Below are 72089 nucleotides of genomic sequence, written 5' to 3'. Positions count from 1 at the left end.
ATGCAGTTCTTATATTCTCACCTCAAGAAGCTGGAACAGCAACAGAGGAGCAGGCCTAATCCACACACAAGAAAGCAGTTGATCAAGAGTAGAGCATAGATCAATGAATTAGAAACCAGGAGCACAGTACAGCAGATCAACAGAACTAGAAGCTGTTTCTTTGAAAGAATGAATAAAATTGACAAACCACTGGCAATACTTATCCAAAAGAATGGAGAAAGGACCCAAATTAATAAAATTATGAATGAAAATGGAGAGGTCACAACCAATACCAATGAAATTGGAAGGATTATTAGAAACTTTTATCAACAGCTTTATGACAAAAAATTAAGCAATCTGGAAGAGATGGAGGACTTCCTGGAAACCTATAAACTATCAAGACTGAAACAGGAAGAAATTGATTTTTTATACAGACAGAGTAATTATGAAGAGATTGAAGCAGTGATCAAAAACCTTCCAATAAAAAAATGCCAGTACCAGATGGTTTTCCCAGGGAATTCTACCAAACATTCAAAGAAGAACTAATACCTATTCTCCTAAAGCTATTTCAAAAAATAGAAACAAGGGAAAGCTACCAAACTCATTCTATGAGGCCAATATTACCTTGATCCCCAAACCAGGCAAAGACCCCATCAAAAAGGAGATTTATAGACCGATTTCCCTAATGAATATGGATGCCAAAATTCTCAACAATATCCTTGCTAATAGAATCCAACAGTACATTAAAAGGATTATCCATCATGACCAAGTGGGATTCATCCCTGGGATGCAAGGGTGGTTCAACATTCACAAATCTATCAGTGTCATAGATTTTATCAACAAGAAAAATGTCAAAAGTCATATGATTCTCTCAATAGATGGAGAAAAAGCATTTGACAAAATACAGCATCCTCCCCTGATTAAAACCCTTCAGAGTGTAGGGATAGAGCATACATTCCTCAATCTCATAAAAACCATCTATGAAGCCTACAGCAAATATCATTCTCAATCGGGAAAAGCTGGAAGCCTTTCCTTTAAGATCAGGAACATGACAAGGATGCCCACTCTCGACACTATTATTCAACATAATACTAGAAGTCCGTGCAACAGCAATCAGACAACAAAAAGGGATAAGAGGTATCCAAATCGGCAAAGAAGAAGTCAAACTGTCTCTCTTCGCAGATGACATGATACTCTATATGGAAAACCCAAAAGAATCCACACCCAAACTACTAGAAGTTATAGAGCAATTCAGTAATGTGGCGGAATACAAAATCAATGCTCAGAAATCAGTTGCATTTCTATACACGAACAATGAGACTGAAGAAAGAGAAATTAGGGAATCCATTCCATTTAAAATAGCAGCAAAAATCATATGTTATCTCATTATTAACCAGAGATGTAAAGCATCTATATTCTAGAAACTACAAATCACTCTTGAAAGACATTGAAGAAGACACAAAAAGGTAGAAAAATATTCCATGCTCATTGATCGGAAGAATTAACATAGTTAAAATGTCTATGCTACCCAGAAAAATCTAAACTTTCAATGCTATCTTGATCAAAATACCAATGACATTTTTCAAAGAACTGGAACAAATAGCCCTTAAATTGGTGTGGAACCAGAAAAGGCCCCGTATCGCTAAGGAATTGTTGAAAAGGAAAACCAAAGCTGGGGGCATCACGTCGCCAGATTTCAAGTTGTACTACAAAGCTGTGATCACAAAGACAGCATGGTACTGGCACAAAACCAGACACATAGACCAATGGAACAGAATAGAGAACCCAGAAATGGACCCTCGGCTCTTTGGGCAACTAATCTTTGATAAAGCAGGAAAAAACATCCAGTGGAAAAAAGACAGTCTCTTCAATAAATGGTGCTGGGAAAATTGGACAGCTACATGCAAAAGAATGAAACTTGATCACTCTCTCACACCATACACAAAGATAAACTCCAAATGGATGAAAGACCTCAATGTGAGACAGGAATCCATCAAAATCCTAGAGGAGGGCATAGGCAGCAACCTCTACAACATGGCCACAGCAACCTTTTTCATGACACATCTCCAAAGGCAAGAGAAACAAAGGAAAAAATGAACTTGTGGGACTTCATCAAGATTAAAAGCTTCTGCACAGCCAAGGAAACAGTCAAAAAACTAAGAGGCAGCCCATGGAATGGGAGAAGATATTTGCAAATGACACTACATTAAAAGACTGGTATCTAAGATCTACAAAGAACTTCTCAAACTCAATACACACACAAAAAATAAACAAATCATAAAATGGACAGAAGATATGAACAGACACTTTTCCAATGAAGACATACAAATGGCTAACAGACACATGAAAACATGTTCAACATCATTAGCCATCAGGGAAATTCAAATCAAAAACACCTTGAGATACTACCTTACACCAGTTAGAATGGCAAAAATTAACAAGGCAGGAAACAACAATTGTTGGAGAGGATGTGGAGAAAGGGGAACCCTCCTACATTGTTGGTGGGAATGCAAGTTGTTACAGCCACTTTGGAAAACAGTGTTGGAGGTCCCTTAAAAAGTTAAAAATTGAGCTACCCTATTATCCAGCAATTGCACCCTGGGTATTTACCCCTACGATACAGACGTAGTGAAGAAAAGGGCCTTATGCACCCCAATGTTCATAGCAGCATTGTCCACAATAGGTTAATTGTGGAAGGAGTCGAGATGCCCTTCAACAGGTGACTGGATTAAGAACATGTGGTCCATATATACAAGGGAATGTTACTCAGCCATCAGAGAGAATGATTATCCAACATTTGCAGCAACATGGACAGGACTGGAAGAGATAATGCTAAGTGAAATAAGTCAAGCAGAGAAAGACAATTATCATATGGTTTCACTCATTTATGGAACATAAGAAATAGCAGGAAGATGGATAGGAGAAGGAAGGGAAGAATGAAGGGAGGGTAAAAAGAAGGTGGAATGAACCATGAGACTACGGACTCTGGGAAACAACCTGAGGGCTTCAGAGGGGAGGGGGTGGGGGAATGAGATAGGCTGGTGATACGTATTAAGGAGGGCACGTATTGCATGGTGCACTGGGTGTTATACGCAAACAATGAATCATGGAACACTACATCAAAAACTAAGGATGTACTGTATGGTGACTAACATAACATATTAAAAAATTATTATAAAAAAAAAAAGAAATGCTCGGTCACAGTCTAGGTGAGCACGGAGTGCAGCCAGAGACCAGGGATACAAGAGGGATTGACTGCGTTTCTCTGAGTGCTCACTGAAGAGTGAGTCCCTGAGCTTTTGGCTTTCAGGCCAAAGATTGGGAGGCCGCCATTTTCATTCTCATCTTCTAAACCTGCACAGAAAGCCTTCAACGAACAAAAGCCGTGTAGAGCAAACCAGCGCAAATTATTTAGCCTGGTCCCCTGGCAAGGGCAGTACACTCCTGCTTGGGGCAAAGTACTTGAAATCAGTGCAACAGGCCCCTTCCCTAGAAGACAAGCAACAACATCCAGCCAAGACAAGTTTACCAATCAATGAGAACTACAAAACTCCAGCACTGGGGGAATATATCACATAGAACTTTATTTTCCATGATTCCTTCGATTTTCAACTGTAATTTTATAAATTTTCTTTAATTTTTTCCTTTTTTAATTTTTATTATAATATATTTTTTTAATTTTCTATTATGTTATGTCAGTCACCATACAGTACATCCTTAGTTTTTGATGTAGTGTTCCATGATTCATTGTTTGCGTATAACACCCAGTGCTCCGTGCAATATGTGCCCTCCTTAATATCCATCGCCGGCCTATGCTGATCCCCCACTCTCCTCCACTCTGAAGCCCTCAGTTTGTTTCCCAGGCTCCATAGTGATTATGGACTCAGGCATCAGCATTTGTTAAAGTTTTTCTGTAATTCCAAGGTTGAGAACCACTGCCATAGGAGGTGGTTTATCTTAACCTTTGATTACTGCCCATACTAGTCAAATGGAGATAATGTGTATATGTAAGTGTCTCGATTTAACTTGGGTAAAGAACAGGTATTTTTATGTATTTATTCTGTGCTTGGCATAATGCAAGCATTACTGCATATGTAAGGCAATTAGTCTCCCCTTTTTTGCAAACTAGGAAATTGAGGTTCCAAAATAATTTATATAAACAGAAAATGTGTTACAAAAATGACAGTATATCATAATAGACATTAATGATAATAAAAGAAGCTAACATTTATATAATGTTTACTTATCATAAACAAGGCCCTGGGCTATATCTTATATGTATATTGCTTCATTTAATATAACAATGTTATATTGTTTTAAGGTGTTAGCACTATTGTAATTCCCATTATACAGTTGAGTAAAAAGAAGCTTAGGAAAGTTAATTATGTTCTGTAAACTTACAAGTGCTAGAGCTGGAATTTGAACTAGGTGGTATAACCCTAGAGCCCACATTCTCCCCCCCCCCACCCGCCGCCTAGAGCCAACATTCTTTTTTTTAATGTTTTTTTATTATATTGTGTTAGTCACCATACAGTACATCCATGGGCTTTGATGTAAAGTTTGATGATTCATTAGTTTCGTATAAAACCCAGTGCACCATGCAATACGTGCCCTCCTTACTACCCATCACCAGCCTATCCCATTCCCCCATCCCCCCCCCCTGAAGCCCTCAGTTTGTTTCTCAGATTCCTTAGTCTCTCATGCTTCATTCCCCCTTCTGATTACCCCCCTGTCTTTATCGCTTTCTTCTCCTACCGATCTTCCTAGTCTTATGCTCCATGGATGAGAGAAACCATATAATTGTCTTTCTCTGCTTGACTTATTTCATTCGGCATTATCTCCTCCAGTGCTGTCCATGTTGCAGCCAATGTTGAGAAATCGTTCTTTTTGATAGCTGAGTAATATTCCATTGTATATATGGACCACATCTTCTTGATCCAGTCCTTCTGCTGGATCATAGGGTAGCTCAATTTTTAACTTTTTAAGGGACCTCCACACTGTTTTCCAGAGTGGCTGTACCAACTTGCATTCCCACAAACAATGTAAGAGGGATCCCCTTTCTCCACATCTTCTCCAACATTTGTTGTTTCCTGCCTTGTTAATTTTTGCCATTCTAACTGGCGTAAGGTGGTATCTCAGTGTGGTTTTGATTTGAATTTCCCTGATGGCTAATGATGTTGAACATGTTTTCATGTGTCTGTTAGCCATTTGTATGTCTTCATTGGAAAAGTGTCTATTCATATCTTCTGCCCATTTTATGATTTGTTTATTTGTTTCTTGTGTATTGAGTTTCCTTTTTTAACCAATTTCTGATTTTATCAACTACTTTTTAAAGTCTTCTTTAAATTTCATTTTAAAGTTATGTCTCATCCCGTCATTGCATTTAATCATATTTTTGTACATAAGTTTTTCTTTCTTTAAAATTTTCAGATGCAGTTTCTTCTAACAGACCAAAATACACCAAAACCTTTTGTATGCCTCTGTTCTAATTACCCATCTGCTTATATTCTTTTTTTTCTATTTTCTTAAAGGCTTTTTTTAATTTTTTATGTTATGTTAGTCACCATACAGTACATTCTAAGTTTTTGATGTACTGTTCCATGCTTCATTGTTTGCATATAACACCCAGTGCACCAAGCAATACATGCCCTCCTTAATACCCATCGCCAGCCTATCCCAATCCCCCACCCCCCTCTCTTCTGAAGACCTCAGTTTGTTTCCCAGTGTCCACAGTCTCTCATGGTTCATTCCGCCTTCCGTTTACCCCCCCCTTTCTTCTTCCCTTTCTTCTCCTACTGATCTTCCTACTTCTTATTTTTCATAAATGAGTGAAACCATATGATAATTGTCTTTCTCTGCTTGACTTACTTCGCTTAGCATTATCTTCTCCAGTCCTGTCCATGTTGCAGCAAATGTTGAGAAATCGTTCTTTTTGATGGCTGAGTAATATTCCATTGTATATATGGACATCATCTTCTTAATCCAGTCATCTGTTGAAGGGCATCGCGGCTCCTTCAGGCTTACCGATCTTACTTATTCTTTCAAAGAATCAGCTTCTAGTTCTGTTGATCTGCTCTACTGTACTCCTGGTTTCTTTATTTTATTTTATTGCACTTTTTAAATTTTTTTTAATTTTATTTTTTTATAATAATTTTTTGTTATGTTCAGTTAGTCACCATATAGTATATCCTTAGTTTTTGATGTAATGTTCCATGATTCATTATTTGGTATAATACTCAGTGTACCATGCAATAACTCCCCACCTTAATACCCATCATTGGCCTATCCAATCCCCACCTCCCTCCCCTCTGAAACCCTCAGTTTGTTTCCCAGAGTCCATAGTCTCTCGTGGTTTATTCCCCCTTCTGATTACCCCCCCTTTCTTCTTCCCTTTCTTCTCCTACCAATCTTCCTAGTTCTTATGTTCCAAGAATGAGTGAAACCATATGATAATTGTCTTTCTCTGCTTGACTTATTTCACTTAGCATAATCTCCTCCAGTCCCATCCACGTTGCTGTAAATGTTGGGTATTCGTTCTTTCTGATGGCTGAGTAATATTCCATTGTATATATGGATTTCCAAGGTGGCTGTACCAACTTGCATTCCCACCAAGTGTATAAGAGGGATCCCCTTTCTCCTATTCCTCTCCAACATTTGTTGTTTCCTGACTTGTCAACTTTTGTCATTCTAACTGGCATAAGGTGGTATCTCAATGTGCTTTTGATTTGAATTTCCCCGATGGCTAATGATGTTAAACATTTATTCATGTGTCTGTTAGCCATTTGTAGGTCTTCGTTGGAAAAGTGTCTTTTTTATATTCTACCCATTTTTTTATTTTAATGTTTTTGTATTACAATATGTTAGTCACCATACAGTACATCCCTGGTTTCTGATGTAAAGTTCGATGATTCATTAGTTACGAATACCGCCCAGTGCACCATGCAATACGTGCCCTCCTTACTACCCATCACCAGTCTATCCCATTCCCACACCCCCTCCCCTCTGAATCCCTCAATTTGTTTCTCAGAGTCCATAGTCTCTCATGGTTCATTCCCCCTTCTGATTACCCCCCTTTCTTTATCCCTTTCTTCCCCTACCAATCTTCCTAGTTCTTATGTTCCATAGATGAGAGAAATCATATAATTGTCTTTCTCTGCTTGACTTATTTCACTTAGTATTATCTCCTCCAGTGCCGTCCATGTTGCAGCAAATGTTGAGAACTCGTTCTTTTTGATAGCTGAGTAATATTTCATTGTATATGTGGACCACAACTTCTTAATCCAGTCATCTGTTGAAGGGCATCTCAGTTCCTTCCACGATTTGGCTATTGTGGACAATGCTGCTATGAACATTGGGGTGCATATGGCCCTTCTCTTCACTATGTCTGTATCTTTGGGGTAAATACCCAGTAGTGCAATGGCTGGGTCATAGGGTGGCCCAATTTTTAACTTTTTAAGGGACATCCACACTGTTTTCCAGAGTGGCTATACCAACTTGCATTCCCACCAACGATGTAGGAGGGATCCCCTTTCTCCACATCCTCTCCAGCAATTGTTGTTTCTTGCCTTGTCAATTTTTGCCATTCTTTTTTTTTTTTTTTAAATGATTTTTTATTATATTATGTTAGTCACCATACAGTACATCCCCGGTTTCCGATGTAAGGCTCGATGATTCATTAGTTGTGTATAACACCCAGTGCACCATGCAATACGTGCCCTCCTTACTACCCATCACCGGTCTATCCCATTCCCCCACCCCCCTCCCCTCTGAAGTCCTCAGTTTGTTTCTCATAGTCCATAGAATTTTTGCCATTCTAACTGGCATAAGGTGGTATCTTAGTGTGGTTTTGATTTGAATTTCCCTGACGGCTAGTGATTTTGAACATTTTTTCATGTGTCTGTTAGCCATTTGTATGTCTTCATTGGAAAAGTGTCTGTTCATATCTTCTCATTTTATGATTTGTTTCTTTCTCGCATATTGAGTTTGAGAAGTTCTTTTTTTTTTTTTTTAAAGATTTTATTTATTTATTCGACAGAGATAGAGACAGCCAGCGAGAGAGGGAACACAAGCAGGGGGAGTGGGAGAGGAAGAAGCAGGCTCATAGTGGAGGAGCCTGATGTGGGGCTCGATCCCGGAACGCCGGGATCACGCCCTGAGCCGAAGGCAGACGCTTAACCGCTGTGCCACCCAGGCGCCCCTGAGTTTGAGAAGTTCTTTGTAGATCTTGGATACCAGTCTTTTATCTGTAGCATCATTTGCAATGATGCTATTTGCATATATTCTCCCATTCCGTGGGCTGCCTCTTAGTTTTTTTGACTGTTTCCTTGGCTGTTTAGAAGCTTTTTATCTTTTTTTAAAAAAGATTTAGTTATTATTTTGACAGAGAGAGGCAGCGAGAGAGGGAACACAAGCAGGGGGAGTGGGAGAGGAAGAAGCAGGCTCGCCGCGGAGAAGGCTGATGTGGGGCTCAATCCCAGAACACTGGGATCACGCACTGAGCCGAAGGCAGACGCTTAACGACTGAGCCACCCAGGTGCTCCAGAAGATTTTTATCTTGATGAAGTCCCACAAGTTCATTTAATCTTTCGTTTCTCTTGCCTTTGAAGATGTGTCATGAAAAACGTTGCTGTGGCCGATGTCAAAGCGGTTGCAGCCTATGTTCTCCTCTAGGATTTTGATGGATTCCTGTCTCACATCAAGGTCTTTCATCCATTTGGAATTTATCTTTCTGTATGGTGTGAGAGAGTGGTCAAGTTTCATTCTTTTGCATGTAGCTGTCCAATTTTCCCAGCACCATTTATTGAAGAGACTGTCTTTTTTCCACCAGATGTTTTTTCCTGCTTTATCAAAGATTAGTTGCCCAAAGAGCCTAGGGTCCATTTCTGGGTTCTCTATTCTGTTCCATTGGTCTATGTGTCTGTTTTGTGCCAGTACCATGCTGTCTTGGTGAGCACAGCTTTGTAGTACAACTTGAAATCTGGCAACATGATGCCCTCAGGTTTGTTTTTCCTTTTTAACACTCCTTGGTGGTTCAGGGCCTTTTCTGGTTCCACACCAATTTAAGGGCTGTTTGTTCCTGTTCTTTGAAAAATGTCATTGGTATTTTGATCGGGATGGCATTGAACATGTAGATTGCTCTGGGTAGCATAGGCATTTTAATTATGTTTATTCTTCTGATCCATGAGCATGAAATATTTTTCCATCTTTTTGTGTCTTCTTCAATGTCTTTCAAGAGTGATTTGTAGTTTCTAGAATATAGCTCCTTTATGTCTTTGGTTAAGTTAATTCTATGATAATGTATGATTTTTAGTGCTGTTGTACATGGAATGGATTCCCTAATTTCTCTTTCTTCAGTCTCATTGTTCGTGTATAGAAATGCACCTGATTTCTGAGCATTGATTTTGTATCCCGCCACATTACTGAATTGCTCCATAAGTTCTAGTAGTTTGGGTGTGGATTCTTGTGGGTTTTCCATATAGAGTATCATGTCATCTGTGAAGAGAGACAGTTTGACTTCTTCTTTGCTGATTTGGATAACGTTTATCCCTTTTTGTTGTCTGATTGCTGTTGCAAGGACTTCTAGTACTGTTGAATAATAGTGGTGAGAATGGGCATCCTTGTCGTCTTCCTGATCTTAAGGATAAGGCTTTCAGCGTTTGCCCATTGGGAATGATATTTGTCATAGGCTTTTCATAGATGGTTTTTATGAAATTGAGGAATGTACCCTCTAATCCTACACTCTGAAGGGTTTAAATCAGGAAAGGATGCTATATTGTGTCAAATGCTTTTTCTGCATGAATTGAGAGGATCATATGGTTCTTGACTCCTTGTTTGTTGATATGACCTCTCACATTGATCGATTTGCGAATGTTGAACCACCCTTGCATCCCAGGGATGAATTCCACTTGGTCATGATAGATAATCCTTTTAATGTACTGTTGGATCCTATTAGCTAGGATCTTGTTGAGAAGCTTAGCGTCCATATTCATCAGGGATATCGGTCTGTAATTCTCATTTTTGATGGGGTCTTTGCCTGGTTTGGGGATCAAGGTAATACCTCATAGAATGAGTTTGGTAGTTTTCCTTCTGTTTCTACTTTTTGAAACAGCTTCAGGAGAATAGGTATTATTTCTTCTTTGTATGTTTGATAGAATTCCCCGGGGTATCTGTCAGGCCCTGGACTCTTTATTTTTGGGGAGATTTTTGATCACTGCTTCAATCTGTTCATAATTAATCGATCTGTGTAAATAATCAATTTCTTCCTGTTTCACTCCTGGTAGCTTAGAGGTTTCCAGGAAGGCATCCATTTCTTCCAGTTTGTTTAATTTATTGGCATAAACTGTTGATAAAAGTTTCTAATGTTCCTTCCTATTTCATTGGTGTTGGTTGTGATCTGTCCCCTTTCATTCATAATTTTATTAATTTGGGTCCTTTCTATATTCTTTTGAATAAGTCTTGCCAGTGGCTTATCGGTCTTATTTATTCTTTCAAAGAAACAGCTTCTAGTTCGGTTGATCTGCTCTACTGTGTTCCTGGTTTCTAATTCATTGATCTCTGCTCTAATCTTGATCAACTACCTTCTTGTGCATGGGTTAGGCCTGTTCTTCTGTTCCAGCTCCAGCTTCTTGAAGTGAGAATATAAAAACTGCATTTTAGATTTTTCTATTCTTTTGAGTGAGTCTTGGATGGCTATGTATTTTCCCCTTAGGACTGCCTTTGCAGTGTCCCATAGGTTTTGGACCATTGTGTTTTCATTCTCGTTGGTCTCCATAGATTGTTTAAACTGATTCTTAATTTCCTGGTTTACCCAATCATTCTTGAGCAGGATGGTTCTTAGTTTCCAAGTGTTTGAGCTTCTTCCAAATTTTTCCTTGTGATTGAGTTCCAGTTTCAAAACATTGTGGTCCTAGAATATGCAGGGAATAATCTCAGTCTTTTGGTATCGGTTAAGACCTGTTTTGTGACCCAGTATATGGTCTATTCTGGAGAAAGTTCCATGCGCATTCGGAAAGAAAGATTATTCTGTTTTTCTGTGGTATATTGTTCTGATATATCTATGAGGTCCATCTGGGACTGTGTGTCGTTCAAAGCTCTACTTTCTTTGTTGATTTTCTGCTTAGGTGATCTGTCTATTGCTGATAGTGGAGTTTTTTCTTTAGTTTATAATCTACGCTGTCTGCTATGAGAATTGCTACCCTAGCTTTCTTTTGAGGTCAATTGGCATGAAAAATGGTTTCCTATCCCTTCACTTTCAGTCTGGATGTACCTTTAGGTTCAAGAGGAGTCTCTTGTAGACAGCAAATGGATGGGTCATGTCTTTTATCCAATCTGCAACGCTGTTACATTTATGGGAGCATTTAGGCCATATACATTGAGAGTGATTACTGAGAGATATGATTTTAATGATGTCATGTTGCCTGTGAAGTCTTTGTTTCTATAGATTGTAAATTTCTGTTCTGTATCACTCTTCGGGCCTTTTTACTTTTATAGAACCCCCCCTTAATATCTCATGTAGGGCTGTTTTGGTGGTTACTAATTCGGTCAGTTTCTGCTGATCCTGAAAGGTTCTTGTCTCTCCATCATTTCTGAATGACAGCCTTGCTGGATAAAGGATCCTTGACTGCATGTTCTTCTCATATAGAGCTTTGAAAATACCCTTCCAACCCTTCCTGCCCTGCCAGGTCTCTGTAGACAGGTCTGACATTGTTCTGATATTTTTACCTCTGTACGTAAGGATTTCCTTCCCCCTGGCCACTTTCAATACTTTATCCTTGGATCTAATATTTGCAAATTGCACTATGACGTGACGTGGTGTAGATCTGTGGTCATTGACCTTGGAAGGGGTCCTCTCTGCCTCTTGGACATGAAAACTTGTTTCTTTGCCAGATTAGGGAAGTTCTCAGCTAAATTTGTTCAAATACCTCTTCTAGAACTTGCTCTTTCTTCACCCCCTCAGGGATGCCAATGATTCTGACATTGGAACGTTTCATTGAGTCAGTAATCTCCCATAACCTACATTCTTGAAATTGGATTTTTTAAAAATATTTTTTATTATATTATGTTAGTCACCATACAGTACATCCCTGGTTTTTGACATAAAGTTCGATGATTCATTAGTTGCGTATAACACCCCGTGCACCAATGCAATACGTGCCCTCCCTACCACCCATCACCAGCCTATCCCATTCCCCCACCCCCTCCCCTCTGAAGCCCTCAGGTTGTTTCTCAGAGTCCATAGTCTCTCGTGCTTCATTCCCCCTTCTGATTACCCCCCCTTTCTTTATCCCTTTCGAGCCAAGTTTCTGTTTTAACTTTCTCTTCTACCATCCCATCCTCTAATTCACTAATTCATTCTTCTGCCTCATTTACCCTGGCCGTCAGAGCATCTAGTTTAGACTGCAATTGATTCATAGCATTTTTAATTTCTTCCAGATTCACTCTCATTTCCACCCTTAGAGATTCTATATTCTTGTTAATATTTTCGTTAATATTTTTTCCATCTTGACCATTGTTACTCTGAACTCCATTTCTGACAATTTGGTTATATCCATATCCATCACTTCTGTGGCAGAGGCCACAGTCTCTGTCTCCTTTCTTTGCTGAGGGTTTCTCCTCCTCATCATTCTGATGAGGAGAGGTTGCGGGGATCCCCAGAGCCCAAATTATTGACCAGGACCCAGGCAGTGTGCACTTGTTTTATAGGGACCTTTGGGTTGTTGGCTTCTTCATTTTTTGCCTGCCTTCTGGGGGAAAGGCCTGCTGCGCTGCTACTCAGGCAACACTGTTTGGGTAGAGTTGCCCAGTCCCCTGCGAGAGGGGATGGGGATGGGCACAATGCGAGTTGGTATTTCTGGGCTTTTGTTCCGTGGAGGCTTTCCCTGGCGGTTTTCTGTGAGTCTTCTGAGTGTCAGAGCAGCAGTGGCCGTATCCTAGCCTCTGTCTCAGAACAGAGAGATCACAGGCCACTCTCCACTGAGCTCTCTTGGCCACTTTAACTCTGTTTCTGTCAGTGCTACTAAAACCCCTGCAGTGTCCCGGGTTGTGTGCCCCACAGCCACTCTCCCAGCCCTCACTTCCAGGGCCAGCAGTTCTCTGTCCTTTGTGCTTCTAACACCGCCAGCCACCCCCGGTTCCTGTGCGCGCTCCCATGCTCCCTGTTTCAGTGTGGTTCATGTGTGCTCCGGAGTGCTGGTTTTCATTCTGGTCTAGTGCACGCTCCCAAGATCCCGGTATCAGTTCAGTTCCAGTGAGCATTTTGGAGCTCCGGTTTTCAGTCAGGTCCGCACGCCCCTGAGACCCCAGTTTCAGTCTAGTTTGAGTGTGCGCTCCGGAGCTCCGGTTTTCAGTTTGGTCCCACGGGCATTCCCAGGCTCATGGTCTAAGTCTGCTTTCTCGCAGGTGTTGGTCTGGGAGTACAGCTGCCTCTTCAGTGCAGGTGGCTACTGCTTCCCAGCTCCTGATCGCAGTGGCTCCCTCCTCCTTCCTTTTATCTTCCGATATCTGTGTGCGGATTCACGACTCCCCGCTTTGTACCTCAATACTCAGATGTATCTTACTGTGTCTCAGGCTGATTCCATGGGTGTTCAGGATGGTCTGATAGATATGTAGCTCAACTCAGGGGACCAGGTGAGAAAGGGGTCCCCTACTCCTCCACCATCTCTTCTCTCTCTCCAAGAAGGTAGACACAGCACTGTCAAAGATTCCTTTCCCACTGATGGGAAGAGCCGCACCTGAGGGGCCACATGGCCAAGGTGTCAGAAAGAAAGGGCCAGGAGAGAGCCTCTGCCAACGTGCTGTCCTCCACAAGGTGCGACCCACGTTCCTGCCACCACCACCGCTGAACTCTCCTGGCCTGCAGGCGGGTGCAGCCAAGGAGGGGGACGAGGGCTGCAGTCTCCAGTGCTTGGACGAGGAAGGATGGCAGCGCCTGAGGGGGCCGGCTCCCGCTCTCGAGCCTCGCCTCACGGGGGCCCTGCTTCTCCACACAGGCTTGTGTTCTGCTGACTAATGGCCCCAGCGCGAGGCTCTGGAACAGCCGCCACTGTTGGCTACTCTTGGGCCTCATGTCCTGCGTGGCAGTGGCCACAGCCGCCGCTGCCACCACCTCCCTTTCTGGCACTGCAGACACAACCTAGACCGAGCCAGGTCTTTCTTCTCTTTAATCCTCCTTTCTTTGCTCCTCCTCAGCCTGCCTCCGCAGGGCTAGCTCTGGTGGCGGGAGGAAGGCTGGAAAGGACCGGAGTGAGCAGAATCCTAGCTAAAGCAGGAGCTGATCACTCGGAAGAAATAGAAAACTTGAACAGACCCATAATCAGCAAGGAAACTAAAGCAGTCATCAAAAATCTCCCAACAAACAGGAGTCCAGGGCTGGATGTCTTCCCAGGTAAATTTTAATAGACATTTAAAGAAGAATTAATACCTATTCTTCTGAAACTGTTTCAAAAAAATAGAAATAGAAGGAAAACTTCTAAACTCATTGTATGAGGCCAGGATCACCTTAATCCCAAAACCGGACAAAGTCCCCTCTAAAAAGGAGAATTACACACGAATATCCCTGCTGAACATGGATGCAAAATTCTCACAAAGATACTAGCTAATGGGATCCAACATACATTAAAAGGATTATTCACCATGACCAAGTGGGATTTATTCCTGAGCTGCAAGGGTGGTTAAACAACAGCAATCAATATGATACACCACGTTAATAAAAGAAAGGACAAGAACCATATGATCCTCTCAATAGATGCAGTAAAAGCATTTGACAAAGTACAGCATCCATTCTTGATAAAAATTCTCTGCCATGTAGTGATAGATGCAACAGACCTTAATAGCATAAAAACCATATGCAAAAGACCCAAAGCAAATATCCTCAACAGGGAAAAACTGAGAGCTTTTCTCCTAAGGTCAGGAACATGACAGGGATATCCTGTATCACCACTGTTGTTCAACACAGTACTGGAAGTCTTAACCTCAGCAATCAGACAACAAGAAGAAATAAAAGATATCCATACCAGCAAAGAAGTCAAACTTTCACTCTTCGCAGATGACATGTTACTCTACGTAGAAAACCCAAAAGACTCCACCCAAAAATTTCTAGAACTCATACAGGAATTCAGAAAAGTGGCAAGATATAAAATCAATCCACAGAAGTCAGCTGCATTTCTATACACTAACAATGAGGCAGAAGGAAGAGAAATCAAGGAATCGATCCCATTTACAACTGCACCAAAAACCATAAGATACCTAGGAATAAGCCTAACCAAAGAGGTAAAAGATCTGTACTCTGAAAATTATAGAACACTTCTAAAAGAAATTGAAGAAGACACAAAGCAATGGAAAAACATTCCATGCTCATGCATTCAAATAACAAATATTGTTAAGATGTCTACACTACCCAAAGCAATCTATACATTCAATGCACTCAATCAGAATAACATCAGCATTTTTCACAGAGCTGGAACAAACAATCCTAAAATTTGTATGGAACCAGAAAAGCTCCTGAATAGTCAAAGGAATGTGAAAAGAAAACTAAAGCTGGAGGCCTCACAATTCCAGACTTCAAGCTCTATTACAAAGCTGTAGTCATCAAGACAGTAAGGTAGTGGTACAAAAACAGACACATAGATCAATGGAACACAATAGAGAACCCAGAAATGGACCCTCAACTCTATGGTCAACTTATCTTCATCAAAGCAGGAAAGAATTTCCAATGGAGAAAAGACAGTCTCTTCAACAAACAGTGTTGGGACAACTGGACAGTAGCATGCACGAGTATGAAATGATCAATTTCTTTTTTTTTTAAAGATTTTATTTATTTATTTATTTATTTATTTATTTATTTATTTATGTGACAGAGCAACAGCCAGCGAGAAAGGGAACACAGCAGGGGAGTGGGAGAGGAAGAAGCAGGCTCCCAGGAGAGGAGCCCGATGTGGGACTCGATCCCGGAATGCCGGGATCACACCCTGAGCCGAAGGCAGACGCTTAATGACTGCGCTACCCAGGCTCCCTGAAACGATCACTTTCTTACACCATACACAAAAATAGACTCAAAATGGATGGAAGACCTAAATGTGAGACAGGAACCCATCAATATCCTAGAGGAGAACACAGGCAGCAACCTCTGTGACCTCGGCCGCAACAACTTCTTGCTAGACATATCTCCAGAGGCAAGGGAAACAAAAGAAAAAATGAACTATTGGGACTTCATCAAGATAAAAAGCTTTTGCACAGCAAAGGAAACAGCAAAACTAAGAGGCAGCCCGTGGAATGGGAGTAGATATTTGCAAATGACATTACAGATAAAGGGCTGGTATCCAAGATCTATAAAGAACTTCTCAAACTCAACACCCAAAGAAAAAATAATCCAGTCAAGAAATGGGCAGAAGACATGAACAGGTATTACCCCCAAAAAAGACATACAAATAGCCAACTGACACATGAAAAAAATGCTCACCATCACTCGGCATCAGGAAAATACAAATCAAAACTACAATGAGATACCACCTCACGCCAGTCAGAATGGCTAAAATTAACAAGTCAGGAAACAACAAATGTTGGTGAGGATGCAGAGAAAAGAGAATCCTCTTACAATTTTGGTGGGAATGCAAGCTGGTGCAGCCACTCTGGCAAACAGTATGGCAGTTCCTCAAAAAGTTGAAAATAGAGCTACCCTATGATCCAGGAATTAAACTATAGGTATTTACCCCAAAGATACAAATGTAGTGATCTGAAGGGGCACCTGTACCCCAATGTTCATAGCAGCAGTGTCCACAATAGCCAAAATATGGAAGGAGCCCAGACATCCATCAACAGATGAATGGATGAAGATGTGGTATATATATACAATGGAATACTACTCAGCCATCAGAAAAATGAAATCTTGACATTTGCAATGACATGGATGGAACTAATGGGTAATATGCTAAGCGAAATAAGTCAGTCAGAGAAAGACAAATACCATATGGTTTTACTCATACGTGGAATTTAAGAAATCAAACAAATCAACAATAGAGGAAGGGAAGGAAAAATAAAATAAAAAAAAAAAAAACAGAGAGGGAGGCAAACCATAAGAGACTCTTAACTATAGGAAACAAACAGGGTTAATGGAGGGGAGGTTGGTGGGGGGATGGGGTAATTGGGTGATGGGCATTAAAGAGGGCCTTTGAAGTAATAACTGGGTGTTATATGCAACTGGTGAATCATTAAATTCTACCTCTGAAACTAACCATATGGTATATGTTTATTAAATTGAATTTAAATCTTTAAAAATATTTTAAATGAGGGTGTGGCTCCTGGGTGGCACTGTATTTTGATTGTCCAACTCTTGGTTTCAGGTCGGGTCAAGATCTCTCAATCTCATGACCTTGAGATCAAGACCCATGTTGGGCTCTGTGCTCAGCGTGAATTCTGCTTAAGATTCTCTCTCCCCCTCCCTCTGCCCTCCCTCCCCCAATTCATGTGCTCTCTCCCTCTGAAATAAATCTCTTTTAAACATGAGCAGAAAGACTCAAGAAACACCTTTTTTAAAAAGTTGTGGTGGGGCACCTGAGTGGCTCAGTCAGGTGCCTGACTCTTGGTTTCGGCTTGGGTTATGATCTTGGAATCATGAGATGGAGCACCACGTCAGGTGTCAACGCTTATTGGCGAGTTTGCTTAACATTCTCTCCCCCTCCCTCTCCCCCCTCCAGCTCTATATAAAATAAATAAATCTTTTTAAAAAAATAATTAAAATGTTGTGGTACATTGTAGAGAATTTGGAGTCTCACATTCTTATCCTGACATGACTACTTTAGTTCTTCTGTTTAAGCCAAATTGTGTTCCCATGTTTTCTTTTAAGTAATCTCCATGTCCGATATGGGGCTTGAATTCACCAGGAGAGCAAGTTGCATACTCTACTGACTGAGCCAGACAGACACCCTCCCATGCTCTTTCTTACTCAAGATACCTCTTACGCCTAGTAGTTAACCAGTATCTCTTAGGAGCACTGGAAAACATTTTAAATGTTCGACTATGAAATGCCATGTAAGTTGTAAAATGGACTTACCTTTCTTAGTATCCAATTTTTCATTATAACATCATTTACCTACCATGAGAGTTTGATAAGATAGTGTGAAATAAGTTGGACCCCATCCAAAGGGACTTGAAGTGGAATTTTAGCAAAACCGTATTTTTTTAAAAAACTGAAAAAATAATGTATTTAAAGGGCTTGATAATAGAGGCTGGCACACAGGAGGTGCTTAATCAATGTTAAGGAGACAATACAATACAGAGGAAAGAACGTGCACACAGCTTTTATCACACCTGGGTTCCAATCCTGGTACCAACACTTAATATGTTTTGGGTATGTCGTAACAGCTTCCTGAGCCTGTTTATCTTTCATATGGGGAGACTAATCCCTTACTGGCAGAGCTGTATTGAGGGTTAAAGTAGCTAACAGGTTTTCAGGGTTTGGTGCAATTTTCTCTTCTTTGGCTGCCCCAGAATGCAGGAGTGGGCTGCACATCCCACCAATCAGCCTGCAGCCCAGTACTCCAGTGCATCATGTGGTTCTGCTCTTAGAATTTGCATAGGTAAATTAGGGGGTGACAGCATGAGGCAAGACTAAGATGTAGCTACGAGTCCAAAGACGATGTGGAAGTTTGGGGTAAGGGGAAAAGACAAGTGATCGAACAGCCACTCCCTTCAAGTATGTTCCATTTCAGGCAGATTGCTGGGACAGAGGTCATGTGCACAACCCAAACAAACACTGGTAAAGTAAGAAGATTGTGTTCCTGCTGCCATCTACTCCAGTCCCTTCATAAGGGTCCCTTGACACTATCTTTGTCTGATGGCATAGGCCCCCCCGAGGTAGCTAACTATATTTAAGGGAGTATAATGACTTCAGCCAGTGCACCCCCAATACAGCAGCTCCCTTGAGGCAGGCTGTGAATAAATGGTACCAGAACCCTTTTGAATCATGGAATTCAAACACTGGTGCTGGATGAGTAGTAGTCATGGAAGGGTGGGACCCAGCCAGAATGCCTCAGTCCAAGGGATTCCTCCAACCCAGTGAGCCCAGAAATGCCCCCAAGGGGGCGCCTGGGTGGCTCAGTTGGTTAAGCAACTGCGTTTGGTTCAGGTCATGATCCTGGAGTCCCAGGATGGAGTCCTGCATTGAGCTCCCTGCTCAGCAGGGAGTCTGCTTCTCCCTCTGCCCCTCCTTCTCATGCTTTCTAATAATTTAAAAAAAAAAGGAAAAAAAAATGCCCCAAGGTATGGTTTGCCCCAAACACATCTAGCCACCCTACCAACAGGCACCTTGTTTTCCCTACATGCAAACAAGGTGGTGCTTACCACACTTCAGCAACCAGCCAGGCCTATGTTCTTTTCTTCCCTCTATCCCAGCCCCAGACCCTTCCAGAGACAAGGCTCATTACTGTTTCCCCTTATCATCACTGCCATCCAGGTGAGGATCTGTAGACTTGGTGGAAGATGCACAGCCCATCACAGGAATGTCTTGCCACTGAGATCTGTTGCAGACTGATAAAGAAATCATCGCCCTCCCAGGGACCCCCAGGTCTACCAGCAGTCTCGCCACTAGTTGTACATTTAGCTGTTCAAGACGGTTTTGTGAGAGTTACTCCTCCAACCAGACCAACCTACAGGATGAGGGATAAATTGTTAGCATCAAGGATATGACAGTAATTTTATTTCTCTTGTAAAACAGAGTAGGGGTTAAATAAAGGGTATGGGGTTCGCTAGTTCCAGTGACTTGGGACTCTTTTTTCTTGGAAGAATGGAAGGGAGAGTGAGAAGGGGCATGGTGGGTGAGGAGTTCTTTTAATATGCAGGTACTTCAGGGAGAAGCACACCATTTCATCTGTATTCCCCCATCCCACTAGAACTGGTGCTTGGAGGGACAAGGGGGTGGTGAGATTAGTCGATCAGTCACCACCACTGTCATCAGCGTTGCCAGAGAGGTCGAGGACAGACATCATGGAATCAGATAACTTGCTGGCGAGTTTATCTGCAGATGAAGAAATACAGGCAGTCACTTGGTGGCTGGCTTGCCAACAGGACACCTGCAGGAGCTGGCGTAGATCTTGGTCTACATCAAACTCCCAAACTGGCTCACTTGCCCCCAACACTAAACAAAACAATTGGGCGGAGGGTGTTGGCAGCCAGTATGCAATCTCACAGGCACACCCATTTGTCTATCTCTGAAATGATCACCCCAATATAGCTTCTATCTCAGAGTATCAGACTCAACTGGGCTCCAAGTATTTTTATCCCTTCCTAGTATCCCAACAGCAATTTTCTTTTACTGTGTTGAGCTTAGTACTCAGCCATTACCTTCAAAGTTCTCACAGCAAAGGGGCAGCATGGAAGTAGAGGCTTTAAGCCTGAATGCTCACCTCCCATCCTCCAGCCATACCCTGCTCTTCTTCAGGATTCCCCTCAGCCATCATCTCCTCCAGGAAGCCTTCTTTGATCACCCCTACCCCACCACCATCCGGGTTAGGTTCACCAGGCTGAGTTAAGGTTTCCTCACTCTGCCTTCTGTGTCTGTGAATACTGTGTTGCCAACATCTGTTTTCTTATTTCCTCCTCACTCCTTTATAAGACCAGGAGTTCAAGAGCAATACATCTCTGGATTCCCAGCACTCAGTGTGAAACCAGGCCAAGAGCAAAGAATTGGGCTTATGGGGTCAATCAATTCCAGGTTTACATTTTGGCTCCATTAAATACTAGTTGTTTCACCTTGAGTGTGTCATTTAATGTCTCTGGGCCTCAGTTTCCTCACTTACCAAATGGGGATAAGACTTGCAATGAGTTGGTAAAGATTAGTATAGCATGAAGACCTAAATCAGCCAACCACACAACAGACCACCATTAAAATGAAGGAGGAAGTTCTTTTGTGAACTGCCATTAAATGGAAACGTGATGTGGCAAAACTGTGTGTTCAGGTGACTAGTGTTTGCACAGAAACAGAGAACAAAAAATATATAGATATTTGCCTGTCTATCTATCTCAGGCATGAGATAGAAGAAATTAACTGGTCATTCTGTGAGGAGGCCTAGATGACTGGGAAACTGGAAGGAGAGAAACATGTCACTCTATATCCCTTTGTACGTTCTGAATTTTGAGTATATTGCCTATGGATAAAGTAAACATTACATATAACCTGTAAGCTTCCTAACACAGAGAAACCAGCTAAGAAATAAATGGTGGCTATTGGACACACAGACTAGGCCAATGGCTCTCCAAGTGTGGTGCCCAGAAGAGCAAATCAGCATCAACCAGGAACACAAATAATCAGGCCCTATGGCCAACATACTCAATCAGAAACTCTGGGGGTGGGTCCCAGAAATCTGTGTTTTAACAAGCCTTCCAGGCAATTCTCATAATAAGGTGAAGTCTAAGAACCACTGTGCTAGTAGATGAGCCTCCTAACCCATCTCTGCCCCTTAACCAGGGATAGCTGGACACTGGGCACATGGAAATGCTCACTCAGGAGTTCCTAAGTAGGGCCTAAGTGGGTTCTTTTTGGAGCATGGGGACGTGGGGTATGGTCAGGTGCCCCCACCGGTACGCTTCTGCATCTTCTTCTTATTCTTCAAGGCAGATGCAAGAGCCTGGCCCTGCTGCAGGGGGTCTGTCTCCATGATCCTCTGCAGCACTGGGCGGCGGTCCACAGGGCAGACATCCACCGTGCTACTGTTCATGGGGTAGTGGTCCACATTACGTTTAGCCCACCCCATCTGATGTCGGTTCAGATTGGTGCAATACCCAGTGAGATTTCCAATCTGGAGAGAGAGAGAGAGGACAACAGTGAGATCTGGGCCCCTAGAATACCGCCGAAGACTTCTGCAGAGGAGACAGGGACAGGTTTGGTTAAGAACAGGAAGCCTGAAGCCAAGCAGAACTAAGCTCCAAGTCCGGCTCCATCACAAACGAGAAGGTGCTTAGTTAATTTCTCAGCTGCAGTTGGCTCATCTGTCAAATGGGGTAGACAATGGGTAGCTTGCATAGCTTTTACAAGAATAAAAAAGCAGAGTTACTTGATCAATGACAATTGGTATTATGATTCTTTCCTCAAGAGCCTACAAAGTCATATTCAATTTAACAAGTATTTTCTGATGTCTATTCTGTGCCCAGCTCCATGTGGGGAAATGCTGAGAAATGAGTAGGGTGCAGTCCCATCTTTGAGAAGCAACTGGTCTAAAAGAGGATATAACCAACCCACACCACAAGCCAAGTCAGAGTGTGTTAAGTGCCCACCAGAAAGAAACAGCATAAGTGGCAGAGGTTGTGGAGAAGGCAGTGAACAATATGCTTCTATTGATGGGAAGGTCATTCTTGACCGTGAACAATGGAAAAGCAAAGATTCATCCCTGGGATGCAAGGGTGGTTCGACATTCACAAATCTATCAGTGTGATAGATTATATCAACAAGAAAAAAGCCAAAAATCATATGATTCTCTCAGTAGATGCAGAAAAAGCATTTGACAAAATACAGCATCCTTTACTGATTAAAACCCTTCAGAGTGCAGGGATACAGGGTACATTCCTCCATCTCATAAAAACCATCTATGAAAAGCCTACAGCAAATATCATTCTCAACGGGGAAAAGCTGGAAGCCTTTCCCTTAAGATCAGGAACATGACAAGGATGCCCCTCTCGCCATTATTATTCAACAGAGTACTAGAAGTGTTTGCAACAGCAATCAGACAACAAAAAGGGATAAAAGGTATCCAAATTGGCACAGAAGAAGTCAAACTGTCTCTTCACAGATGACATGATACTCTATATGGAAAACCCAAAAGAATCCACTCCCCAACTACTAGAAGTTATAGAGCAATTCAGCAATGAAGCGGGATACAAAATCAATGCTCAGAAATCAGTTGCATTTCTGTACATGAACAATGAGACTGAAGAAAGAGAAATTAGGGAATCCATCCCATTTACAATAGCACCAAAAATCATACATTATCTTGGAATTAACCAGAGACGTAAAGGATCTATATTCTAGAAATTACAAATCACTCTTGAAAGACATTGAAGAAGACACAAAAAGATGGAAAAATATTCCATGTTCATGGATCGGAAGAATTACCATAGTTAAAATGTCTACGCTACCCAGAGTAATCTACACTTTCAATGCTATCCCAATCAAAATACCAATGACATTTTTCAAAGAACTGGAACAAACAGCCCTTGAATTTGTGTGGAACCAGAAAAGGCCCTGAATCGCCAAGGAATTGTTGAAAAGGAAAAACAAAGCTGGGGGCATCACAATGCTGGATTTCAAGCTGTACTACAAAGCTGTGATCACAAAGACAGCATGGTACTGGCACAAAAACAGACACATAGACCAATGGAACAGAATAGAGAACCCAGAAATGGACCCTCAGCTCTTTGGGCAACTAATCTTTGACAAAGCAGGAAAAAACATCCAGTGCAAAAAAGACAGTCTCTTCAATAAATGGTGCTGGGAAAATTGGTCAGCTACATGCAAAAGAATGAAACTTGACCACTCTGTCACACCGTACACAAAGATAAACTCCAAATGGATGAAAGACCTCAACGTGAGACAGGAATCCATCAAAATCCTAGAGGAGAGCATAGGCAGCAACCTCTACGACATGGCCACAGCAACCTTTTTCATGACACATCTCCAAAGGCAAGAGAAACAAAGGAAAAAATGAACTTGTGGGACTTCATCAAGATCAAAAGCTTCTGCACAGCCAAGGAAACAGTCAAAAAAACTAAGAGGCAGCCCATGGAATGGGACAATATATTTGCAAATGATGCTACAGATAAAAGACTGGTATCCAAGATCTACAAAGAACTCCTCAAACTCAATACGTGAGAAACAAATAATCAAATCAAAAAATGGGCAGAAGATATGAACAGACACTTTTCCAATGAAGACATACAAATGGCTAACAGACACATGAAAACATGTTCAACATCATTAGCCATCAGGGAAATTCAAATCAAAACCACACTGAGATACCACCTTATACCAGTTAAAATGGCAAAAATTGACAAGGCAAGAAACAACAATTGTTGGAGAGGATGTGGAGAAAGGGGATCCCTCCTACATTGTTGGTGGGAATGCAAGTTGGTACAGCCACTCTGGAAAACAGTGTAGAGGTCCCTCAAAAAGTTAAAAATTGAGCTACCCTATGATCCAGCAATTACACTACTGGGTATTTACCCCAAAGATACAGACGTAGTGAAGAGAAGGGCCATATGCACCCCAATGTTCATAGCAGCATTGGCCACAATAGCTAAATCATGGAAGGAGCCGAGATGCCCTTCAACAGATGACTGGATTAAGAAGATGGGGTCCAGATATACAATGGAATATTACTCAGCTATCAAAAAGAACGATTTCTCAACATTTGCTGCAACATGGACAGCACTGAAGGAGATAATGCTGAGTGAAATAAGTCAAGCAGAGAAAGACAATTATCATATGGTTTCTCTCATCTATGGAACATAAGAACTAGGAAGATCAGTAGGAGAAGAAAGGGATAAAGAAAGGGGGTAATCAGAAGGGGGAATGAAGCATGAGAGACTATGGACTCTGAGAAACGAACTGAGGGCCTCAGAGGGGAGGGGGTGGGGGAATGGGATAGGCTGGTGATGGGTAGTAAGGAGGGCACGTATTGCATGGTGCACTGGGTGTTATATGCAACTAATAAATCATCGAACTTTACATCGAAAACCAGGGATGTACTGTATGGTGACTAACATAATATAATAAAAAAATATTATTATTAAAAAAAAAACCTTCCAGATACTACATAGCCATCAAAATAAAGGATGGCTCTTTAAGCAATCATGTGGAACAATCTACAAGATGAATTTATAAGTGAAACAAGCAAAATGCAAAATACAAATAGTGTGTTATTATTTGAATTAAAATAGATCTCTGTATCTGCATGTATGTATATATGCATGTACATAAAGATGGAATAGCTATGAAAAGGACATTCATGTCTGCTAATAGTGACTGCCTCCAAGGAGGGGACAGGTAACTGGGAGACACTTGCAAGAGAGAAACTTACTTTTCACTGTATACCCTTAAGTACCTTTTAAATATTATACCACATACACATACTACCTAGTCAAAAAGTAAATAAAAGGGAAAAATATTTTAAATAAACAAAATGGGGAAAAATAGAAAACCCTTTGACAGAAAAGAATAACTGATTTTCAGTGTTTTCCTAATACCCATGGTTTAGGTCTAACTCAAGGACTGCTATGCTCTGATTCCAGATTCATTTTTCCTTGCTTCCACTCTCATTTCAACCACCCCACACTAACATTTCCCCAAAACACCACCCTCTCTCCTCTTTGTGCCACGGCATAAGCACTGGCTGAGCTCCTAGCCACGGGCTGCTGCCCCCCTTGTCTAGAGAATTCCTCAGCCTCCAAGAAGTGGCGCAAGGATCAAGGCCTTCAGGAAGACTTCCCTGACCCACAAGTAGTATACAAGTTAGAGCCGTCGGATTCATGCTTTCCCAAGCTCTGCCCCCACCCCTAGTCTGTGTACCTCCCATAACAGTGCAGAGGTCTGTATGTGAAACCCACTAAACTCTGGCCTCCCGAAGGGCAGAGATAGGGAGACTGGCTGAAGAAGCTGAAAAAGCCTCCAGGAATCACAGGCATGGCATATTGACTCGATCATATAGGTACTGGGGAGCCCTAACAGGGGAGGTGACATGGTCAGACTGGGCCATTAGAAATCATGGGACATATGTCCAGGTGAGAAAGTGTTAGAAGCTTAGACTAGGGTTATAGAAATGGTAGGGACTGAAAGAAGCTGATAGCTTCTCAAGAGACTTTGAGGGAAAAGCCATAGGACTTGCTGACTGACTGTCTGGGATACTGGATGCTAGTTGGAGGGAAGAGTCAGGGGTACCCAGGTTTGCAACTTGAACAACTGAGTGGCTGAACGGGGATACCTGTTTTCTAGGCTGCAGCCAGGCTGGAAAAGCTGCTTGAGAAAGCATGCCTCCTCCTTGGACCTGCCATTGCCTGGTGAAGGATACACACCACCTGATGCCCAGGGGGCCCACAGGGAGTGAATGAATGACCTACATTTCCCCACCATTATAGACAGACCTTGTGGGAGCCAGGCAGAAGGGACCAACCACTCCCCAGAGCCCTGGGTAGAGAAGAAGGTTACCATGAAGAAAGGGGACAGGTACCTTATACACAGTGGTTTTATTTTCCATGGCATCTGCTATTTTCATCATCGGAGAATGTAGCCACTTGATCTCCATTTCGAGCGGGTCCATGTCACCCAACAGTTCATCTGCTTCTCCAGTGGCCAAGCCTTTAACACAACCAACACCACTGTCAGGGCCCTAGCTCCCCCCTGCTGCCAGGCCCCTCCACCCATTTAGGACTCAGTGGAAAGGATATGTGGACACTGCCCAAGGGAGTTGGGAAGGAAGGCTCTTTCATTCCTGATGGGAGGCCACATGACAAAGGATTAAAGGCATGGGTTTTGCAGTAGGGCATTTGCCTGCTGGGAGCTGGTCTTGGAGCCTTAGCTTCCTCATCTGGAAAATGAGAACACCACAGCCTATGACATGGGGCTGCTGTCACAGCAGAGGATACCTGAAATGCACTGGCCTGAGACACTGCTCAGTAAGTGGCAGCCACTGGGCTTCCTTCCTCAGGACCAGGCCTCTCTCCCCCTCCCTCTGGCCCCTTGCCTAGAGTTGCCCTCCACTGCAAACCATTAATGTTCCCATTACCCTGGGCCCACACTATCCTCCCACCTACTTCTAAAATCTACCCCCATCCCCTTCCTCTAATTCCTACTCACTCTTCAAGATACAATATTAGGGCTAACTCCCCTAGGAAACCCTCACCATTAACCTCTTCCTCTCCTCAATTTCCCAGACCTCAATCTTCTGCCAAAGCACATTCTCAGTGATGGAGCCCCGCTTGCCCTCACATGCAGCCAGGGTCAAGTATCATAGGAATGTGAGCTCCAATTCCTCCCAACTACCCACTTGGTAGAAGAGGGAAGTAAAGTTCAGAAAGAGAACTGACTCGCCAGAAGCCACATGGGGAATAAACTCTGAAGCAAGCAAGTCCTCTTGTTCTCATCTATAATCTAAGGACACTAAAAGGCCCAGAGAAGGAAAGCTAGTGGCCCTCAAGAGAAACAGAGAAACCAGAAGCCAGGCCAGCCAGGATTTTCCCACTGCCCAAGTGTCCACAGACAGGCCTAGAGAGCACTGGGCCCCTTTCCAAGGTGGGGGAGGAGCCATAAGCCAAGGCTACAGATGGAAGTACTTGAAGAGAACAAATCTCCTACAGGAGTTTCTCAAAGCACACCTCTGTACCCCAGCAAACAATTATCTTCATAACAACTAATATTCACCAAGCATGTCCTCTAAGGCAGCACTGCTGTGAGTGTTTTTACATATTAAATAAGTCTTCATGACCACCTTACTGGGTGAGTACTACTATTCCCATTTTACAGATTGACGTCTCCATTGAGACATGGAGAAATGAAGTAACTTATGCAGCATCACAGAGCTAACAAGAAACAAAACGTGAATTTGACTCTAGCCAGTCCATTCTTCTAACCACTTAGCTACTCCGAGCTGGGACAGTCCTTAGACCACAGGGCAGAAGAGTTGCTTTAAATGCCACCTCTGCCTGCCACTGACCATGCACATGCACCATTCAGGAAATACCAGCTTTCTGTGACTCAGATGCCTCCCCGCCGGAGCTCCAGTGGCACAATCAGTTAGCACACGGTACTTATACAGATGCCTCCCTGCCAATGGGGGTGAGAACAAAAATCTAGGACTAGACATGCAGTAGCTGAGGCAAAGCCTAGGGCAACATGATGGAAGGGGTTTTGGAGAGGACTGTCTTAGTCCACTCCAGGTCCCAGGAGATGGGGAAAGGACCCTCATATTTCCTGAGCGCCTCACTGTGTACACAGTACTTTGCTGGCTTTTTTTCCTATCTACCAATACCCCACAACCACCCCCATGGCCCAGATTAGAATTCTCCACCTTGTGGGAGAAAGCATTAAGCTTAGAGTTGGTTAAATAATTTTCCTGAACCCAGAATAGGGCCAGGGCAGGGGAAGATCAAACATGGGATTTGTTATTGGGTCTGTGTGGCTCCCACCCAGGGCAAGACAAAGTACTAGGCAGGCCAGTCCACTTGCCCCTACTTACATTCCATGGTGTCTTCATTGGCCTGCTCGGTATCCTCAATATCAAAGACTTCGGTCATCTCCTTAATGATCTCAGCACTGAGATGGGCAGGCAGAGTGTGGGTGGCAGGTGGGAGTGTATAGAAGCTAATCTTCCCACTGCATTGGGAGATGGGAGGAAATTGGTGATGTCATTAAGAGAACAAATGACCAATCAAAGAGAGGATGAGTTCCCAAGTCAGAAACAATGAAGGAACACCAAGAAAACCCACAGTAGCTCCCGAACAACAAGAGGTTGAGTTGCTAGATAGTCACTGGCCATAAATTCCTGATGGGGACATGACCTAGTGCCTTGGCCTTCCCCTGCCCTGAGAAACAGGCTGTCAGGCTGCCCCACCACTGCAATAAACACAGATGCACCCCTTTGTGGAACCTGACTCTCAGTAGGTCCACCCTTACCCCTAGCCCTCTCCTCACCTCACCCAGTCAGCCAGAACAGCTTTGGCTGCCTGCTCCTGACTGTATATGCCTCCCTTCTTCTTCTTCCCCAAGCGGTGAGCCACCGCAGTCAAAAAGTGCTCAGTGGTCTGGAACCCAGAGATGCCATAATAGTTGGAAATCTGGTGAAGAGAGAAAGAAAAGAAATCATAAGGAAAACTGAAGGGCCCTTGGAGTAGGTCAGGGCATAAGCAAGAGCTTTCTGTACCTCCTCCAGGTTACAGCGTTGCAGGATGGTCTCTACCGGGGTCACGGGGTCTGCCAACTTCTGCACATGGACGCAGTTGCGCAGGATGGTGCCCACCTCTGAGTTCGGTCCTGGGACAATGCCTGGGGCATCCAGCAGCCTGATGAACTTGTCCAGATAGACCTCCTGCATGAACCTAGGACAAGAAGAGGAGATAAGAGAGAATGCAAGACACTGATAAGCTGGGATGTATCTGGTATCCCCTAGGCCCCAGGCACACAGCTGGGACAGGGGTGAGGGACAGAAAGCATACAGATGAAGATGAAGAGATGTGGGGCTGGGGGCTCTGGGGCCTACACACCTGAGACTAATTCTAGTCTAGTCCCTGCCAAGGGGACTGAGCTGCAGGGCTGTGGGTAAGCTTCTGACTCTCTCAGCCTCTGCTGCTTCATCTAGGAAGTGGAGTTGCTTATCTGTAGCCCAATCTTGCATGGCTGCTAAGGGACTTCAAGGAGCTAAGTGGGGAAGCACCCAGCTCTGTGCCTGGCCCGCACCTAGGATGTACCAGGTGAATGAGGGTGTTAGTGAGACTCCTGTGCCTAGGGAAGAATCAGAGGCTGGGCCAAGATAAGGAAAAGGGCAAGAGCTGAAGTCATGAGAAATGGCAGAATGGTAGGGTCAAGGAGCTGTGGAGTGGGGGAGCAGGCAGGCGCTTACTTGGTGACGCCAGGAACGGCTCCCACACTGCATGCACGGCTGCGCTTCAGGCTGTTGATCAGGCTGCTCTTCCCAACATTAGGAAGACCTACAAAGGAGCGGCAGATGGCTGAGGGCAGGAAGGACCCTCAGGAACATTTGGGCCGGCATGTACGTGGGCGGCCCAGGCAGGAACAATGACCAAGCTACAGGGAGGCCAAAACCAGAGCCTGGCCTCCTGCCTTCCCAACCCAGGCCCTGACCAAGCCCTAACATGGCCTAACCTTTCCTCCATTTGTGAGCATGATGGGTAGACATGTCGCTCTCTCTAGATATGACACTCCCTCCCACTTACAACCAGCCTGGAAAAGGTGCTCAATGCAAAGCCTCTGTAACACGATCCAACAGAGGGCAGACATCAGGAAATTTCTGTGAAACAGAGAACCAGCTGTCCTGGTGTAAAATTCACCTGGTGGCGGGTGGAAGAGCCCTCTCCAGATGTCAGTCTCTCTGAGCAGCTGGTCTGCCTGTGGTGCATGTTTTCTGTTCAAGCATCTGTGAGCACCTCTAGGCCTGTGGATGTCTTTGTGTGCTACCCCCCTCACCAGGTCTCTTGTTCTCACCATTCTCCTTCTCTGTGTGCCAGAATTTATGCAAAGACTGTCCTCTTTGTTTTTAAAGATTTTATTTATTTATTTGAGAAAGAGAGCACTAGTGGGGGAGAGGGGGCAGAGGGGGAGAGAGAGAAGCAAACTCCCCACTGAGCAGGGAGCCTGATGTAGGCCTCGATCCCAGGACCCTGAGATCTTGACCTGAGCTGAATGCAGATGCTTAACCAACTAAGCCACCCAGGTGACCCCACAGACAACTCTCTTATGGATGTACCTGTGTGTGTGAGCCCCTCATGTGTGGAAGTCTCTGTACATCAGTCTCTGTGTGGAGGGAACCAGTGTATCTGGGCACACGTGTCTCTTGTGCCTCTACTCGCTTGCGGGGAGCAGAGCTGGGTTGAGTATGGGGGAAGGGTCTGCATGTGTGTTGCCTCTGGGTCTGGCCATGTCTGCGCAAGTACGGATCCATATATGTATTTGTGGATCCACATGTATTCGCAGGTCTGTGTGTTTTCCTCCATGTCTACCTCTTTGTTCCTGGCCCCTTCCATGTGCACCTCTCTCTCTGAATCTGTCTATCTCTGTGTCTGCCTGTCTCTCTCATTGTTTTTTCTTTTCTGAAGATTTTATTTATTTATTTATTTATTTATTTATTTATTTATTTATTTATTATCTATCTATCTATCCCCTCTGCACAAGCAGGGGGAGCAGGCAGAGGGAGAACCAGGCTCCCCGCTGAGCAAGGAGCCCGATGCAGAACTCGATCCCAGGACCCTGGGATCATGACCTGAGCTAAAGGCAGATGCTTATCCCACTAAGCCACCCAGGCGTCCCTCTCTCGTTGTTTCTTTGGTACGCGTGTCTGCCTCTTTACATGCATAAAGTATCTAGCCCTCTTGTGTCTCTCTCTGTAGGTCTTCATAGTCCTTCTGGTATCTTTTTGTGATCATTATCCCCCTCTCTCGGCACACCTCTGTCATTTAAATCCATCTTTCCTTTCCACTCCCCACCAATCCCATCATTTCCCAGTTCTTTTTCTATGTCTTCAGGCCTGTATATCTATACCTTTTTCTTAGCGTCCAGCTCTCTCCAATGTCTCTTTTGGCTTCACTTCCTCTCCCTGACAGTCTATCTCTGCTTCTCTCAATTTCCCTTTTCTCTCCCCCATCATCCTTCCCTCAGTGCCCTGGGTTCCAGATAGGCCCAGGTTTGGGTATCAGCTCTATCTCATCTCACACAGGGCTGATCCCCACAAGTCCCTTTCCCTTCTCTGGGCCTCAGTGTTCTTATCTGTCAAAGATATGTTCACTCCTCCTCACCACCACCCACAGCTCTGGTAGGATGAGATGGCACCAAATCCAAGCATAACCCTGTGTATTTGATCCACGATTCTAATACTCAATGCATGGTGGTGATTCTCAGTACACCTTCCTATGTCCATCAGTACATATTACAAATCATAAAACTGTTCCTGAATTGCTCCTCTCTTCCCGGAGGGGTAACACAAAGCTCCCAGAATCCTTTGCCCAGTGAAACCCCTGCCCAAGGAAGGAGCCTGGGCCCCGTGACCTCCCCACAGGTCTTACCCACAACACCCACACGGATATGGGTGCGCACTTCACCAAGGCGGCAATAGTTCCCCAAAACCCTCATGAGGTTTTCAGCTCCAAAGCAGGCTTTGCTTTTCAGCAGTGACTCAGAGGCCTGATCCACTGGCACAGTGCAGCGATTCTGGAAAACGAGGGGTTATTACAGAAGAGGCATCAGGTAGGAAATGCAGTCTGAGTCCAGATTTCCAACTTTCAGTGAAACGTTCAGGGCCACCTCCCTATGATCACCAAGATCCCCAAGACTGAAGCAGAGGGCTTCTCACACAGGCCCTGAATACCTGTCATTTCCCTGCTTGCACAAGGCCTGTTTTTCCACTGTCATTGCGTCTTCAGTCTTCTCTGTCCCTGCCTCTCTCTAGACACATGTATCTCTTGCCTACCTCAGCAGGGAAAGGATGGCACCCTGGCCTCTAGTCAGCCCAGGTTTGAGTTCCAGCTCTGTCTCTCACAGGTGTGTGTGCATCAAATCCTGCTTCCCTTCCCTGGGTCTCAGCGCCCTCATCTACAAAATGGGGACACTGCCCTCCCTGCCTGTGGTGGGAAGACAGTGCCTGGCCCATTGCCTACCTTCCCTTAATTCCTCAGACAAAACGGCCATTCCAGCTTCCATCTCCTTACTCCTCTGATGCCACCTCCTCCGCCCAGAATGCCCTTCCACCTCTTCCTCTTTCCTTACTTACCCACCACAGCATTGCAAAACAGGAATTAAGCTAAATATCCATCAGTAAGAAACAGGTTAAGGAAATATATCCTTAAAGTGGAGTACAAATGAAAGAGAGCTGTTAGAAAAGAATGCTCACCTGTAAAGTCTTTGTTCCTATAGATTGTGACTTTCTGTTCTGTATCACTCTTGGGGCCTTTTTACTTTTATAGAACCCCCCTTAATATCTCCTGTAGGGTTGGTTTTGTGGTTACAAAACTGGTCAATGACTGGCGATTCTGGCAGGTCTTTATCTCTCCAGCAATTCTGAATGACAGCCTTGCTGGATAAAGGATCCTTGGCTGCATGTTTTTCTCTGAAAGAGCTTTAAAAATGCCCCCCCAACCCTTTTTCTCATTCCAGGTCTGTGTAGACAGGTCTGACGTAATTCCGATGCCTTTGCCTTGGTACGTGAGAAATTTCTTTGCCCTGGCCACTTTCGATACTGTATCCCTGGATCTAATATTTGCGAATCGCACTGTGACGTGACGTGGCGTAGGTTTGTCGTGGTTGAACTTGGGAGGGGTCCTCTCTGCCTCTTAGACATGAATGCTTCTTTCCTTTGCTAGATTAGGGAAGTTTTCAGCTACAATTTGTTCAAATATCTCTTCTAGACCTCTGTTTTTCTCCACCCCCTCAGGGATGCCGATGATTCTGACATTGGAATGTTTCATTGAGTCAGTGATCTCCCATAACCTACATTCTTGAGATTAGATTTTTTTGAGCCAAGTTTCTATTTTAGCTTTCTCTTCTACTAAACCATCCTCCTAATTCGCCGATATGTTCTTCTGCCTCATTCACCCCGGCCGTCAGAGCATCTAGTTTTGACTGCATTTGATTCATAGAATTTTTAATTTCTGCCAGATTCACTCTCATTTCCGCCCTTAGAGATTCTCTATTCTCGTTAGTATTTTCGTTAATATTTTTTTCAAGTCTACACATCATCTTGACCATTGTTACTCTGAACTCCATTTCTGATAATTTGGTTATATCCATATCCATTAGTTCCGTGGCAGAGGCCACAGACTCATTGTCTTTTCTTTGCTGGGGAGGTGATTTCTCCTTCTCATCATTTTGATGAGCAGAGGTTGCGGGGTTGTCCAGAGCCCAAATTATTGACCAGGACCCAAGGAGTGTGCACTTGTTTTATAGGGATCTTAGGGATGTGGGCTTCTTGATTTTTCAGCCTGCCTTCTGGGGTGATGGGTAGTAAGGAGGGCATGTATTGCATGGTGCACTGGGTATTATACGCAACTAATGAATCATCGAACTTTACATCAAAAACCAAGGATGTACTGTATGGTGACTAACATAATATAATAAAAAAATATTAAAAAAAACCCAAAAAACAAAAACCAGGGATGCACTGTATGGTGAATAACATAATAAAAATATTATTATGAAAAAAAATAAATATATTTTAAAAAAAGATTTCACCAGCAGTATGCGAAGGGTCAAAAAAAATAAAAAAATAAAAATAAAATAAAATATAGACTTGCCACGTTAAAAAAAAAAAAAAAAAGAAAAGGATGCTCACCACATTTTTTCCATCAAGGCCAAAAATTAGAAATGAGGTATCAGGTTCTCCCAAATGAGTAAAGACTAAAATGTTTAATGATATCAAGTGTTGGAAAGGATGTAGGGAAATAAGCCCTCCCACACATTCATCTACCTCAGTGGCAAGAAGATAAATTGGTACAGCCACTGGAAGGGAGGCAATTTGTCAGTGTCTAGGAAAATATAAAATACATAGCCACTCCACCTCTCAGTATCCAACCTATATAAACACTTGCCCACCAGCCAAGATAACATATGCAAGGGTATGTGTTAAAGTACTGCTTATAATGATTAAAAACTGGAAACTAATTTTATTTAGTATCAAGAAAGTACATCTGTATAAAAAAAAATTGCCATGGGGGGAAAAAAAAGCAAGCCCCAGGACGACACACAGGACATTCCCAAACACTTCTTTCTCTCTATATATACATCGACATATATATAAAGCACAGAAAAATATCTGAAAGGATACACACCAAGCTAACAATGGTGGTTACATCTGGGTATGGACAAAGGAGATGAGATTTAAGGGTACTGGTAAAAGGGTATTTAAGCCATCTGTAATTCCTTTTATTTTTTCTACTTTATTTTTTCATAAATAATTAAGTTCTACACCTGGTGCAAAATCGAAAATATGTCCCCCAACACCTAGTTTCTCTCCTCAGAAGCAACCAATGTTTCTGTAATACTTAAATATTTTACAACTAAAATGTATTTTTGTGTTAGTGATACAATTAGAAAGTAGTGTGATTTGTGTTAAAGAGAAAAATGAAGACATACGTTTTTAAAAGCTAACAAATAGTTAACTATATTTTCCAAATTTTCTATGGACAGTTATGTATTACCCTTATATCTGGAAAAAAAAAAACCTTTCCAAAAAGCTAAAATGTAAGAAGGAATGAGGTGAAATGAATATTAAAAGGTCATTTAGTAAGGCAAAAAGCTCAGAGTTGAAGGCCCAAAGGGTTGGAGGCCCCAGTCCAAGTCATGATCCTCCAACCCTGGCCCCAGCTTACCAGGTTTTTGACCTGATGCTGTGTGCTGGCCTTGAAAGCCACAGTTGGCAGCTCATTCCGAAGGTAATTCAGCCACTTCTCTACAACCTCTTTGGGGACCAGGTCTGGGGAAAATAGAAACAGATAGGACTAATAAGGAGAACATCACTTCAATGGCTCACTCTAAAGATATATCCACCCACACCCAAGGCTAGGCCCGCCTCCTGCCAACAGGTGTCTCCCTGGCCCTATCAGTACCTATCCAGCTCCCAGGTTAGAATTAGAAAGGGAAGTCTAGTCTAGGGGACCAGCTGGCCCTCCCTGAGGGGACCTCTCTCCCTTGGGGAAAATGGGCAAATTAGCTGTTTGGTCCCAGATGCCTTCCTTCAAGCCAGGCTTCCTAAAGATTATGTTTCCCATTCTCTCTGTGGATCATTCTAGGTTGGGCCAAATGTCAAGAATAACTCCAACAAGAATATAGCTACCACTTGTGGAGTATTAATCATGCATACACCAAGCACTTTATCATTAATTCTCACAACAACCCTGTGAGATTGGGACAGTCACAGCCCATTCTACAGCTACAGAAACGCAAGCTCTCAGGTGACAAGACTTGTCCAAGATCCTAGAGAAAATTGACAATACAACTGGGATAAGATCCAGGCCTCAGTGACTCCTGAGCCCATGTGCTCTTCTGCCCTAGTCTTTGGGTTCCAGCTTGGGGCAGACAGGAACTCTCTGGGGTTGGCCAATAGGGCTCAAAATGGCAAGAACAAAGGACTGAAAGTCAGACAGGCTTGGACCCCATCCCCAACTTCTGCTATACCATGTATGTGTGTGTGTGTGTGTGTGTGTGTGTGTGTGTGTGTGTCTAAAGAAGTGATTTTACCTCTCAGATTCCTGGCTTTAAACACTGAACACGAATTCCTACCTCATACAACTGTTATAACTACCACTGAGTTGCTGAGTCTCAGGGTCTGGTCTGAGCTAGTCTTTCAAAAAGGTCTGGCCCCTGCCCTGCCTTACCCAATTCTGCCCCAATACCCACCAATCTTGTTTAAGACCAGGACCAGCTTCTTGTTGCCTTCTGCCTGCAGGACAGCCTCCTCCATTTGGAAGCAGCGGCAGCCCAATGGGTCCCTGGCATCCAGGACTTCCAAAATCACATCAGAGTATTCCACCACCTGCAGAGCAAAGGACAGGTGATGAAGGCAGGGAAAGGACTGGGTATGAATCACACAGGCCCATAAAAGAAAAGGTCTCCATCTCGGTCAGGAAAAACATAAATGGAGAGATGGGATGGGATTGGTGCCCTCCCTAAAGAGCCTTAAGAAATGGGTCCCCAAACCTTACGGAACTCCTTGTAATAAGCCTTCCTTGTCGCCTCATCATCCAACTGAGGAAACATATTTAATTCCTGCAAAACTTCTTCCTAAGGGAAAAAAAGAAAGAATAGTTCAGGGAGGAAAGAGGGAGTAAAAGTCAGGGCTCTGGAAACCATGACAGGCTGGGGGAGCCATGGGGGTCCCAACACACGAAGAGTAACTTTGACCAGCCAATAAAGCTGGGAACTGGAAGAATGGATAGAACCACATGACACATGTGTGTGCCTATGTTTAAGTATGTGTTCAAGCACCAGCTAGGGATCTGAGTGTGCACCTGTGTGTGTTAAGGAAGGAATGTGAGAGGGAGGTATAAGTGAGAAAAAAAACCAATGTGGGAACATGGGATGGGGGAGGCAAAATACACACTTTATGTTAGAAAAGGAACTCTGAGCTGGAAAGTGAATATTCTGTGAAATGAGAATATATGCTGGAAGGGCAATAAGAAGTCCAAGAAGGAAGCTGGCATCCCCCTCACATACCCTCTTCTGTCAACCTTCCCTCACACTTATTCCTTCTCCCCCTGTTCCCTGGTCGTAGGTCCCCCTTCCCCTACTCCCAACCCTGTCTTTGGGGCCCAGGTCAGGAGAGGACCTATCCAGGGTTGTCCAGTCACAGATAAGGCTCAAAATGGCCCTCTGCTTCCCTCTCATACCTCCCTCCCTCCATCCCCACTGTTTCCCATCTTCTCTGCACTGATTTCCTAAGTCCCCCTGCAACAATCTCACATCCTTGCTCTTTCCCTTTCACAGAACGATGGCAATAGATGCTTCTGAGCAAACCCAAATGAGTCTGAACCAGAAGCAAAAGCTGTTCTCTCACCTTATGTTCAAATTCCTCCTGGCGTTGCAGGACATCCTGACAGTAGCTCTCAATGGTCCTGCGTCTGTGTCTCTCTTGCTCCCGGGCAGCCTGCTGCTTCTCCCTCATCTCCTCAACCTAACAAGGGAACACACAGCAGGACTATAGCTGACTAGGTCTGTAACCTAAGGGAGGGATGGGAGACTTACAGTAACAGGGAGCGGGTGACAGGGAAGAAACAATGTTGACATGGCAGAGGTAGGAGGAGCAGGGATACAGGGAGAGAGCAAATATAGATAAGGGGTTTGAGAGAAAGGAAACAAGAGATGAAGGAAGAGAAAGTGTGGCAGAGAACAATAAAAAGAGGGCATGTGAAGCTGAGAGAGAATATGTTCTACGCAAAGGAAATCAATTAAGACAAGAGGGAGAAAGAGGACAAGGTCCTGGGATGCTCCATCATCTAAACAGCAGGAAAAGAAAGGAACAGCAAAAGAGACTGGGAAAGAGCAAGGAAGACATCCAGGAGAGTGAAATGACAAGAGAGTCAAAGCGAGAGTGCTTCAAAGAAAGCACGGTCTCAAATCCTGCCAATTCGGATGAGACGATGGAAGGAGAGTATCCATGAGTGTGATGTCACAGAAGGCACTAGTGAGGCTGACAGGAGTGGTTTGAGTGGAGCAGTGGGAACACAGCAGGGCAGCAATGGACTGGGAGGTGAGGGGGAGATAAGCAAACAGAGACATTAATTCAAGTATCAAAGTGACCACCTTCTCTTCTCTCTTCAGCAAACTGCCTCAACAATCCTAACAACTCTGGTCTTTGCCCTTCCAGTCACCACTTCTGTGGACCTGGCAGTCAGGCCAGGCCCTCTCCCTCCCCCAAGGTCAAGGGCTTACCCTCTTCTTCTTTAATTCAGCTTCCCGACTGGCATGATCATTGGAGTGAACAAACTGGGGAGCAGAGGCCACTTTGGAAGCTGCTTTCTTTCCATTCTGCTTTGCAGGCTGGTCACCACACAAAAGGAAACAAACAGCTAATGAACCCATGGAAATCACCCTTCCTGGAGGGTTAAAGCTGCTCAAAAGTGTAGTTGTAGGGAAAAGAGAGGAACAAGCAAAAAGAAGGGCTCTGCCCTTAGAGGTCTACCCATCTGGCTAGAGAAGAGACCCTCCTTCTCCTAGGCAGGGACTGACTGAAGAACCCCAGGAGAGGTGGGGGAAATGGAAAAGTTTCCCAAGTAAAGGCCAAGGGAAATGCTAAAGCAGTTCTCAAAGTATGGTTCTTGGACCAGAGCAGCACCATCACCTGGGAACTGGTTAGAAATAGAAATTACAGGATACCACAACAGACCTACTGAATCAGAAGCTCAAGGGTGAGGCCCAGCAATCTGTGTACTAACCAGCCCTCCGGGTAATTACCCAGAATTACCCGGAGGGCTGGTTAAAGTTTGAGAACCTTAACCATGTTAAAATTTGAGGATCACTGCTCTGGCCTGTCTTACCTATCTCCATCTTTCCTAGCAGGACCAGGAGCTGGAGCCAAAGATTGTTTTGGCCTCCCTCCTCATCTAGAGCAATAGGGACTTGGGAATCAGACAGACTCAAGTCCCAGCCATGCTACCTTGAACCTAGGAACTTTCTCACTGAGGCTCAGTTTCTTCATCTTAAAAATGGGATGATCCCTATACCAAGGTAATTCAAGCACAAAGCACCACATGGATTGTGGTGGAAACTTAATAAATGCTGCTGATTCTCTACTGCAGCCAACCAGGGAGGAAGCGAAAGCCAGATCCCTTGATTCCAATTTGCTGCTCTGTCTGGAACGACATAACATCTACTGGGGTTTGTAAACCTCTTCTAGAGCAAGGAACCTGTTCCTGACCTTACCCCCAACAATGGGTATACCTTACCTGAGGGTCAAGCCAACTTACCTTCTTGCAGCCTTTGGAACCTTTACCTGGTTTTTTATTTTCTACCAAAAAAAAAAAAAAAGCCATTATCCACCTACCCAACATCTGTTTATACCTTAACCAAAGGCCACACTGAGAACCTAAGGAGGACTGAGATACCATGTCTGCTCAGGCCCAGGACAACAAAGACATGGAGATGACCTCAATAGGGTCAGAGGAAGTACTGGATAAAACGTTTGAGGCATTATTTCAACGCAGACTGAAACAACGCTTATGGGAATCCTGTAAAGAGAGTTACCTGAGTGCGTGCTTTTAACTCCTCTGTCTTCCCTAACTTCTGGCTGGGGGCAACTCAACAATTGCCACACCAAGCTCAAGTTGAGAGCTGATGGCATGGGAAGGTGATCTGAGGAGTCCCGGGTAGCTAAGCCTGGGCAGATGCCCTGAGCACACGGGGAGAGAACTGCTCCTTCCTGCTGACCCTGCTCAGGCCATTACTTCCAAAGGGACTTGCCTTATTTAGCCGAACTGTGGCCTCCTTTGGATACAAGGAGGAGAGAGCTCATCTTCAATCACATCTAAACAAAGCCCAAGAACTCAAGAGGCCTCACCCTCTTCATGAGAAGTCCCATCTGTCATACCCTTCACAGCTGGCCTCTTGGGGAAGAATGGCTGCCTTAATTCATACCACAGGCAAGGGGGCTAAAGGAATTCCTAGAGGGGGAGGTTCTGGAAGGTCAGGATATATACAAACAAATATAGGAGCAGCTTGGAATTACCAGAGAACAGGCTCCCCAATCACATAAGGTGGTTCACACCGAAGCAGAGTTAATATAGGGAACAGAATTTAAATACTAATGCAAATACTTTAAGGAGATTCAAGAAGATACCTCAAAGGAACTGTGTGAGAAAAAAAATTCCCAAAACTTGATATTGAATAAAAATTCAATAGGTGTAGTGAAAAACGACACAGATGGCATTAACTAACCAAACTAATAAGCTGGAAGATCAAGAGAAGAGCTTGCTTAAAACAAAAATCTAAAGAAATGGAAATTATGAGTAAAAATATAAAGTGGAGAACAGGCCCAGAAGAGCTGATATCTAAATAACAGGAGTTCCTGAAAGAGAAAAGGGTACAAATGGAGAAGCAATTATTTTTTAAAATAACAGATGAAAATTCCTTAAACTGAAAACAGACTTGAGGTTTCAGATTAGAAAGGCTCACAGAACACCAAGATTAACAAAAAAAAGACATACCATAAGCATACCCTGATGAAAATTCTTAACTCTAAGGATAAAAAGAAAATCTTATAAACTTCGAAGCAGGAGTTTCCAACAAAGGCAAGAGTAGCAGACAGCCTTCTCAAATCAACTCTTAACATTTAAGACAGAATAACCATTACAAAGTTCTTTTTTAAAAAGATTTATTTATTTATTTGAGAGAGTGATGGAGTGAGCATGAGCAGGAGGGGCAGAGGAAGAAGGAGAGAGGATTTGAAACAGACTCCACACTGAACGCGGAGCCAGACGCAGGGCTCAATCTCACAACACTGAGATCATGACCTGAGCCGAAACCAAGAGCCTAATGCTTAACCGACTGCACCACCCAGGCGCCCCGTACCATTACAAAGTTCTGAAACAAGGAACTGTGTACCAAGCTAAATTCCTATACTTAACCAACAGATCACTTTTACACAAAGGTAAAAGGCATTTTCAGATGCGCAAAGATTAGCATCTGTGTTCTGGTAAAACTACAGTTGACCCTTGAACAACTTGAGTTTGAACTCCACAGATTCATTTATACAGATTTTTTTTTGATAGATATGTGTAGTACTGTAAATGTGTTTTCTCTTCCTTACGATTTTAATAACATTGTCTTTCCTCTAGCTTCCTTTATTGGAAAAATACGGTACATAGCACATCTAACAAAATATGTGTTAAGAGACTGTTTATGTTACTGGTAAGGCTTCCAGTCAGTGGTAGGCTATTAGTAGTCAAGTTTTTGGAGAATCAAAAAAGTTGTATGTGGATTCTTGACTACACTGGGGCTCGGGGCCCCTAACCTCCATGTTGTTCAAGGGTCAGTTGTACTTAAGGAAGTACAGCAGCAAAAATAAAAATTAACTCAGAATAAAGATCTCAAGCTAAAGGAAACAAATAATGATGGGCAGGAAATCTATTAAAACTTATCATTAAATTTTTAAAAATTACAATTAAATCTTTAAAAATGCTACTAATGTAGCTAAGAATTGTAATACGTACTTAGAAAAGATTTTTAAAAACCAGGAAGCATATCATAAGGAAATACCTCAGAACCAAAATACCAAATTATTTCAACAGAATCCTGGAATCAAGCAGTAGGGGTTGGAAAAGCAAAATCATGAAAGCATGATCTTACTTCGGAAGGGTAGGATAAAAATAAGTTATGACTTAAAGTGACAGAGACAAGTTTAATTATGTTTGATATAAACACGAATGCAACTACTAAAATAACTTTATAATCACTGGGGGACGCCTAGGTGGCTCAGTCAGTTAAGCGTCTGCCTTCAGCTTGGGTCATGATCCCAGGGTCCTGGGATCGAGTCCTGCACAGGGCTCCTTGATCAGCGGGGAGCCTGCTTCTCCCTTTGCCTGCTACACGCATGCTGTCTCTGACAAATAAATAAATAAATAAAATCTTTTTAAAAAACTTTATAAACACTGGAGGGGGATTTTTTTTTTGAACTTGAAAAGTAAATAAATAAGAGACTAAGAAGAAACAAAAAATTTAAATTAATTGGCAGAAATTAGACCAAACATATTATAAATATGAATGGATCAAATTTCCCTGTAACAGCAACAACAACAAAAAACAGACCTCAATACTCCTTTTCTCCCAAAGTACTCATGTTGCAATGAAAAGAAAGTGAGGTTGGGAATGAACCAGGACTGGCCATTTTACTCAACATTATTTCTATCTGCCTAACTTCCCTGGAAACTGAGGGCCTGTGCCAGAGGCAGGCACACAATAAAAAAAATAATCACTTGGTAAGGAGAAAACCCTCCTTGTACAGCTCCTCAATAACCTCCCCAGATTTAACCATTACCATTGCCATTTGGATCCAAGGTACTGCTGTGAACTCAGGTAGCTGTACAATGATGCACTCCCCCCACCTTCCACTGCAGTCATTCCAGTTAGTCTGATCATTACTTAGTTGCAATTTACCAATCACAGTCTGTGTTTTATGAGCACATGTAAAGTTTTTGTTTAATATTCACCATTTCTCCCACTCATGTAGATGTATATGATTGTTTTTTAACAGGTAATAGTCATATGGTTCCAAAATAAGAAGGTGTATTTTGAGAGGTCTTCCACACTTGTCCCTAGCCACTGTACTCTCCTCACTGCAACAAGAAACCACTTATTAGTGCAAACGCAAATATACGTAATCTTATTTCCCCCATTTTCTCCCATTAAAGATAACATAGTATGTCCTCCTGTTGACAACTTGCTTTTTTCACTTAACAAATCCTGGAGATCTTTCCATCTAATAGTTCTTCCATATAATAGTCTTTCTATATAATCTTACCATACAATACTTCCTCATTCTATTTTAAACTGCCAGGGTTCTTGGGCACATGGGTGGCTCAGTCAGTTTAAGCATCTACCTTCGGCTTGGGTCATGATCCCAGGGACCTGGGGTCTCTGCTCAGCAGGGAGTCTGCTTCTCCCTCTCCCTCAGCCTGCCGCTCCCCTGGCTTGTGCGCTCTCTCTCTAATAAATAAAATCTTTATAAACTGCCAGTGTTCTTTTGTATGCATACACTCTACTTCATTTAACCAGCTAATTATTGTCTTTTTCATCACTATCAATAATTTTATTATCATCTGGTATCTGACATTCTTAAATAGAATATAATTAATTTTGTTCATTTTTCTTGTGTTACTTGAAAAAATGACTATTTGCTTTTGGTTTTCACATAACCAAAGTCTGATTCTTGTTGAAATTTTTTTATGATTATATAAAGTAAGTGTATTGAATTTTTTTTCACCAAGCCCACATAAGCAGGGCCACCATTCACACAGAGTATGGCGTCACTGGGTCGCACAAGTCTTGTCTAGTCTATGTTGTCATTTTCTATGTGGACTACAGTAAGATATAGGCAGGAAGCACAGAACCAGACCTGCCCTAATGCCCTTGCCTTCCCTCTTATATGGGAGTGTCATATATCACATTTGTCTTCTCTCTCTAGGCTGTAAGCATAGTGGGAGGAGGAGGAGGAATTGAGTTAGGACTACTGAGACATTCTAGTGCCTGGCACACAGTAAGTACCAAATAGCTATGCCCAGTTATGCTGGGCCCTGGGGACAAAAATATAAACCAGATGTGGGTGAGAAGTTAACAGTGCAGTGGAGGAGACAGACCCAGTCATACAGTGTCAATAGCCCCAATTCCTGGGGGTACAGACCATGGAAACCAAGGGAGAAGCTTAATGGGAGAGATTCCTAGAGGAAATGATGTGTAAGTTCAAATCTGAAAAATGAGGAAGAATCATCCAGTTGAAGAATGAGGGAGAAAGGAAGAAAAGCATCCCGAAGCAGAAAGAACAGCAATTTGTCCCCACTGTCTGGCATTTACTGCTATTCATCTCAGATCGTCATTTAACTTTGCTGAGTCTGTTTCCTCAACTGTAAAATGGTAATGGGGGATAAGGGGAACACCACCTCCAAGGAAGTTGGGAAGACAACAATGATACCATACGTAGAAGACAGACTAAATGATCTTGTCCATACTGAGCAATATTTTGAGAGTTTTTAAAATTATTTTAGTATAGTTGACACAATGTTACAGTAGTTTCTGGTGTACAACAGTGATTCCACAAGACAAGTTTAAGTCTATGCATTATGCTCTGCTCACAAGTGTAGCCATCATCTGTCACCATACAATGCTACTACAACACCATTGACTCTACTCCCTATAGTGTACCTTTTAATCCCAAGACTTATTCATTCCATAACTGAAAGACTGTATCTCTCACTCCCCTTCACTCATTTTGCCCCATCCCCCCCATGCTATACTGAGCGATTTTTAAAAATAGAACTACCCGGGTTCCTGGGTGGCTCAGTTGGTTAAGTGTCTGCCTTTGGCTCAGGTTGTGATCCCAGGATCCTGGGATCGAGTCCCACATCAGGCTCCTTGCTCAGCTAGGAGCCTGCTTCTCCCTCTCCCTCTGCCTCTCCCCCTGCTTGCTCTTTCTCTCTGTCAAATAAATAAATAAAATCTTTTAAAAAAATAGAACTAACCTATGATCCAGTGATCACACTACTGGGTATTTACCCAAAAAATACAAAAACACTAATTCAAAGGGATGCATTTACCCCAATGTTTATAGCAGCATTATCTACAATAACCAAATTATGGAAACAGCCCAAGCTCTAGCTGTACCATGAGACACCTCCCCCACCTCCCCCATTGACTGATGGATGGATAAAGAAGATGTGGTGTATATATACAACAGAATATTACTCAACCATAAAAAAATGAAATCTTGCCATTTGCAATGACATGGATAGAGCTAGAGAGTATAATGCTAAGCAAAATAAGTCAGAGAAAGATAAATACCATATGATTTCACTCATATGTGGAATTTAAGAAACAAATGAGCAAAGTTAAAAGAGAGAGAGAGACAAACCAGGAAACAGACTCTTAACTATAGAGAACAAACTGATGGTTACCAGAGGGGAGGTGGGTGGGGGGAATGGGGGAAATAGGTGATGGGGATTAAGGAATGCACTTGTAATGAGCATTGGGTGATATATGAAGTGTTGAATCACTATATTATACACCTGAAACTAATATAACTTTGTATGTTAACTACACTGGAATTAAAATTTTAAAAAAAGAAATAATTTTTAAAAAGTTGCCATGAGGGGCGCCTGGGTGGCACAGCCTCTGCCTTTGGCTCAGGGTGTGATCCCAGCATTCTGGGATCGAGCCCCACATCAGGCTCCTCTGCTAGGAGCCTGCTTCTTCCTCTCCCACTCCCCCTGCTTGTGCTCCCTCTCTCACTGGCTGTCTCTCTCTCTGTCAAATAAATAAATAAAATCTTTAAAAAAAAAAGTTGCCATGAAATACTACAAATATTCATTAAAGCTTAGCATTGGGAGGGGGTGGTAAAAGAAACTCACTGTGTCTATGTTTCATCATGATGACTAGCTTGAAAGCAGGAAAGTTCAAATCTGCAGGCTTTCTTCCTGTCAGAATGGAAGAACCAATGTGAAGACAGAGGGGGGAACCACAATGCCACAAGCTCCCTTCCAAGTCCCCTATAGGCAAAATGAAATGTGAAAAGAACTTGATAAGGAAGCCCTAACAATTGGAGGAAGTAGAAGAGGCTATAATGGAGTTGGGGCCTGGTGTAGCTGTCTACACAGGGAAAGCAACATCACACTACCCAAAAGGAAGCTAAGTCTAATCCTCTCTTCCTCGGTGGAGTCAATGCCTCAATCTACCAGCTGAAGTCCTTGGTCCTCAATCCTCCACCCTGTAGTGTTATACACCCTAAGTACTAAACCTCTCTATGCTGAGGGAACAGGGTATACAAGGATGGCCTGTTTCTACCTATTAATAGATCCTCTTTTCCCAAGTAGGAAGTTCTTTATCTGATCTACCCTGGAAACAGGGGGAAAGACAGGTACCAGGAGTCTACCCCAGGGAAAAGGGACCTCAGAACAACGCTTTTAATCTGTGTTTATTAAACTGAGGCTAGGAGTCAGTGCAAAATCTTGGCAGTGGGGGGTGGGGGAGATGTATGCCTCTGGGTGTGGTTGGGGTCTGTTCCTTGGTGAATGGGGGTAAGGAGATGTCTTCTGTTGCTCTACTCTGGGGTGAAGAGGAACTGGGAAAACCAGCAGAGTGGCTGCGTGCATCTCTGCCACATGGGAGAGAGGTGCAGGTCTGTACATCTCTATGTTGGGGGGGGGGGTCCTGGGTCTCTTTACCCTGGGGAGGGCTGGGGTGAGGGGAAGATGATATGATTGTCTCCAGTACAAGGTGACATCAGTTGACACACTAACAAAGCGGGGGGTGGGGGGTTGCAGTTTTGCATGAATGGGGTCTGCACCTTGCCAGTTGTGGGCTATTCTGGACCCTTCCATGGGAGTGGGATGGGGAACAATCAGTTTATCTTTTATATGGGTTGAAGTCGCCAGTGTGCTAACACTGAACAGAATAGGATCTCTGATTCTCCACATGGGGGTGGGGGGTAGGAACACAGCTATAAATTCAGTGGATCAGCCCTTACACTTTGCAGGGGGGGGGGCGGTTATCCTGGATGGAGAGAAAGACATTTGAGCTCCTCTACCTTGGGTAAGGGGGGAGCCCACATGCACAGAATGTAGGGTGATCAGTGATGTCACTGTCTCTCAACACTGCAGAGAGCGGGAGCTGCACCTCTCTGCTCCCTTGGTGTGGGGGGTGTCTCTCTTTTGCTACATTTGGTGATTCCAAATCTTTGGGGAAGGAGGAGCGGAGGGATGATCTCTGTTTACCTCAAAAGGAGAACAAATCTGAGCCCCTCTACCGCGGGGTTAAGGAAGGTCTGTTTCTCTTTGCTGCGGGACATTTCTGGGTCAGGGCTGTACAAATTCGGTAAACCAGCGCCTCCTTGTGGGGTGGAGCGAGGAGTCACGTCTGATTTTCCACAATGGGGACTCACTCTAGGCAAGGAGAGGAAAATCTGCGTGGTTCTCTATGGGCTAAGGCGGGTGCGAACCACTCGGAAGGGAGGCGATCTAACTTCGCTGCAGTAGCGGGGGCGGGGCTTCCGCAATTAGTTACTCGGGAAGTTACTTTTCCATCTCTGTATATTAAACGTTTCTAAGCTCCTCTGTACCCGCGGTCCGGCCGGGGTAGGCGGGAGTGTATGTCTGCGGAGGAGGTAATATATCAAAGTCTCTGTCCAAAGGGAAGAGTTGAGTCGAGGCCGATCTGTGTGCCTCAGCGCCAGTAAAGATCCGCGCCGCTCAGCCGGAGGGGGGGGGGGGGCACTGGAAGGGCGGTGTGTCCCTATGACCGTGGGATCAATGTCGCCACACGGAGACGCCTGTCTACACTGGAGAAGTGCAGAATGGAACCTCGCTATCCTGAAAGCAAGAGGGCACTCGATGCTTCTTCACAAAAATGGGGTCTGTGACTTTCTAGATGGGGTGGGGCCGTGCTCCTTCACCCAGAAAGAGTGCATTTAGGCACGTGCCCATTTGCAGAGCGATCCCTGTTCCTCGTCTGGGCCCTTCTACCGTGGATGAGAGCCGGTTCTCTACCTCACCATTCCAGAGTGGAGGACACCTCTAGTTTCCACCTCAAATACACGACCCTTACCGCGCGGCTGCCTGGGTGAACGCTCAGGACCAGAAAAGAGGAGAGTCGTCTCTTACCTCCACTTCCGGCGAGGACCAGACAGGAGAGAACTGCACCACGATAGGGTTGGTCTGGAGGCTGCGCTCGCGCCGCTAGGCTCGGGCTTCCGGACCCCAGCCTCGCCGCGCTGGTCCGCCCGCCTTACGCCCCCTGAGGGGCGGGGCTTTGGATTGACGGCTCGCGCCCGCCATCCCTACTCCGCAGGCGCGCTGGTCCCGCCTCCCCGCTGCCCTGTGATGTGAGGAAGAAGCCGAGAGGGGTTAGGCTGGGAGCGGCGGGTTGCCTAGTGTGGCGGTATAACCTACTTGTAAGCCAAGATCTTGTCTGCCGGCCTCTACCTGGGTCCAAATATGCGTGTTCCGGAATCATAGTGACCAAGCAATCACCATGACTGCATCAGACAAGGGTGGGGGTCAGTCCCTTTGTCTAGAAAAGATGGCGACGAGCAGGGTTTGAGAAAATGGCCGCTGGGTCACATGTGTTGCCGAGTGCTACCCACCTAAAAGTGACTTTGTTAGCTGTTCTCAACAACCTTCCTGGCTTGTAAGACTCCAGACAAACCCTGAGGCAGGCACTCCCAGCTCTTTCTAAAGAAGTTCAAATCCATGGTCAGGCCCAGGAGCTAAACAACTTCTCCCACCCATTTGCCCTCTTCCCCTCCTCCTCCCTCCTTCCCTGTGGCCCCAGAGCGGCAAATGAAGAAGGAAATGAATATATACCTCTGAAGTGGAAACAAATTAGGATTTCTTTAGAAACCATCTTGAGGAGCTCCTGACATGCCTGGGGAATGAGGTCTCCCTTTAAAAACAGTAAATATTTGTCTGAAAATGTCTTCTTATTAATAATTTAATTCCAGCCCCTTCTCTACCTAAAACTAAACTTTGCGGTAGGGCCCAGCCCTATTACCCCTATGGTATGTTCGGTCCTCCACTAAAAGAATATCCAAGCAGAAAATGACTCCCTCTGCCTACTCCTACCCCTTACACTACTCACTTCCCCTACATTGATGAAAGGCGTCTAATCTCTCACCTCTCACCATGGAGATACACAAAACTACTCGGGACTCCAAACCAGCCCTAACCACCTTCACCCTTCCCCCTGCATTAGCAAATTCTTCCTATTTCTTTAAAACCTAACTCTTACCACTTCTATGAACTTTCCCAGCTGAGTTAGAAACTCAGAACACCTTTCTGCACTTATCCCTTAATGCTATAATCATTTATGTGGATGCATCTCCACATCAATGGAGATACAGTCTCACCTCCTGAGACTAGGGGCCATATACCTTCAAGACCTCAACAACACCCAGCACCAGACTGGTACAAATCAGGCTTCAGCAAATATATGTGAAATGTGTGAGTTTATAGGCCTGCATCACAAATCAATGGGAAATGGACAGTTTAGTAGATAGCATTGGGAAATTTGGCTCACCATAAGGAGAGAAATAAAACTGGATCCCTTCTTATTTCCATATAAGATGGTGACGAGCATCTTTGTCACCTACAACTGGGGAAAGAGTTTTTCAACAGGTCCCAAATGTGCAAACTATAAGGGAAAAATGCGATAAATCTTTGATAAGAAAGAAAACTGGTGTTACTACTTTGGAAAACAATTAGGAAGTTATGGAGAATAGTTGAAGGTCGGCCCTGGGACCCAGCAACTCTACTGGTAAAGATGTATATAACCTCTGGACTTTAAGTCCTAGAGCAATTCTTATACATATGCACAAGGAGGCATGTGCAAGAATATTCATTGCATAGCTGTTTACAATAGAGAAAAAAAATCTGAACAATCTAAATGTTCAACAAGAGAATGAATACATACAACAGAATACTATACAACAGCGGAAAAAATGAAATTGAGTTGCATATATCAACCCAGACAAATTTCAAAACCACAGTGCTGAGATAAAATATAAATTGTAGAAGGATATATGAAATATGAGACATTTATGTAGATTTTTTTTTTAATTTAAGTAATCTCTACACCCAATGTGGGGCTTGAACTCATATGGCCCCAAGCTAAAGAGTCAGGTGCTCTACTGATTTAGCCAGCCAAGCACCCCTATATAGACTTTTTAAATCTAGAAAACAATGCATGAAGTTATTTATAGATTGTATAAATATATAAACAATATTTTTAAAACAGGGAATTAAATAGAAAATGCAGAATGGTGATTAGTTCTGGGGAAGAAAACAAAGGAACAGAATGAGAGAGAGATACACGGGACTTCAACTGTTTGTCTAATATTTTAGCTGGGTGGTAGGTACACAGGTGTGTGTTATATTATTCTCTATACTTATTTGTATGCCTGAAATATTTCATACTTTTTTTAAGAAAGACTATAAGAATCCATAACAAAATTAATGATGGTTAAATCTAGATCAGTGGTTCTCAGACTTTGGCCAGCGTCAGAGCCAGTGGGAGGGCTTGTCAGAACACTGATTGCTGGGCCCTATGCCCAGAGTTGTGTTTCAGTAAGTCTGGTAGGGACCAGGAATTTGAATTTCTAACAAGTTTCCAAGTGATGATGATGATGGTGATGATGATGATGATGATGATGATGAAGGAGGAGGAGGGGGGAGAGGGGGAGGGGGAGAAGAATCATCTGCAGCTGCTGCTAGTCCATATTTTGAGAACTACTGACAGAGAAAAGGAGATTATCAGTGAATTTTGTTGTCTTCATTATGCTTTTCTATATTTTCCACATAGTCAATGAATATGAATTACTTTACAGAGAGGTTTTTGTTGTTTTAAATTCACCTTAATCTCTACTTCAAACTTTTATTTCCCTCATCAGCATCCATTCTATGGTGTTTTATGCAGATCTTTTTGCTTATATGCGTTCATGCAAAATATGTATTGTTGTTTTAGGTGCATGTATTTCCTCAAAATTTTTATTTTTCACTTTTTCAAAATTCAGAACATTTGAAAGAATAGTACAATGAAAGCCCGTATACTCTTAATATTTTGCCAGACTTGCTCTACTTCTCTTTATATGTGTATATATACCTTTTTTTTTTTGATGAACCATTTGAAAGTTTCAGGCAATGTAACACTTCACCCCTAAATACTTCAGCATACATCTACAAGAATAAGGACATTCTACACAACTATAATGCCATTATCATACTCAAGAAAATTTAACAATAATTCAATAATACCATTAAAGATACCCTATATTCTAATTTTCAAATTGTGCCCAAAACGTTTTTAGATCTGATCGTTTCTTGATCTCAGGATCTAATCAAGTTTTATGCATTACGTTTGGTTGTTGTACTGCTTTAACTTAATCTGGAATGCTACTCCTATATTTTGTGTGTGTTTTCTGTTACATTGATGTTTTTTGAAAAGCCCAGGCAGTTTCCTTTAGAATGTCCCACACCTAGATTAATCTGCTCTTTCCACATGATTAGATTCAGGTTAAATGTTTTCACCAATAATAATTTACTTCATATTGTATAACTTCAGGAGGCACATACCATCAGGTTGTCCCACTATGGAAGATGCTTTATGTGTGCATTTTTATTTTATATAAATGGTATCTCATTTCTTACTTTTTTCATCCAGGCTTGTGTTTTTAAAGTCTATCCATATAGCTGTGTATACATCCAATCCATTGTTTTTACCTGCTCATGCTAAGCACAGCCTGCCTTCACATTTTCCCTGAATATTCCCCCAATGATAGACAGCAAGATTGCTTCCAGCTTGCTGATACCACAAATAAAACTTTGATGAACATTTCTGTGCATGTCCCCTTATTGGCATGTATGAGAATTTCTTTTGGAACATACACTTAGGACCAAAATGATTGCATCATAAAGTGTGCATATACTTAGTTTGACTAAGAACACTAATACTGCTAGATGGTTCTCTGGGAGGGTTACACCATTCCACAGTTTTACCATCAGTGCACAAGGATTCCTGTGTCCCTATGTGCTCACTAACACTTGACATTTTCCAGTTTTCTAGTTTTTGCCAGTCCAACAATTATAAAGTAATATTTTGATTTAGGTTGCATTTCTCTGATTACTAATGAATTTTTCAGCATCACTTCATATGTGTGTTAAATGCCTCTTTTGTAAATTGCCTGCTTATATAGTTGGCCCATTTTTTCTTTTTTTTAAGATTTTATTTATTTATTTGACAGAGAGAGCCAGCAAGAGAGGGAACACAAGCAGGGGGAATGGGAGAGAGAAGCAGGCTTCCTGCTGAGCAGGGAGCCCCATGCGGGGCTCCATCCCAGAACGCTGGGATCATGACCTGAGCCGAAGGCAGACACTTAATGACTGAGCCACCCAGGTGCCCTGAGCCCATTTTTTCCAGTGAGTTTCCTATCTTTCCTATTGATTTGCTAGAGTTCCTTATGTAGTCTAGCTACTAGTTCCCTGTCAGTTTCAGACATTGCAAATATTCTCTCCCTATTTTAACTTTGCCCATGTTAGCCTTTTTTGAATAGAAATCGTTGTTTTAAATGCAACCAAATCCATCAAATTTTTGCTCTATGGTTTCTGGTTTGGGGGTTTTATTTAAAAACTAGTTCCCTCCTTCCAGATCACAAAAGTATTCTATTTTTTCTATTAATTTTATAGTTTTATCTTTCACCTTCAGGTTTTAATCCATCTAGAATCCACTCTCATATGTAGTGATGCAATTTTATTTTTTCTATACACAGTGAGCCACAATTCCCATCATTAAACACCAAACAATCCTTACCTTTTCATTGATTTGCTGTGCCACCTTTGTCACATATTATGAAACACACACGCACCAGTCTGTTTCAGTTTTTGCACTAATACTGCCTTGCTTTTGATATTTTGTAGTATAACATTTGATAGGGTAAGTACCTCCGCTTTAGTCTTCTTTTAGTATTGTCTTAGCTATATCTCCACATAAATTTTAAAAAGAGTTCATCAAGCTCTTCAGAGTTTATCAACTGGAATTTTTATTCAGATCACACTAAATTTATAGATTAATTTGAGAGAGTTGACATCATCAAAATATTAACTCATCTTATCCAAGAACATGGAACATCTCATTTGTTGAATTCACCTTCTATGTCCTTTATTAAAAGTTTTAAGTTTTTTCTTTGGAATTGTGTATTTTTACTAATTTAATTCCTAGATGCTTTGTAGTTTTTGTTACTATTGTGAATATTTTATATTTATTTCTTTTTGAATAGATAATACACATACATTTTGAATATCAAAACCAAAAAAAATTATACTTTGAAAAGTGTCGCTCTTGTCCATTCCACCCAATTGCCACTATACACACCCACAGCAGTTACCACATTTTTTTAAAATGTGTTTCTTATTGAAATATAATTAACATGCAGTGTTATATTAGTTTCAGGTATAATCATTCAACAACTGTATACATTACTCAGTGTTCATCAAGATAAGTGTGCCCCTAATCCCCTTCATCTATTTCACCCTGCCACCTCCCCTCTGGCAACCTCCAATTCGTTCTCTGTATTTAAGAGTCTGGTATGTGGTTTTTGTTTTTGTTTTTTGTCTTTTTTTCCTTTGCTCATTTGTTTTGTTTCTTAAACTTCACATGTGAATGAAATCATATGGTATTGTCTTTCTTTGACTTATTTCACTTAACATTATACCCTTTGGTCCATCCATGTTGTTGCAAATGGCAAGATCGCATTCTTTTTTATGGTTGCATAATATTCCATTATATACAGAATATTTCATATTTAATATTTTTTCTTGTACTTAAGTTTATTTTCAACAATCAAGACAGACTCTATGAATGACAACAGGTTCAAAAAACCCAACATTTTAACATTCTTTTTAAGAAACAAAACATACACACTGATCTCTATCTGGCATGTTTGTACAGTCAACTTAGTACACAGATACTGACTTCAAGCTTCTTTCCACCTGAAGAATTGCTTTCTTTTAAGTTCAACAAAGAACATTACGAAATAAGAATGGGGGGCGCCTGGGTGGCACAGCGGTTAAGCGCCTGCCTTCGGCTCAAGACGTGATCCTGGCATTATGGGATCGAGCCCCACGTCAGGCTCCTCCGCTGGGAGCCTGCTTCTTCCTCTCCCGCTCCCCCTGCTTGTGTTCCTTCTCTCACTGGCTGTCTCTCTCTGAAATAAGAATGGTACAAAAAAGGGACAGCAAAGACTGTAAGGAAGGAAGGAAAGAAGTAGAAGGAAGGAAGGAAGGAAGTAGAGAATACCTCCTTAATTTTGATTTTTGTGTATTGTTTCCTTAATGTATCAAATAGACAACCCAGTAACTGAACAGTCCAACTCCCCTAGAAGAAGGAAAGAGAAAATTTAAAAAGACATGATGGACGTATGTAGGTACATTACGGTCAATCTCCCTCTTCAGAATGTTCTGTTAACCAGATTCTACTGAAAAGTATCACATCACTGAAACATCCCTACGTTCAAAGGCTATTTGGAAAGAAGTTTTACACACACACACACACACACACACACACACACACACACACTGTTTGATATAGATATAGACCACATCTTCTTTATCCATTCATCTACTGATGGATGCTTGGGTTGCTTCCATATTTGGCTGTTATAAATAATGCTGCAATAAACATAGGGGTACAGGTATCTTTTCAAATTAGTGTTTTCATTTTCTTTGGGTAAATACCCAGTAGTGGAATTACTGGATCATATAATTCTATTTTTAATTTTTGAAGGAATATCTATGCTATTTTCCACAGTGGCTGCACCAATTTCATTCCCACCAATACTGTACGAGGATTCCTTTTCCTCCACATCCTCTCCAACACTTATTATTTCTTGTCTTTTTGATAATAGCCATTCTGACATGTGTGAGGTGATATCTCACTGTGGTTTTGATTTGCAGTTCCTGATGATTAGTGATGTTGAGAATCTTTTCATAGGTCTGTTGGCCACCTGTATGTCTTCTTTGGAAAAATGTCTATTCAGGCCCTCTGCCCATTTTTTAATTGTATTGTTTTTCTTCTTGGTGTTGAGTTGTATAAGTTCTTTATATATTTTGGATATCAACCCTTATCAAAATATCATTTGCAAATATCATCTACCATTCAGTAGGTTGCCTTTTCATTTTATTGATGGTTTCCTTTGTCATGCAAAAGCTTTTTATTTTGGCATAATCCCAATAGTTTAATTTTACTTTTGTTTTCCTTATCTAGAAAAATGTTTCTACAGCTGGCATCCAAGAAATTACTGCCTATGTTTTCTTCTAGGAGTTTTATGGTTTCAGGTCTCACATTTAAGGCCTTAGTTCATTTTGAATTTATTTTTGTGTTTGGTGTAAGAAAGTGGTCCAATTTTATTCTTTTGCATATAGCCCTCCAGTTTTCCCAGCACCATTTGTTGAAGAGACTGTGTTTCCCCATTATATATTCTTGCCTCCTTTGTCATAGGTTAATTGACCATATAATCATGGGTTTATTTCTGGGCTCTCTATTCAGTTTCACTGATTTATGTGCCTGTTTTTTATGGCAGTACCATACTGTTTTGATTCAGTTACCAGTTTTATTATTAGTTTATTTTTTATTCTTTCAGTGTTTCTTTATGCAGATACAAACAAACATAAATGTATCTTATTCCATCTCCCCCTTTCTTACACATGTATATCCTGTTATACATGTTGCTTATTTCTCTTAATAATATATCCTGATGGTCTTTCCATATCAGAGCATTAGCGTTTCCTATACATAGAAAGTCACTGTATGGAAGTGTATAGAGTTACTTACTCAAAGTGTTACATTATGTGGATATATAATAGGTTGTTGTTGTTTTTTTTTTTTTTTTTTGATGACTGCAGTCCCCTATTGTGGATACTTGGGATGTTTTTAGTCCTTTGGTATTACAAATGGTGCCATAATGAATAGACATTTCATATATATGCAGATAATTCTGTAGGATAAATTCCAGTAATTATATTTGTAACTGGTAGATATTGCCAAAATTTCCCTCCATAGGTGTACAATTTTGCACTTACCATCCATGTATGAGTTTATCTGTTTTACCACAGGCTCACCCACAATGTGTATTGTTTTTTTTTGTTGTTGTTGTTGTTGTTTTTAAAGATTTTATTTATTTATGTGACAGAGAGACAGCCAGCAGAGAGAGGGAACACAGCAGGGGGAGTGGGAGAGGAAGAAGCAGGCTCCCAGCGGAGGAGCCCAATGTGGGACTAGATCCCGGAATGCCGGGATCACGCCCTGAGCCAAAGGCAGACGCTTAACGACTGCGTCACCCAGGAGCCCCCACAACGTGTATTGTTAAAGACTTAGATTTTTTACAATGTGATAGGTAAGAAATAGTATCTCATGGTAGTTTTAATTTATATTTATCTTATTATGAGTGAGGCTGAGCATCTTTCATATGTTTAAGAGTCAATTTTATGTCTTTTTCTGTGAATTGTCTATATATATCCTGTATTTTTCTGCTGGATTATTGGTCTTTCCTTGATTTCTAGAATGTTGTTATATAATTAGAGAGATTAGACCTTTGTGAATTATATCGTTTGTCAGTGTTCTTCCTCAGTTTGTTATCCTTTTGACTTTGCTAATGGATTTTTTCCAGGCAAGTTTTATTTTATTTTATGTAAATAAATTTATCTATGTTTTCTTTTATGGGTTCTAGATTTTGAGTTGTTGTTGGTGACAGATTGCATTAATGACCCCAATTTTTCATGTGTCTATGTATCCACACCCTTTCATAGTGCCCTGCTATATTGACTCTGAGTGTGGCCATATAGCTTGCTTTAACCAACAGGATAGTAACAAACTTGATATAAGAAGAGACTCGAAAAAGCTCTTGTGTATTCTGTTTCCTCTCTTGGACCCCTTCCACTGCTACAAGAACATGCCCAAGCTAACCTTGGAAGTATGTGAGAGACGTGTAGAAATGAGCCTAGTCCTCCTAGTTAAGGCATCCTATAGTAGCCAATCTCTAGCCAAGCCATCAACTTAGAGCAGACACATGAGCTAGCCCAGCTGAGATCAACAGAGACTGATCCAGAATGTAGAACTTCCCAAATGACCCACAGACTCTAAGTTTTGGTACAGAAATATTAATTTTGTCTTTTTACAGAGCATTATTGTGTCAGTAGTCCCACACCATTGCTCTTCCTTTTTGGAGATATCCTGGCTATGCTTGCTTGTTAGTTTTCCATTTGAACTTTTTTTTAAGATTTTATTTATTTATTTATTTATTTGGGGGGTAGGAGAGAGTGCATGTTTACATGCATGCGCCAGGGGAGAGGCAGAGGTGGAAGGAGATAGAATCTCAAGCAGACAGCTGCTGAGTACCAAGCCTGAAGCAGAGCTCACTCTCACAACTCTGAGATTATGACCTGAGCTGAAACCAAGAGTCTGATGTTAAACCAGCTGAGACATCCAGGCGCCCCTCCATCTGAACTTTAATTCAGCTTATCTAGTTTCAGAAAAAGAGGAAAAAATGGTATTTTAAATGAGTTTATATTAAATTTATAAATTAATTTGACATCTTTTTAATTCTGAATCTTCTTATTTAAGAACATGGGATGCCTTTCCATTTGTTCCTTCAGAGTGTTATAAATGTTTTCTCGTAAAGGTTTTGGAAATTTCTTATTAAGCTTGTTTCTAGGTATTTGTTATAGACTAAATGTTTGTGTGCCTCCAAAATTCAGATGTTGAAACCTAATCCCCACTGTGATGGTATTTGGAGGTAGGGCTTTTGGAAAGTGATTAAGTCATGATGTTGGAGCCCTCACGAGTGGAATTAGTGCCCTTATAGAAGAGGCCCCAATGAACACAGCTAGAAGGTGGCTATCTATGAACCAGGAAGCAGCCCTCAACAGAGATCAAATCTGTCTGCCTTGATCTTGGGCTTTTCGGCCTCAAGAATTGTGAGAAATAAATTTCTGTTGTTATAGGCCACCCAGTCTATGGTATTCTGTTATAGCAGCCACAATGAACTAAGACAGTATTTCACTTTTTCTGTTGCTATAATAAATGGAGCCTTCTCTTCCATATATCTTCTTTTTTAAAAAGGATTTTATTTATTTCTACACCCAACATGGGGCTCAAACTCACAACCCTAGATCAAGAGTTGCGTGCTCTACCAACTGAGCCAGCCAGGTGCCCCTCTTCTATACATCTTCTAGCTAAATGATTTCCATATATTAATTTTATATCCTGCTACCTTATCTTGTTTATAGTAGTTTTTCTGTTGATTTGCTTGGGTTTTCTGGCTATATAACCTTATCTACAAATAATGAAAGCTTTACCTCCTCAATTCCAATTTTATGCTTCTAATTTCTTTTTCTTTCTTAATTATAATGCTTGCTACCTCCAATACAATGTTAAATTATAGTGGAGAGAGTAGACATCTTTACCTGGTTTATGATTTTAGCATATAAATGCTGGTAGTGTTTCCTGGTTGAGTGAAAGGCTGGACTGCTGGATTTGGGGAGATATACACAAACACACACACCCATAATTAAATCATATCAAGGAAGAAACCCTATATTTCTCTTATTGAATTTTTTAAATAAAGAATGGATATTGAATTTTGCCAAATGATTCCTTGGCATCTCTGAAAATGATGATATGATTTTTCTCTTTAGATTTAATAATATGTTAGATTATATTAATGGATTTTGTAATATTGAGTGATTCTTGCTTTCTTGGGATAAATCCCACACAGGCATGGATTCTGTTTGCTAATGTTTTATTTAGAATTTTGCATTGCTAAAAAAAAAAAGTATTTTGCGTTGCTATTCGTAAGTGAATATTGGTCTATATCATTTTCTTTTTCTTGTAAAATCTTTGTCAGTTCTTGGTATCAATATTATACTCACTTTATAGAAAGAATTTGAAAGTGTTCCTCCTTCATCTAGACTCAGGAAAATAAAAATAGCATTCAAATTACCTGCTTTTTAGTGTTAGTGGACTTCCCCTGTGAAAGCATCATAGTCTGGTACCACTGGGGAAAAGTACCTCTATATAGTTTTCTCTACTTCTTCCATGGAAATTGGCCTATATGGGTTTTTCTCTTTTAGAGTCAAATTAAAGTAAATTATATTTTCCTAGGATGTTTTCCATGTCTTCTAGGTATTTAAATAATTTGCATAGAGTTGGACAAGGAAGTCTTTTATGCTTAAAATGTCCTTACTATGGTTATGTCCAACTTTTCATCTCCTAATTTGTAAATTTGTACTTTCTCTTTTTTTCTTTTTCTTTTTTTTAGAGAGGGGGGAGGGGCAGAGGGAGAGAGAGAATCTTAAGCAGGGTCCATGCCCAGCACAGAACCCGATGCAGGGCTCAATCTCATGACCCTGAGATCATGACTTGAGCCGAAACCAAGAGTCAGATGCTTAATCAACTGAGCCACCCAGTGGCCCCAGCTTTCTCCTTTTCTCAATTATGCTGTATAATGACATACATATTTCTATTTAACAGAATCAGCTCATCTATTTATTTATTAGTTCTACTGTTATATGTTTTCTAACTTCTTTATTTGAATTTTACTGTTAATTTTTTCCTTCCATTCTCCTTAACTTTATTTTCTTTCTCTAACTTTTTGAGCTGGATGCTTATTCATTTATTTTTTTCCCTGTTTTAAGTACAAGTATTTTAAGCCTATGAACTTTGCTTTATCTGTATCCATGGATTCTGATATGTAGTATTTTCATTATCATTATCTAGAAATTCAGCAGTTTTGATTTGAGTTTCCCATTTGACCCGAGTTGTTTGACAGAGAGATTTTACATATTCAGATGGAAGATCCATTTTACATTGATTTCCAGTTTTATTCAGTGTGATCAGCAAACATTGTATTAGTTCAATTTTTGGAATTTGTTGAGATTTTCTTCTTGGTCTAATATTGATTTTGTTATTTAGGCTTTTTATACTCTTACTGTTTTTTTGTTTGTTTGTTTGTTTGTTTGTTATTGGTGTTGTTGATTTGATCTGTCCTGGAATGAGAAAGGTGAGTTAAATTTTTCCTGTTTTTAGTGTGTTTCAATCTATTATCTATTTTTCCTTGTATCCCTTAATATCTAAGCTTTATGAAAGCTGCTATGTTATTTGGTACAAAAATAGTCATAACTTTATATGTTCATTGTAAATTATGGCCTTTTTGCCTCAATTAATGCTTTTTTATAGCAAACTTTCTATTTTGGAATAATTTTAGACTTTCAGAACAGTTGAAAAATTAGTGCAAAGTTTCCATACACCCTTCACCTAGTTGCCCCTCATGTTAGTATCCTGTATGACAGGGGCACCTGGGTGGCTCAGTCAGTTAAGCCTCTGACTCTTGATTTCAGCTCAGGTCGTGATCTCAGGGTCCTGAGATTGAGCTCCACGTTGGTCTCCAAGCTCGGCACAGAGTTTGCTTGTCTCTCTCCCTTTGCTCCTTTCCCCATTCTCTCTCTCTCTCAAATAAATAAATAAATAAAGTCTTTAAAAAATACCTTGTATGACATTTGTCAAAACTAAGTATTGGTACATTGCTATTAACTAAACTCCAGGCTTTATTCAGATTTCACCAATTTTCCCACTAATATTCCTTTTCTGTTCCAGAACCCAACCCAGAATCCCATATTGCATTTAGTCATCATACCTCCTCCAATCTGTAACACTTCCTCAATCAATCCTTGTTTTTCATGATCTTGACAGTCAGTTAATGCCTTTGGTTCTGAGTTCCTGATTTGTCTGATAATTAAGATTGCAACCCATGTTTTCTTTATTTGCATTTGACTGATATACCTTTTTCTTTTCTTGTATTTTTAACCTTTCTGAATCAATTTGTTTTAATTGATTTTTTTGAAAGATTTTATTTATTATTTAATTAATTATTTATTTATCTGAGAGAGAGAGAGAGTGCACACACATGAGAGGGGGAAAGAGCAGAGGGAGAGGGACAAGCAGACTCCACCTTGAGCACAGAGTCCATTGCAGGGCTCGATCCCAAGACCCCACCCAAGACCAATAACCCTAGCCGAAATCAGGAGTCTGACGCCCAACAAACTGACCCACCCAGTCACCTCTTAATTGATTTTCTTGAATACATCATTTGGGTTTTACTCAGTGATCCAATGGAGAAAATGTTTTTCTTCAAACAAATTAGTTAAGACCATTTATATTTATTGATAAAAAAGATGTTTGGTGTTAATATTGTCATATTATTTTAAGTTTTATTTTCTTTTTTACCTATACGTTTGTATATTAAAAGTATTTTATTATGTAGTTTGTTTTGTTTGGTATTTTAATAGTTACCTTTATATTTAGAAAAGTTTACATTTTGGCCTAGTGACTAATTTTAGGAATCTTATTTTTAATTACCTTTTTTCTACTTGTTTATTGCTAATGTAAAGAAATATTGTTCCTAGAAGAGAACACAGACAGTAATTTCACTGACGTCAGCCTTAGCAACATTTTTCTAGATATATCTCCTAAGGCAAGCAAAACCAAAGCAAAACTAAACTGTTGGGACTATACCAAAATAAAAGGCTTTTGCACAGAAAAGGAAACCATCAACAAAGCAAAAAGATGACCTACTGAATGGGAGAAGATATTTACAAATGATATATCTGATAAGGGGTTAATATTCAAATATATAAAGAACTTATACCAGACCTATGAAAAGATGCTCAACGTCACTCATCATCAGGGAAATGCAAATCAAAACCACAATGAGATATCATCTCACACCTGTCAGAATGGCTATATCAAAAAGACAAGAAATAACAAGTGTGGAGAGGATGTGGAGAAAAAAGAATCCTCATGCACTATTGGTGGGAATGCAAACTGGTACAGTCACTGTGGAAAACAGTGTAGAGGAATGCATCAAAATCCTAGAGGAGAACACAGGCAGCAACCTCTTTGACCTTGGCTACAGCAACTTCTTGCTAGACACATCTCTAAAGGCAAGGGAAACAAAAACAAAAATGAACTATTGGGACTTCATCAAGATAAAAAGCCTTTGCACAGCAAAGGAAATGGTCAACAAAACTAAGAGGCAACCTAGGGAATGGGAGAAGATATTTGCAAATGTCTTATCAGATAGAGGGCTAGTATCCAAAACCTATAAAGAACTTATGAAACTCAACATCCAAGAAACAAAAAATCCAATCAAGAAATGGGTAAAAGACATGAACTGACATTTCTCCAAAGAAGACATACAGGTGGTTAACAGACACATGAAAAAATGCTCCACATCACTGGGCATCAGGGAAATACAAATCAAAACTACAATGAGATACCACCTCACACCAGTCAGAATGGCTAAAATTAACAAGTCAGGAAACAACAGATGTTGGTGAGGATGTAGAGAAAGGGGAAACTTCTTACACTGTTGGTGGGAATGCAAGCTGGTGCAGTCACTCTGGAAAACAGTATGGAGGTTCCTCAGAAAGTTGAAAATAGAGCTACCCTATGACCCAGCAATTGCACTTCTAGGTATTTATCCAAAGGATACAAACATAGTGATTTGAAGGGGCACCTGCACCCCAATGTTCATAGTAGCAATGTCCACAATAGCCAAACTATGGAAGGAACCTAGATGTCCATCGACAGATGAATGGATAAAGAAGAAAAGAAGATGTGGTGTGTGTGTGTGTGTGTGTGTGTGTGTGTGTGTATACACACACAATGGAATATTACTCAGCCATCAAAGAGTGGCTGGAACTAGAGGGTATTATGCTAAGTGAACTAAGTCACTCAGAAAAAGATAAATATCACATGATTTCACTCATATGTGAAACTTAAGAAACAAAACAGATGAACATAGGAGAAGGGAAGAAAAAAAGAAAATAAGATGAAAACAGAGATGGAGGCATATATGCAACTGATATATCACTAAACTCTACCTCTGAAACTAATATACTATATGTTAATTAAATTGATTTTAAATTAAAAAAATAAAAATACAAATGCCATATGATCCAGTGATTCTATGACTGGGTATTTACCCAAAGAAAGTGAAAACAGTAATCCAAAAACATATATGCACCCCTATGTTTATTGCAGCATTATTTACAATAGCCAAGATATAGAAGCAACCTAAGTATCTATCAATAGGTGAATGCATAAGGAAGATGCAGTATATATACACAATGGAATATCACACAGCCACAAAAAAGGATAAGATTGTGTCGTTTGAGACAACATGGAATGACCTAGAGAGCTAAGTGAAATAAGTCAGATAAAGAGAAATACCATATGATTCCACTCATAAGTGGAATCTAAAAAATGAATAAACAAAAAGCAGAATCAGACCTATAAATACAGAGAAAAAAACTGATGGTTGCCAGAGGGGAAAGAGTTTGAGTGAGGCAAAATGGGTGAAGGGTAGAGGAGAATACTGTCTTCTAGTTATGGAATGAATAAGTCAGGGGAATAAAAGGCACAGCAGAAGGAATACAGCCAGGGTGCCTGGGTGGCTCAGTCTGTTGAGCATCTGATGCTTGATCTAGGTTCAGGTATTGATCTCATGGTCTTGAGTCAAGTCCCATGCTGGGCTCTGCAGTGGGCATGGAGCCTCCTTAAAAAAATAGAAAGAAAGGAAAAAGGAATATAGTCAATGATATTGTTATAGCGATGTAATGGGACAGAGGGTAGCTATCTATACTTGTGGTGAACGTACCATAATGTGTAAACTTGTCAAATCACTAAGCTGTACACCTGAAATTAATGTAACATTGTGTGTTAACTGCACTCGAATAAAAAAATGGGGGAAAAGAAATTCTATTGATTTTTATAAGTTGGTTTTGTACCTGGCCTCCTCACGAACTTTTTTTTTAGTTCTAATAGTGTGTCTGTTGAATCTCTTGGTTTTATTTCTTCTCTTCCAATCCTTATACAACTTACTCTTTTTCTCCCATTATAGCATTGACCAAGACTTCCAGTTCTATGTTAAACAGTAGTTGGTAAGAGTAAGCATCTAGTCTTATCCTCAGTCTTCAAGGAAATGCATCTTAAGTTTCTCCATTTAGTATAAAATATGTTGTAAGGTTTTGGTATGTAACCTTCACCAAGTTAAATTTGCCTTCTGGGGTGCCTGGCTGGCTAGGTTGGTAGAGCATGTGACTCTTGATCTCAGGGTCATGAGTTCAAGCCCCAGGTTGGGCATAGAACTTACTTAAAGAAAAAAAGAAATTTGCCTTCTATTCTTAGTTTTCATCGTAAGTGGGAATGTAATATACTTATTCTACATTAATTGAGATAATCATATGAGTATTCTCCTTTAGTCTATTAATGTGGCAAATTACATCAATAGATTTTCTGAAGTTGAATGAATTCTTTTTGCTTTCTTGGAATAAACTCAATCTGATTGTGATGTATTATTTAACATACTGTTGGGTGCAATTAGCTAATATTTTATTTAGGATCTGTGCATCTATATTCGCAATTGAAATGAGCCTATAATTTTCTTTTCTTTTATTATCCTTGCCTAGTTTTAGACTCAAGGTTTTGAAGATTGTACTAAACTAATTAAATGAGCTGGGCAGCTTTCCCTCTTTTTCTATTTTCTGGAATGACTTGTATAAGAAGAAAAGTAACTATTCCTTGTGAGTCTGGCACAATACACCTGTAAACGTATCTAGGCCTGGATTTGGGGGGAAAGAATGTTTTTGCATAGCATTTCAGTTTCATTAATAGTTAGTGGTCTATTCAAGTTCATTACTTCTTGCTATTCCATTTTTGTCATTTTATATTTTTCTAGGAATAAAATTTTACCTATATTTTCTAATTATTTCTGCCTAGTTCTTAATAGGTTTCTGGCTTGACTGCCTAGTGTCTTCATAGACAGGGGGTCACTGAAGGAGCAGCATGTCTGTCATTTGGGGCCAGAGGGAGTTTGGCTACCTTTGCACTTCCAGCAAAGCAATGGCTTTGTGTGATTCTCTGTTGCTTTGGAAATTTGTGATTGTATATGAATGTGTGCACTTTTATAAATGTGTTTGTTTACACATGATGCTCTAGTGTGTTTCTATTTATATGAAAATAGACCAAAAGAAAACAATTTTTCAAAGGGAAATTAGCTGGATGATTCTCTGTGTAGCTATTTTTCTGTGTCAATTTGTATGTGTCCCTGAGCCGTGAGGGGGTATTTCCATGGGTCTCTCAATGTCTTTGTGTATGTCTGCATCTCTGCCAGTGTTGATTCATTCTGTGTGTTTTTCAATGTCTCAGAGTATCTGCAGCTATGAGGAGGGTTCGTGATTCTATGTGCATCTTTATGTCTCTGCACACATCTGTGTCTCTAAGTGTGTGTGTTGGGGGCGGATTCTGTATGCATCTCTGTGTTTCACTGTAGAAATATATGCATGGAGTGCACATGCTACGTGGCAAGTTCAGACTCTCCAAGTCTGGAAGAAACATTACAACAGGAAATGCTCTGGATTCCAGCTTCCGGATGGAATTTCACTCAGAAAAATACCCCTTCCTGGTCCTCCCAATAACTGCAGCATTCTTTGTATTTTTTCAAGAGGCTGGGTTGAGGGGGTTTATACTAACCTTGACCTCAGAGGCCTTGTCTTTCAGGAGGATTTGGCAGAGCCATGAAATTCCACACCCTGCCACTTTCCTCTTGCCAGGCCTACTTCTTCCTCCTAAAGCCTTTTATAGCTCCACATTATCTACCAGACCAATTCTGATCCAAATTGTCCAGAGAGTCCAGGGGAAAACATAGGGAGATGAGGAGAAAGAAACAGAATAAGATTTTTTAGAGTAAATAGATAAATAAAGATTTTATTTGCGAAGAGAGGAACAGATAAAGAAATGATAACAGGAGATAAAGAGACAGAGACAAAGAAATAGGGCCTGAAAGGAGGAGCAAATAGAAATTGGGATAAATAAATAAGGATGGGGACAGAAAGATATACAGAGAGATGGTGTGGGCAGGGTGGAGAAAGAAGGACAGAAATGAGGCAGGAATGTAGGGAGAGGGAGAGAGATAAGGTCAAAGAGGCAGCTACATTAAAGATGAGGACAGAGATGGTAACAGCCAGGTATATAGAAAGGGGGTGATTGGATTAGATAAACAAAGACAGAAAGAGATAGGGATGAAGATGAGTAGAGAGGTTGATGATGTAGCAGCTGACATTTTTGAGCATTTGTTATGTCTGAGGCATGGCCTTACAAACTGTGCATGTGTTAGTTCATTTAATGCTCACAGTAATTGTGAAGCAGGTACTGTTATCAACCCTATTTTACAGATGAGGACGCTGAGGCACAGCAAGCCAGAGGCATAACTAAGATTTGAATCCAAACAATCTAGCACCAGTGACTGTACTCCTGACTACTCTATCAGTGACAAAGAGAGACAGAGGAATGGGGAGCTAGGGACAAGATACAAACAGAAACAGATGAAACGCACATAGGGACAGGGAGATGGAGAGAAGAGACAGGCACATGAGGAGAGCAACCCAATAAAAGAGATGGTAAGAGATTGAAAAGGAGTGATAGAGAAATGAGGAGAGAATCATATAGGGAAACAAGGGCAAAAAGACCAACACAGAGGGGTAAGAGAGACAGAGACAAAGAGTATAAATGTTAGAGGGAGGAGAGGAGATGAAAGAATGGAACAGAAAGGTGAGAATAGAGAAAGATAGGTAGGGAAGAGAGACAGATGAATGCAGCAGTACAAACAGAAAGAGGAGGACTGGGAAACAACCAGACAGAAGTAGGGACAGAGCTATGGAGACAGAAAAGCAGACAGTAAAGAGGCCAAGGAGCCAAAGGAAACTGAAAGAGAAATAGAAAAGACAAATTCTGAAGCACACAGAAATTCAGAAACAGATAAGGTAGAGCAATGTGGTATTATATATATGAGAACAGAGACTCAGACCAAGATGAGAATCATAAGTTAGATAGGGACGAAATGGAGACACGGCAATCCCCAACATACACAATGTAAAAAGAATGGATCAAGAAGAGGAGAGAGATAGAGAGAGAACAGGAGAGACAGGAAAGAGAAACCACCAGAGAGATGTGAACAGAGAGACAAGAGAAAGTAAAACATAGACAGAGATGAGGGGTATCCGAGAGGTGGTCACAGGGATGGTGAACTTGGGGGGTCAGTAAAAAATAAGAAAGAGAAATAGAGACAAAGATAAAGTCATCTTGATCCAACAACTTACAAGTCTCTTGGATATATCAGGGCTGGCACTGGGCAGCGTGGTGCCCACTAGACTATAAGCTTAGGAAGGCAAGGCCCTGGCCTTTGTTATTCACTACTGTATCCTCTACCCACAATATAGTCCCAATCATATGGGGGACTACTGTTTGTTAAATATTAGGTCCCAGAAAATGTGCATGCATTGCATGGATTTTGTATTGAATCCTTACAACTCTGATGTAGTAGGTATTACCATCATTCCCAGTTTACAGATGGGGAAACTGAGACTCAGAGTGATGAGTAACTTGGCCAAGGTCACACAGAGGAACTAGGAGTGAAGCCCAAGCTGAGTCCAATGGCAAAAGTGTTTCACGAACCAAGGATTAGGATGAATCTTTCCCTGACCATGCACTTGAGGTGCAAACAAATTCTAGTCTGCCTGATTCCAAGGTCTACACATTTGACCACCATGACACACTGCTTCAGTGAAGGCTTGCTGACACTGAAGGAAGCTGCTGAGCCAAGGTGCGCATGTCCTAACTCCTCACCCTCTGGAGCTCCCTCCATCCAGTGAAGAAGGCTAACCAGGCTAGCTCAGAGAGACTTGAAAAAGTCCTATGAGTGGCAGTAATAAAGTCCTGTGGAAGAACCCCAGCCTGGGGCAATCAGAGAATGCTTCCTGGAGAAGGAGGTAATTCAAAGAGGCCAGAGCCAGATTTACACAGAAGTTAGTGAAGGTTCAAGACCCCTTCTTTGCACAGGTCCCTTCTAAGGCCCTGCTTAACAATCACGGAAAAATCAAAGAGTACTAAGGATTTGTTATTTTCCAAGAAAATTGAAATGTCCTAACATCTTACAGCTCATATATGAAGGAAACCAAACAGAAGTTTTCCCAGATTTGGGGTACCTGGGTGGCTCAGTTGGTTAAATGTCTGCCTTTGGCTCAGGTCATGATCCCAGCCAGGGTCCCGGGATTGAGCCCCACATCGGGCTTTCTGCTCAGCAGGGGAGTCTGCTTCTCCCTCTTCTTCTGTCCCTGCTCATGTGCTCTCTCTCTCTCTCTCTCTCCCAAAGAAATAAATAAAATATTTTTTTAAAAAAGAAGTTTTCCCAAATTTGACTAGTCCTAAAAATGAACATTATTGTGAAGCTGAAACTTTTCTAAACTATCAATAGAAAAAACAAATTTCTATTGACCACGCTATCAAGAAAGTCTACTATTTTTATTCTTTCTGTAGAAAATAGCCTTACCTCATGCTTCAGTGACAAAATAGAACCCATTGGACATCAGAAATGGTTACTGGGCCCTCATCTTCCCACCGCCAAATCTCTAAACCTCCCAGTAACTGTGTTCACCTTGTCTTGATCCTACCAGTTACAATGAGGGGCCTGAGGACCTCTCCTCCTCTTGCCCCAGATCCCAACCCTTCCTTTCCCTTCCTCTTCTGCATCTTTGTCCTCTCCCTCTGTATTGGATCATTCCCAGCTGAGAACAAGCATAGTCTAGTATCTCCTATCTTTAAAAAAATCATTCTCTGACCCTTCTCCTACCATCACCTTATCTCTCTGGGCTCTGTTCCCATTCACAGCCAAGGGTCTCCATGGAATTGCCTATACACCTAGCTCCACTTCAGTGGGGGTGAGGGAAGTGTTCTGTTCCCTCTGATTTCAGGGAGGGTCCTCTAACAATTTATACTCTCACCAGCACTCTATACAATTATTACTGTTTGTTAGTTAATTTTATTTTTCATTATATACTTTATATATTTTAGAATCTACATATATAGACAATTTGAATAAATAATAAATATCTGTATACCCATCCCCTAGCTTCAAAACCAGATCATTTCCAATGACAAAAGCCCCTGGGTAACCCTCAGTCACATCTCTTTCCCCTCCCTGAGGTAACCACTGCTGAATTTTTCATTTTTCATTCTTTGCTTTTCTGTATAGTTTTATAACATATGACTGTATCCATATACTGCATAATTTTTCATGTTTTTCAACTTTATATAAACATATTCTTCTATGACTTTTTTGAATCAGCATTAGGTTTTCTGAGTTTCATCCATGTTGTATGTGTAGCTAGAGTTCAATCATTTTTTATTTCTTTATAATATTCCATTGTATAAATATGTCTGAATTTATTCATCCCATGCTTGTTTCCATTCCTTGCTGGTACTAACAGGCTTTGGTGAATATTCTTGTAGTGTCTCCCAGTACACATGTGCAAGGATTTCACTAGGGAAGCAATTCTCAAATTTTTTGATCTCAGGACTTCCTTTACATTCTTAAAAATCACTGCAAGATAAATAAATATATCTTTAAAAAAGGGCGGGCAAGGAGAGCCTGGGTGACTCAGTAGGTTAAGCGCCTGACTCTTGATTTTGGCTCAGGTCATGATCTCAGGGTTGTGAGATCAAGCCCCCACCCCACGCACAGGCTCCAAGTCTACCTGAAATTCTCTCTTTCCCTCTCTCTCTCTGCCCCTCCCCCCACTCTCAAGCAGTGTACGTATTCTCTCTCTCTCAAATAAATAAATAAATCTTTTTAAAAAAATCACTGCAAACCTCAAAGAGCTTTCACGAATGTCAGTTATATCAATTGATATTTGCTGCTTTAGAAATTAAAACTGCAAAACCTTCAATATATTAATTTTAAAATAACAGTAATAAATCCATCATATTCAAATAAATAACATATTTTATAAAAAATAACTATTTTCCAAAACAAAAATAATTCAGTGAGAAGAGTGGCATTGTTTTACGTTTTTGCACATCTATTTATTGTATGGCTTAATAGAAGACAGCTGTATTCTCATATCTGCTTCTGCATTCAATCTGTTGTGATATCTAGAAAACTCCACTCTACAATCTTGAGAGAATGAGAGTAAAAGAAGCAAATAATACCTTACTAGTATTAAGGTTTTGGCTCCCTGCCCCCCATTTCTACCCCCAGGATAATCCCAGACCACTGCTCTAGGAGATATATCTAAAGGCTGGGTCATAGAGTATGTATATCATTCAGCTTTACTAGAAAACATCCAGCTTCTTCTAGAGTGGTTGTATCAATTTACACTCTGACCAATGGTATATCCAATCCCTCTTCACCCATTCTGGTGTTCACCCTTACCACTCCACCAAAACTACTATCAAGGTCACTATCAATATCCATGTTGCCATATCCAATGGACCCTTTTCAATCTTCATCTTAGTTGACTTCTCAGTACTCTTTTTAAAAATCTCCAACACAACCCTAATTATGTCCCCATCTCTTTATCTCTTTCTCAGTCTCCCTGCCACCTTCTGCTCCTTCGCCCAGTCTCTAAAGTTGGAGTTCCTTGGAGCTCAGTCAAGGATCCTCTTCCTTTCTCTTTGCTCTCTTTAAACTGACCTCTTCTCTCATGGCTTTTAATGCTGTCTCTATAGTGACAACTCTCATTTATACCTGAAACTCAGACCTCTTCCCTGGAATATATATACCATTACTTGCTTTGACCTCTCCACTTGATTACCTTAAGGAAGTGTAGAACTGAACCTTTGATCTTCCCTCTGAAAACTTGTTCTTCTTTCTGTTTTTCTCATCTCAATGAATGACCTAGCCCACATCAGACCTGTGGGAGCCACCAAAGATGCCCCCCTCTCCCTCCCTCTCCCAAGCCACCACAGCAACCCCTTTCAATTCTAAACATCTCCCAAATCTGTCTACATCTCTCCATCTCCCCAGCCACCACTTTAGTCCACTAACCAGTATCTCTGACTGCAGTAGGCTTCTAATCTTGCCCACCTCCAATCCAATCCACAGCAGCCAAAGTACTTTTTTTAAATCATACCACTTCAGGGGCGCCTGGGTGGCTCAGTCCTTAAGTGTCTGCCTTCGGCTCTGGGCGTGGTCCCGGAGTGCTGGGATCAAGCCCCACATCGGGCTCCTCCGCTATGAGCCTGCTTCTTCCTCTCCCACTCCCCCTGCTTGTGTTCCCTCTCTCGCTGGCTGTCTCTCTCTCTGTCAAATAAATAAATAAAATCTTTAAAAAAATAAATCATACCACTTCAATCCCAAATTAAAAACCTTTCAATGTAGCATATTTCAGCATTTGGGAGATGTGAATTATCCACAAAAGAGATACTATTTCATCATGTTTCAGTTCATATGATACAACCCGAAACAAAAGTTTCATGAAACAAACTTACCCTTCCTACATGATTCTATGATCCATCAATATTTTCTATTCTTTTCTCAACTTGATTTCAGTACCTTCTGCAGTTTGACCCACATTTAAAAGCACTGCTTCAATACCTTTCCATTGCTCACAGACTAAGATCCATTCTCCTTACCATGGTCTATAAAGCCCTATATAATATGGCTCTTGCCTACCTTTTTGACCTCATATCCCACTCCTCTCACTCTCAGCTCACTATGTTCCAGCCACCGTGGCCTTCCTACAGTTCCTAAGTATACCATTTTCCCTCCTCCCCAGGGCCTTCCCACTTGCTGTGTCCTCTGTGTGAAACACTTTTACCTCCACTCGTCATCTGCTAACTTCCACTCCTTCACATCTCAGTTTAAATATCAGGCTCTGCCTGACCTCTCAGACTTAATTGCCCCCACCGGTTACTCTCCCTCATATCACCCTGTTCTATCTCTTTATACAGCCTTATCACAATTTGTAATTATGTGTGTGTTTATGTGTTGAAATTATGTGTTTGTTTACTTCACATCCTTTCCAGCACCAGACCACAAACTCATGGTCTGGTTCATGTCTGTCTTATTCACTGCTGCATAGCTAGTGCCTCACATGGCACCTGGACCATGGTATGTGCTTAAAAAGACATTCATCAAATGAGCAGAGATCTGAAGAACAAATGAAGTGGAATTGGGGAAATGTGGAGTTTCACACAGAGGCAACAGCATATGCAAAAACTCAGAGTCTAGAGAGACTAAGGAATGGTTTAAGACTTTCAACCTAGACTCAGGAATGAAGTCTGGAGAGGCTGGCAGGCATCAAATAAATCATCAAGGGTGCAGCTTAATCTTCCTTGTTGAAGAAGATAGGTTTTCTTTTGAGCCAGTGGGGACTCAATGAAGGATTCTAAACATGAGAGTGATATGAGTTGATTTACCTTTTGGAAAGATCACACTGCCTACAGTGTAGAGAAGGGATTCCAGGGAGCAAGACTGAAACAGGGAGGCCGTGACAGTACTGCCGTTTAGATGTGGTGCTGGCCTATACTAGGGTCATGTCAGCAGAAATGGAGAGACTGCATAAATAAATTTGGGAGATACTTGGGAAGTAAAAATGACAAGATTTGGTGATTGCATGGGGGTGGAGGAGAGAGAAGAGTCAGGGTATAATTCAGGTTTCTGCTTTGACTGGGGTCATTCACAAAAGTAATTTACAAAGAAGGACAAACAGGTTGGGAGGAGGATGGCTTGAGGTGGTAAGGAAAAAAAAACAACAACTGAGGTTTTAGGTGCTTCTGGAGT

At 41.7% G+C, this 72089-nt stretch overlaps 1 protein-coding gene across 6 annotated transcripts; it reads right to left on the bottom strand.

Annotated features, from left to right (window-relative positions):
• Positions 1–19644: 19644 nt before the first annotated feature.
• GNL3L (G protein nucleolar 3 like) lies at positions 19645–47660 on the bottom strand. Of its 6 annotated transcripts, none has more exons than XR_003313289.4 (16): positions 47530–47660; positions 45283–45348; positions 39136–39176; positions 38102–38209; positions 37227–37343; positions 36371–36454; positions 36071–36206; positions 35044–35147; positions 31747–31891; positions 29571–29658; positions 28875–29049; positions 28646–28788; positions 28191–28327; positions 26187–26314; positions 21472–21767; positions 19645–19987 (listed from the first exon to the last, which is right to left on the bottom strand). XR_003313289.4 is itself a non-coding variant. In XM_057311976.1 (16 exons), the coding sequence occupies exons 2-16, from the start codon at positions 45299–45301 to the stop codon at positions 19905–19907; spliced, it is 1728 nt and encodes a 575-aa protein (XP_057167959.1). In that variant the 5' UTR covers positions 45302–45463; positions 47474–47660; the 3' UTR covers positions 19645–19904. The 6 variants fall into 6 exon arrangements, 5 of the variants coding, with proteins under 5 accessions (XP_057167959.1, XP_048069457.1, XP_026344459.2 ...); XM_057311976.1 differs by having other exon boundaries at positions 21548–21767; positions 45283–45463; positions 47474–47660; XM_048213500.2 differs by having other exon boundaries at positions 21548–21767; positions 45283–45420.
• Positions 47661–72089: the final 24429 nt, after the last annotated feature.

This window comes from Ursus arctos, chromosome X (assembly GCF_023065955.2).
Source record: "Ursus arctos isolate Adak ecotype North America chromosome X, UrsArc2.0, whole genome shotgun sequence".
NCBI classification, from domain to species: domain Eukaryota; kingdom Metazoa; phylum Chordata; class Mammalia; order Carnivora; family Ursidae; genus Ursus; species Ursus arctos.
The sequence above is the reverse complement of the archived record's forward strand: the minus strand, read 5'-3'. Positions and strand labels throughout refer to the sequence as shown.

Bases quoted from the DNA above. Each gene is read 5' to 3' on its own strand.
- GNL3L (XM_057311976.1), bottom strand. The intron at 28,328-28,645 runs GTGAGGAGAGGG...CTCCCAATGCAG, and splicing joins GTTCTGGCTGACTGGGTGAG to TGGGAAGATTAGCTTCTATA. The intron at 26,315-28,190 runs GTAAGTAGGGGC...GTTGTGTTAAAG, and splicing joins CAATGAAGACACCATGGAAT to GCTTGGCCACTGGAGAAGCA.